At 42.1% G+C, this 72,089-nt stretch overlaps 2 protein-coding genes across 10 annotated transcripts in view; one reads left to right on the top strand and one right to left on the bottom strand.

Moving 5' to 3' along the window:
• Positions 1-609, top strand: part of LOC106604904 (cbp/p300-interacting transactivator 3) — a 3,646-nt gene extending 3,037 nt beyond the window's left edge. For both annotated transcript variants that reach the window (XM_014200019.2, XM_014200018.2), the window contains exon 2: positions 1-609. This exon is cut by the window's left edge. The gene's annotated coding sequence lies outside the window, so the exon portion shown is untranslated.
• Positions 610-15,638: 15,029 nt separating this feature from the next.
• Positions 15,639-68,436, bottom strand: LOC106604903 (polycomb protein SCMH1). Of its 8 annotated transcripts, XM_045718275.1 has the most exons (19): positions 68,339-68,417; positions 68,159-68,220; positions 67,748-67,854; positions 65,377-65,546; positions 62,538-62,604; positions 62,200-62,280; positions 60,568-60,638; positions 59,211-59,445; positions 58,508-58,596; positions 39,179-39,425; positions 23,737-23,972; positions 23,308-23,484; positions 23,087-23,213; positions 22,620-22,820; positions 22,142-22,309; positions 21,825-21,950; positions 19,390-19,522; positions 19,039-19,172; positions 15,639-17,883 (listed from the first exon to the last, which is right to left on the bottom strand). In XM_045718275.1, the coding sequence occupies exons 5-18, from the start codon at positions 62,560-62,562 to the stop codon at positions 19,166-19,168; spliced, it is 1,923 nt and encodes a 640-aa protein (XP_045574231.1). In that variant the 5' UTR covers positions 62,563-62,604; positions 65,377-65,546; positions 67,748-67,854; positions 68,159-68,220; positions 68,339-68,417; the 3' UTR covers positions 15,639-17,883; positions 19,039-19,165. The 8 variants fall into 8 exon arrangements, with proteins under 8 accessions (XP_045574231.1, XP_045574230.1, XP_045574229.1 ...); XM_045718274.1 differs by lacking the exon at positions 67,748-67,854; XM_045718273.1 differs by lacking the exons at positions 67,748-67,854; positions 68,159-68,220 and having other exon boundaries at positions 68,339-68,436.
• Positions 68,437-72,089: the final 3,653 nt, after the last annotated feature.

Raw genomic sequence — 72,089 nt, 5'->3', positions numbered from 1 at the left:
CTTATGATGACAGACATTTACTGCTGTAAGCAGCAAATTGCCTTCAATCCTGTCATGGAAAATGATGACTGGTGTATTAAAATCAAACTCAAAGGTGCACTGCTATCCACCAAAAAGCTGAATTTCTCATCTGAATTCATGACCTTTGATATGGAGAAGGACCCACATTGTGGTTTTAGTCATTGCATTCCTGATCATCCTGACACTATTAATAAAAATAGATTGAGGAATGAATTTCCTGGTTCCTATGGAAACTTTTCTATATGTTGCTGGGTAGAAAGTAGGTGAGACCTAGGTGTATGGTGGGGGAGATGGAGCGAGCCAGGGTTAATCTACGCTTACCTTGATGGGGGTTTAACTGAATTCATCCCCTGTAAATTACTACCCCACAGGGGCGAAGAAGTACGACACACCTTTAGTGACAGTTATTAGCTCTGAGAATGCACTTAATGGTTGGTTGGGGAAGCAAAATGAGTATAGGTTAGTGCCAATAATAAATGGCATATACAAGCATAGCTTCCTCAAAAAGAAAATCTGTATAAATATCCCATGCCTTATGCAATGTTATAGCCACCTGATATTAATTCTATTAAATTCAAGTGAGTTTAGTATTCTATGGGGTTGGGGTTAGTATTTTGCCTCAGTGCTTGGAATGCTTAATTGATGTCATGTTATGGGAATATCACCTCCACATCTAAGAGTTAAAGGTGCATTATGCAGAAATCACTCCGCAATTTCTTGGTTGCTAAAACTCATAGTTCGCCTAATTTCAATTAGTGACAAAAGAAGAAGATAGTATAGTGTAGAATCATTGTACTAAGCTGCTGTGAAATATATTTTACATAACCAAAAATATTGTTTCAGCTGTTTGAAGATGGTGTACAAAACCGAAAGTAAAAGACGCAAAAACAAAATGGGATTCATAGAAATAGCGCACATAGAACATATCTACCGCTTCTTAGACTTGCTTTCCAGTAGAATGATAGATCTGTAACTCACATTTTATATGTGCATTTGGTCAGGTTGCCCAAAAAGTTACATTTGTTTTTGCAACTTGATGAGTAGCAAGTCCTCGCTTTTGTCTAACTCATTCTAAAAGAGACATCTATTTTCAGTAGTTCAATTGTGTAGAACAAGTTAGCCCTTGCTGCCAAATTGAAACATGGAATCAACTGGAGGTTTGCTCTAAATGAAACTCACTTGATCTTAATGTAACTTACATTTGTGTTTGCCAAACACAAAAACTCTAGATTCAGCCGAGGGCATGTGGGGTTACTTGAGTTGTCATGAGAAAGGCTGGGGCATAAGCTACAATTGCGCTGCCCCTCTTGGCACCATCCTTAGTAAAGGTTGCAGGATCCATGCCCAGTCTACAGGTCTTCCTGGAAACCACCAGTGCAGGCTGTGCTGAGGCAGGTTGACTAACTGGCAGACCGCTGGCTCCACATTCTGTATATCTGAAAACACTGCATTGCAAGGTCCCTCTTCAGCATCAATAAAAAAAGTGGTTTCTTAATCATTGTGCATCCAGAGTTAAATGGGATTATGTCCCATACACCCGTTTGCTCACTCAATCCCTTGTTATGTCTCAGTCTCCTACAGAGGGGCCAGTCTAGACAGGCTAAGCAGGGTATGACTGGAAGAAGTTTTCAGTTAGCCTGTTTCTGTTTTTCACTTTCTCTCAGACAAGGCAGCTCACCCACAACAACTGCTAGCTACGCAACTTGTCTTCTTCCTGTGTCGGCTTGCTATTTTCTCGACATGTCAAAGCTCAAAACCCACATGGAAAGACTGATAGAAACAAAACGCTGCATATAAACACCAAGGAAATTCTCCAATGTGAAAAAAGTTACATTAAAAACTACTTCTTGAAATGAAGTGGATGGAGTTTTTGGTGCATGGGGTTTTCTCTGTGGGATTTACCCCTAAGAGGCCCTAGGATTCCTGACAAAGACCACCCCTAAACAGTGTTCAGCACCCTCATTTGGGCAGACAGATCGCATTGTTGCATAGGGAAACAAGTATAGTGCTAATATTCCTCTCGTTCTCTGTTACACATGGTCCATTCTACACAAGCCTATCCATTTGTATCTCTAACAGCTCCTAGCTTCAGCACCCCCACACTGGGGCTGAAAGATCACTATGGCTGAAATAATCAGATTGTTGCATCTAGAAATATACTGCTCAAAAAAATAAAGGGAACACTTAAACAACACAATGTAACTCCAAGTCAATCACACTTCTGTGAAATCAAACTGTCCACTTAGGAAGCAACACTGATTGACAATAAATTTCACATGCTGTTGTGCAAATGGAATAGACAACAGGTGGAAATTATAGGCAATTAGCAAGACACCCCCAATAAAGGAGTGGTTCTGCAGGTGGGGACCACAGACCACTTCTCAGTTCCTATGCTTCCTGGCTGATGTTTTGGTCACTTTTGAATGCTGGCGGTGCTTTCACTCTAGTGGTAGCATGAGACGGAGTCTACAACCCACACAAGTGGCTCAGGTAGTGCAGCTCATCCAGGATGGAACATCAATGCGAGCTGTGGCAGGAAGGTTTGCTGTGTCTGTCAGCGTAGTGTCCAGAGCATGGAGGCGCTACCAGGAGACAGGCCAGTACATCAGGAGACGTGGAGGAGGCCATAGGAGGGCAACAACCGAGCAGCAGGACCGCTACCTCCGCCTTTGTGCAAGGAGGAGCACTGCCAGAGCCCTGCAAAATGACCTCCAGCAGGCCACAAATGTGCATGTGTCTGCTCAAACGGTCAGAAACAGACTCCATGAGGGTGGTATGAGGGCCCGACGTCCACAGGTGGAGGTTGTGCTTACAGCGCAACACCGTGCAGGACGTTTGGCATTTGCCAGAGAACACCAAGATTGGCAAATTCGCCAGTGGCGCCCTGTGCTCTTCACAGATGTAAGCAGGTTCACACTGAGCACACTGTGACAGACGTGACAGAGTCTGGAGACGCCGTGGAGAACGTTCTGCTGCCTGCAACATCCTCCAGCATGACCGGTTTGGCGGTGGGTCAGTCATGGTGTGGGGTGGCATTTCTTTGGGGGGCCGCACAGCCCTCCATGTGCTCGCCAGAGGTAGCCTGACTGCCATTAGGTACCGAGATGAGATCCTCAGACACCTTGTGAGACCATATGCTGGTGCGGTTGGCCCTGGGTTCCTCCTAATGCAAGACAATGCTAGACCTCATGTGGCTGGAGTGTATCAGCAGTTCCTGCAAGAGGAAGGCATTGATGCTATGGACTGGCCCGCCCGTTCCCCAGACCTGAATCCAATTGAGCAAATCTGGGACATCATGTCTCGCTCCATCCATTTCCCATTTTAATGGGAAAAAACATTCATTGCTACAGAATGTAGTAATTTTATGTCAAAATGTATATCAAATGAGATTTTGTTTTACTACAATGTAAAAACAATTTAAACTGAGCCATGTTGGTTTAAAAAAGCTGACTCTTCCAAATGAAAAATGGATTATTAAGAATAACAGTTACATGTAGTGGAGTTACTTTTAGTCATTTCCATATTAATTCAACATTTACCAATATTTTTTTTGGCAACATCCATATATGTCATTTTCATTCATGTTATATTTTGCACCACAGACTGTCCAGGAGTTGGCGGATGCTTTAGTCCAGGTCTGGGAGGAGATCCCTCAGGAGACCATCCGCCACCTCATCAGGAGCATGCCCAGGCATTGTAGGGAGGTCATACAGGCACGTGGAGGCCACACACACTACTGAGCCTCATTTTGACTTGTTTTAAGGACATTACATCAAAGTTGGATCAGCCTGTAGTGTGGTTTTCCACTTTAATTTTGAGTGTGACTCCAAATCCAGACCTCCATGGGTTGATAAATTGGATTTCCATTGATTATTTGTGTGTGATTTTGTTGTCAGCACATTCAACTATGTAAACAAAAAAGTATTTACTAAGATTATTTCATTCATTCAGATCTAGGATGTGTTATTTTAGTGTTCCCTTTATTTTTTTGAGCAGTGTATATTGCATTGTGTCAATATTATTCTTATTCTCTGCTACACCTGGTCCATTCTACACAAGCCTATCTATTTGTATCTCGAACTGCTCCTAGCTTCAGCACCCCCACACGGGCTGAGAGATCACACTGGGGCTGAAAGATCAGATTGTTGCATCTAGAAATATGTTGCGTAATGTTAATATTCTTCTCATTCTCCGTTACATTCTATCTACACTTTACCTGAACAGGCTCAAGCGTTCTATTTCCAGGTACTACAGCTGGTGTCGAGGCTTCCCATGAGCTCTGTGTAATCTCAGGGCCCTGCACCAATGAGGGTACAGTGGCCATACCTAGTCACGCATGGGCTGTGGTCCCCAACCCCTCTCTGATGAAGAAAGCTGACCAGGCCTGCAGGCTTATCAAACATGCTAACTGGATAACACTAGTATTTTGCTCTGAATAATCTGTCTCATAAAGTGCTAGCAATTCTGTGCAAAAGGTTTTTTGTCAATTTTTTAATTATTGCGTTGGCTCTCGTCTATACACCCTTATTTGCAGTTGTATCTCATGCTGTAGGCTATTCCCTTTGTAAATATGACATTGAGTAAGCTTCTCTCTGTCCAACTAAAATATCCTATTTAGGGATTTCAACTATGTAGTAGTGATTGGACTATTTTACTACAATGTTCTACATTACATTCTTACATAACACTATCCAAACATAAATTAGTTTTGGAACTAGTGCCCATTGTTACTATATGACTATATTATCACTATATTATTCAGAAAAAAACATTGACCCAGAAGTTTGTAGTTTAGTTGATTATTTGATGACTAAGTAGAAGCCTCACGGGAATTAGGACGGAACAAACATGATCAGCTGCTGAGTTAATTATTGATAGCAGGGGCAGGTTCCTGAAAGCCTGGTTGAATGTGGGAGGTTGCATTATCATGCATGCCTGCATTCTGACTATTTGCAGAAAATGGTTGTTTTAGGGTTGTTGTAGGACCAGAATCTGAATTAACCTCTCTCCTAGAAGGTAAATAAACAAACTGCAGCTTCACTAAGATTAGATAATTCAGAGGACATCAAATTGTATTTGTCACATGCTTCTTTACGAACAGGTGTAGACTTATAGTGAAATGCTTATTTACGGACACTTCCCAACAATGCAGAGATTTTTTTTGTTATATAATAGAAAAATAGACAAATAATAACACAAGGAATAAATACACAATGAGTAGTGATAACTTGACTATATACACGGGGTACCAGTACCGAGTCGATGTGCAGGGGTACGAGGTAATTGAGGTAGATATGTACATATAGGTAGCGATAAAGTGAATTGGCAAAAGGATAGATAATAAACAGTAACAGTGTATTCGGATACAGTGTATTCGGAAAGTATTGAGACACCTTCCCTTTTTCCATATTTTGTTACATTACTGGCTTATTCTAAAATGTTTGTTTTTTTAATCCTCAATCTACACACAATACTCCATAATGACAAAGCGAAAACAGGTGTTTATAAATGTTTGCAAATTTATTAAAAATAAAAACTGAAATACCTTATTTACATAAGTATTCAGACCCTTTGCTATGAGACTCAAAATTGAGCTCAGGTGCATCCTGTGTCCATTGATCATCTTTGAGATGTTTCTACAACTTCATTGGAGTCCACCTGTGGTAAATTCAATTGATTGGACATGATTTGGAAAGGCACACACCTGTCTATATAAGGTCCCACAGTTGGCAGTACATGTCAGAACAAAAACCAAGCCATGAGGTCGAAGGCAATTCCCTGTGGAGCTCCAAGACAGAATTGTGTCGAGGCACAGATCTGGGGAAGGGTACCAAAACTATTCTGCAGCATTGAAGGCCCCCAAGAACACAGTGGCCTCCATCTTATATGGAAGAAGTTTGGAACCACCAGGACTCTTCCTAGAACTGTCCGTCTGGCCAAACTGTGTAATCGAGGGAGAAGGGCCTTGGTCAGGAAGGTGACCAAGAACCCAACGGTCACTCTGATAGATCTCCCAAGGTCCTCTGTGGAGATGGGAGAACCTTACAGAAGGACAACTATCTCTGCAGCACTCCACCAATCTGGGCTTTATGGTAGAGTGGCCAGATGGAAGCCAGTCCTCAGTAAAAGGCACATGACAGCATGCTTTGAGTTTGCCAAAGGCACCTAAAGGACTCTCAGACTATGAGAAGCAACATTCTCTGGTCTGATGAAACCAAGATTGAACTCTTTGGCCTGAATGCCAAGCATCACGTCTGGAGGAAACCTGGCACTATCCCTATGGTAAAGCATGGTGGTGGTAGCATCATGCTGTGGGGATGTTTTTCAGTGGTAAGGGAGACTAGTCAGGATCGAGTGAAAGATGAACAGAGCAAAGTACAGAGATCCTTGATGAAAACCTGCTCCAGAGTGCTCAAGACCTCAGACTGGGGCGAAAGTTCACCTTCCAACAGGATGATGTCCCTAAGCACACAGCCAAGACAACACAGTAGTGGCTTCGGGACAAATATCTGAATGCCAGAGCCCGGACTTGAACCCGATCGAGCATCTCTGGAGAGACCTGAAAATAGCTGTGCAGCAATGCTCCCCATCCAACCTGACAGATCTTGAGAGGATCTGCAGAGAAGAATTGGAGAAACTCCCCAAATACAAGTGTGCCAAGCTTGTAGCGTCATACCCAAGAAGAATCAAGGCTTTAATCGCTGCCAAATGTACTTCAACAAAGTACTGAGTAAAGGGTGTGAATACTTATGTAAATGTGATATTTCAGTGTTTTATTTTTGAAACATTTGCAAACATTAATAAAAAACGGTTTTTGCTTTGTAATTATGGTGTACGTATGGTGTGTAGATTGATGAGGACATTTTTTAAAATCCATTTAAGAGTAAGGCTGTAACGTAACAAAATGCGGAAAAAGTCAAGGGGTCTGAATACTGTCCGAATGCAGAGTATGTGATGAGTCAAAAGAGTTAGTGCAAAAAGGGTCAATGCAGATAGTCTGAGTAGCTATTGGTTAACTATTTAACTAACTACATAGCAGTCTTATGGCTTGGGGGTAGAAGGTGTTCAGGGTGGTTCTAGACTTGGTACATCGGTACAGGTTGCCAGGCGGTAACAGAGAGAACAGTCTATGACTTGGGTGGCTGAAGTCTGACAATTTCTACGGCCTTCCTCTGACACTGCCTGGTATTGAGGTCCTGCATGGCAGGGAGCTCGGCCCCAGTGATGTACTGGGCCGTACACATTACCCTTTGTAGCACCTTGCGGTCGGATGCCAAGTAGTTGCCATACCAAGCGGTGATGCAACCAGTCAAGACGCTCTCAATGGTGTAGCTGTTTAACATACCGAATCTTCCTGAGGGGAAAGAGGCACTGTCTTGCCCTCTTCACCACTGTGTTGGTGTTTGTGTGACCATATTATTTTTGGAGATCCCAATTGATTCTGAGTTCAGGCATATAAAGTTTATACGTGAAAACTATTTCTTAGTACTTTCTGATTTCTCAAACTCACTTCTTTGTTTAGCCCATTACTTGCAATGCCCATGCTTTGAAATCCACACCGTCACGGCTTCACACAATATTCACGTCCATGTTTCTATACTTTTACAGAAATGTTTTCACTGCCTGAGGAAGCCATGTGAATGTGTTTGTATGTGTGTGAGAGTTTATTTTCCCCTTGAGAGATAATACCCTTGCTGACATGTGACCGATCAGCCACGTTCCTGCAATCATCACAAACAAGGTCGCAGGAGCCCAAGGAGGGGGTTGCTCTCCATTCAGCATCCATTCCAAGACCTGTGGCAATTTTAAAAGCACCCTACAGCACATTCATTCTGCTGACAGTGAAAGCATTCTGGGAATTCTGTAATGAATCGGGTATGCCAGAGAGGGAGAGGTGGCCTGAACACTTTATCCCTTTGGTCAACCTCTCTGGCTGTGTTCACACCTGTCTCACTACACCACCTGGCTAGAACCACTGCCCTCAACCTGGACTCGGGGGTAAACGTAACATAGTAAACGAAAATCCGGAACACTCAAATTAATATAAGTTACGTTTGGTATGGTATGTATTACTTTTTGGATGTCCATAATCCATTTCGTATCATACACTACATGACCAAAATGATGTGGACATCTGCTCGTATAACATCTCATTCCAAAATCATGGGCATTAATATGGAGTTGGTCCCCCTTTTGCTGCTATAACAGCCTCCACTCTTCTGGGAAGGCTTTCCACTAGATGTTGGAACATTGCTGCAGGGACTTGCTTCCATTCAGCCACAAGAGCATTAGTGAGGTCGAGCACTGATGTTGAGCGATTAGGCCTGCCTCGCAGTCGGCGTTCGAATTCATCTTAAGATATTTGATGGTGTTGTGTTCAGGGCTCTGTGCAAGGCATTCAAGTTCTTCCACAACAATCTCAACAAACCATTTCTGCATGGACTTTGCTTTGTGCACGGGGGCATTGTCATGCTGAAACAGGAAAGGGCCATCCCCAAACTGTTGCCACAAAGTTGGAAGCACAGAATCGTTTAGAATGTCTCTATATGCTGTAGCCTTAAGATTTCCCTTCACTGGAACTAAGGGGCCTAGCACGAACCATGAAAAACAGCCCCAGACCATTATTCCTCCACCAAACCTTACAGTTGTCACTATGCATTCGGGCAGGTAGCATTCTCCTGTCATCCACCAAACCCAGATTCGTCCATTGTACTGCCTGGTGGTGAAGCGTGATTCTTCACTCCACACTTTCCCACTGTCCAATAGCGGCGATCTTTACACCACTCCAGCCAATGCCTGGCATTGCACATGGTGATCTTAGGCTTGAGTGTGGTTGCTCGGCCATGGAAACCCATTTCATGAAGCTCCAGACAAACAGTTATTGTGCTAATGTTGCTTCTTGAGGAAGTTTGGAACTCTGTAGTGAGTGTTGCAACCAAGGACAGATGATTTTTACGTGCTTCAGCACTTGGCAGTCCCGTTCTCTGTGAGCTTGTGTGGCCTATCACTTCGCAGCTGAACTGTTGTTCTTCCTAGACGTTTTCACTTCACAATAACAAAACATACAGTTGATCGGGGCAGCTCTAGCAGGGAAGAAATTCTAAGAACTGACTTGTTGGAAAGGTGGCATCCTATGACAGTGCCATGTTGAAAGTCACTGAGCTCTTCAGTAAGGCCAATATTTAACTATGGAGATTGCATGGCTGTGTGCTCGATTTTATACATCTGTCAGCAACGGGTGTGGCTAAAATAGCCGAATCCCAAATTTTAAGGGATCAAGTCAAATCAAATCAAAAATAAATTGGCACATGCACCAAATGCAACCGGTGTAGACCTCACCGTGAAATACTTACAAGCCCTTAACCAACAATGCAGTTCAAGAAATAGAGTTAAGAAAATATTTACTAAATAAACTAAAGTCAAAAAACTAAGTCAATGTGATAAATTGTTCAGCAGTCTTATGGCTTGGGGGTAGAAGCTGTTAATTAGGGATAGGAGTCCCGCTAGCGGGACAACTTCCGGTGAAACTGCAGGGTGCGCAATTCAAATAAATAATCATACAAATTATGATATTAAACATTTAGGAACATACAAGTGTCTTATATCAGTTAAAAGCTTAAATTCTTGTTAATCTAACTGCACTGTCCGATTACAATAGGCTTTACAGCAAAAGCATGCCATGCAATTGTTTGAGGGCGGCGCCCCACATCAAAATATTTTTCCACCAGCAATAGCGATTAAAAATTCAATTACTTTTTGAAAATCTTCCTCTGATTTGTCATCCAAAGTGTCCTAGCTACAACATGTAGTGTCGTTTTGTTAGATAAAATACTTATTTATATCCCAAAAGTCAGTTTAGTTGGCACCATCGATTTGAGTACCGTAATTTCCGGACTATAAGCCGCAACTTTTTTCCCAGGCTTTGAACCCCGCGGCTTAAACAATGACGTGGCTAATATATGGATTTTTCCCCGCTTTCATTTTGAATTTTTTTTTTTAAACACATTCTGTGACGTGCTCAGTTTTTTGGCGGCATGAAGCTTTCATTAGACCAATGAAATTGCCTAACGGGTTACGGTCAAACAACTTTTTTTGTTTACTGTTTCGATTAAATCGAGCCACTCGACATCAGTGTAAATCGTGCATTTAAGGTGGCGCTCCGTGTTCAGTGGGAGGCTTGGATGACAAGTGGGGAGAAATCCTTCACTAAAACGGGCCGCATGCGAAGAGCAACTTATGGTCAAGTCTGCCAGTGGGTCCTGACAGTGGATTTTTTGACAATGCTCCACGCTATCATCAACGGATTTCAAAAGGCTGGACTGCTGCGTGTTGAAGAGGGCTCAGCGGGGGATTTGCCTCCGGATGAAAGTCACGAGAGCGACAATGAAAACGATCCAATATCGGATGAAGCAATTCTGAGGCTATTCAACTCCGACACCGAAGGAGATGGTTTCAGTGCACAGGAGGAGGAAGATAGTGACCAATGACTTTCTTGGTAGGCTACTGTTTACTGCTAATTGTTTATTTTTTGTTACAAGCCGTGTTTCGTTAAGAGTGCTAAGAACCTTGGTGTGATCCTGGACAACACCCTGTCGTTCTCCACTAACATCAAGGCGGTGACCCGATCCTGTAGGTTCATGCTCTACAACATTCGCAGAGTACGACCCTGCCTCACACAGGAAGCGGCGCAGGTCCTAATCCAGGCACTTGTCATCTCCCGTCTGGATTACTGCAACTCGCTGTTGGCTGGGCTCCCTGCCTGTGCCATTAAACCCCTACAACTCATCCAGAACGCCGTAGCCCGTCTGGTGTTCAACCTTCCCAAGTTCTCTCACGTCACCCCGCTCCTCCGCTCTCTCCACTGGCTTCCAGTTGAAGCTCGCATCCGCTACAAGACCATGGTGATTGCCTACGGAGCTGTGAAGGGAACGGCACCTCCATACCTTCAGGCTCTGATCAGGCCCTACACCCAAACAAGGGCACTGCGTTCATCCACCTCTGGTCTGCTGGGCCCCCTACCTCTGAGGAAGCACAGTTCCCGCTCAGCCCAGTCAAAACTGTTCGCTGCTCTGGCACCCCAATGGTGGAACAAGCTCCCTCACGACGCCAAGACAGCGGAGTCAATCACCACCTTCCGGAGACACCTGAAACCCCACCTCTTTAAGGAATACCTAGGATAGGATAAAGTAATCCTTCTAACCCCCCCCCTTAAAAGATTTAGATGCACTATTGTAAAGTGGTTGTTCCACTGGATATCATAAGGTGAATGCACCAATTTGTAAGTCGCTCTGGATAAGAGTGTCTGCTAAATGACTTAAATGTAATGTAATGTAAATGTTAAAGCCTATTTATTTTTGTTACAAGCCGTGTTTTGTTAAAGCCTGTGTAAAGTTCATTTGTTTCAATGTACCAGTAGGCACCTGCGGCTTATAGACATGTGCGGCTTATTTATGTTCAAAATAATATATATTTTTTAAATTCAGTGGGTGCGGCTTATATTCAGGTGCGCTTAATAGTCCGGAAATTACGGTAATCCACTCATTCAACATGCAGAGAAAGGAATCAAAAAAGCTACCGCTAAACTTTGTTAAAACAAGTCAAAATACGTTTCTACTTAATCCTCAGATACCCTAAAATGTAATTAAATTATAATATTTCATACGGAAAGAAATATGTTCATTAGGAAAACGATATTAGCAGGTGCACGTCCTCTTCGTCGCGCGCGCACTAAAACTAATAATTTTTCCTTGTTTGGGAAGAAACAAGCCTGAAACCTTGAACAGACTACTGACATCCAGTGGAAGCCATAGGAATCGCATACTGGGAGCTATATTAAACGTTTTCCTTAAATGTTCTATTGGAAGAGCATGGGCTCTCAAAAAAAATAATTCTGGTTGGTTTTTCTTTGGATTTTCTCCTACCATATCTATTGTGTTATAGTGTCCTACATTATTTTAACATTTCTACAAACTTCAGAGTGTTTTCTTTCCAATGGTACCAATTATATGCATATCCTGGCTTCGGGGCCTGAGAAATAGGCAGTTTACTTTGAGCACGTCAGTCAGGCAGAAATTGAGAAAAATAGACCTTTGCCTGAAGAACTTTTTTAAGGAGCCTTTTGGTCTTAGACTTGGCACTCCGGTACTGCTTGAGAGAACAGTCTATGACTTGGGTGACTGGAGTCTTTGACAATTTTTTGGGCCTTCCTCTGACACCGCTTAGTATATACAGTACCAGTCAAAAGTTTGGACACACCTACTCATTCATGGGTTTTTCTTAATTTTTACTATTACTACATTGTAGAATAATAGTGAAGACATCACAACTATGAAATAACACATATGGAATCATGTACTGTTGTAACCAAAAAAGTGTTAAACAAATATTTTACATTTTAGATTCTTCAAAGTAGCCACCCTTTGCCTTGATGACAGCATTGCATACTCTTGGCATTCTCTCAACCAGCTTCACCTGGAATGCTTTTCCAACAGTCTTGGAGTTCCCACATATGCTGAGCACTTGTTGGATGCTTTTCCTTCACTCTGCAGTCCAACTCATCCCAAACCATCTCAATTGGGTTGAGGTTGGGTGATTGTGAAGGCCAGGTCATCTGATGCAGCACTCCATCACTCTCCTCCTTGGTCAAATAGCCCTTACACAGCCTGGAGGTGTGTTGGGTCATTGTCCTGTTGAAAAATAAATTATAGTCTCACTAAGCGCAAACCAGATGGGATGGCGTATCCCTGCAGAATGCTGTGGTAGCCATGCTGGTTAAATGTGCCTTGAATTCTAAATAAATCACCAACAGTGTCACCAGCCAAGCACCCCAACACCATCACACCTCTCAAATTTGGACTAATCAGATCTAAGGACAGATTACCACCGGTCTAATGTCCATTGCTCGTGTTTCTTGGCCCAATCAAGTCTCTTCTTATTATTGGTGTCCTTTAGTAGTGGTTTCTTTGCAGCAATTTGACCATGAAGGCCTGATTTATGCAGTCCCCTCTGAACAGTTGATGTTGAGATGTGTCTGTTACTTGAACTCTATGAAGCCTTTATTTGGGCTGCATTTTGAGGTGCAGTTAACGCTAACAAACATATCCTCTGCAGCAGAGGTAACTCTGGGTCTTCCTTTCCTGTGGCGGTCCTCACAAGAGCCAGTTTCATCATAGCGCTTGATGGTTTTTGCGACTGCACAAAGTTCTTGAAATCTTACGTATTGACTGACCTTCACGTCTTAAAGTAATGATGGACTGTCGTTTGTCTTTGCTTATTTGAGCTGTTCTTGCTATAATATGGACTTGGTCTTTTACCAAATAGGGCTATCTTCTGTATACCACCCCTAGCTTGTCACAACACAACTGATTGGCTTAAACGCATTAAGAAGGACATAAATTCCTCAAATTAACTTAACAAGGCACACCTGTTAATTGAAATGCATTCCAGGTGACTACCTCATGAAGCTGGTTGAGAGAATGCCAAGCGTGTGCAAAGCTGTCATCAAGGTGGCTACTTTGAAGAATCTCAAATATAAATATATATAAAATAAACACTTTTTTGTTACATGATTCCATATGGGTTTTCTCATAGTTTTGATGTCTTCACTATTATTCAACAATGTAGAAAATAGTAAAAATAAAGAAAAACCCTTGAATGATTAGGTGTTGTAAAACTTTTGACCGGTAGTGTATATATCTTTGCTCAAATTCTAAAAACCTGTTTTTGTTTTGTCATCATGGGGTAGCTTGATGAGGATTTTTTATTTATTTAATCCATTCTAAAATAAGGCTGTGATGTAACAAAATGTGGAAAAAGTCAAGGAGTCTGAATACTTTCCAAATGCACTGTATGACAATGGTCTATTTGCATATAGGCATACAGCTGCTCTGATTGTTTAGGTCTGTGTGGAGTACAGGCTGAGTAGTGTGTCAATGCAATAGAATCCTCCACCGATGTGTTCTGCATCCGGTTTCAAAGTCTGGAAAATACATATTTTCAACGTTTGGAAAATACATATTTTCAGCTTTCATCAGAACCGAAAATGAACCTTGTTTCAACGTCTGGAAAATACGTCTATAATACATATTTTCAACGTAATTTTGCTCAATGGGCAGGGAATTTCCTATTTGGGTCTTTCCTAAAAGTCTCTGGCATCCCCACGAGAATGCCACCATCAGTTAGCTAAAACTGTGGGTGAGTCAGATGGCATTCTGTTAACGCCACTGTCTCTGCTCGCCTCCCTTTCAGCAGTTCAAACCTGACTCACTCATGTTTGTTCAGTGTTTGTGAAACTCACATGATGTGCAAGGAGCTGGGAGGTCTATAAATAGCTATTTTTTCACGAATGACACCGTGGCTACTACTAGACATCAACAAACATAGCCTATACCCTTGATCTTGTCATAATTGTCTTGCACACAGGCACACAGATACACACACGGGAACAAGTCTGACACGCATGCACATACACAAACCTCCCTAATCGGCACTGATCAGTGGGTTTGGTCAGTTAACCCTCACATGCACTTTCCTGTTTTTGCAGTGAGGATGTGGTTACATCTGCACTTTTAATGCTTCTGCTGCAATCGATACTTCATGCATACAGGCCTAACTCTCATTCACACTTTAATTCATTGGAATAACTATCACTTCAAATGATTATCACTTTTCAAGCTATTTTGTCAGGGAAACGTGAAAATAATAGGCTAACTTTGATGTAAGAATTATGTTACAATTTGCTTTGGAGAATCTAGCTCACCAGTCAGAAAAGAGGTACTAAATTCAATAAGCACCCAGGTGTTACGCAACATATGGGCTAATTAACTTGTAGCATCACTTGTGACACCTCAAAGGAAAACAAAATATGCAAATAGTATGTCCTCTGCAAAAAACATGATTGTGAGTTAAATTGGGTCTCCAATTCAGACTAAATGACTCATGGCAGAACATGTGCCTGAGCCTCAAGGAGAGGAATCGAGGAGACAGGACTGAGTAAATCTGGATGGATGGAGCTCACCTGCCCTCTGTCGGTCAACTGTCGTCCATCAAAAACTTCCTGGAGCAATATTTACTCAATCTTGAGCCACTATACCAAAACTGAAAATGTACAAAAACAATTACTGCATAACTCTTCATGCTATTCACTCATCTTGAGACTCTGGCCTAGATTCAATCAGATCAAGTATTAATGTCGATAATCAAGGTGTAACTGTGTGGAGATGTCAAATCGGTGAGCAGCTGTTCTTGATCATTTTCATGAAGCCACACCCATCCCACTTGTGTTAGAAGTTCAGAACCAGAAAGTGTAGGCCATATAGAAATTACACTCCAAATGAAAATCATTAAATAAAATGAGGACTTCTATCAGCCTATAATCGAGGTGTAAATTACACCTCACATTCCAGTGTTCGAACTTGTAAAAAAAAGGCTTAATGGGGATTTATCTTAATGGCAATGTCCGCTTTAGGTATATTGCCAGGAGCCGCTTGTGGATTTGACCGCTCTAACACAGTTCCAACTCCAACACTGCCCAAAAACCGCTATTTGGATGTTGGCTAAATAAGTTAATGCTATGCCAATACTGTTTACAAATTAAGAAAGTATGACTGACAGATACCAACATTTATTATATATTTATTGAACATTAATGTGTATGATAAAGCTCTCAACTCTAATAATATAGTATAAAAATGTAAAAAGTACAAATAACGACAGTCATTGTAAACATCCATAACAAGATAAAAGTTTATCATGTCAGTATTTCTTCAGCACAGTATTATGTGTTTTGATAATGTAGTGTGTCATACTGCTTGAAAACCATGCCTCCAAACAACAACTCCCAAACAGCTGGGAGAAACCTAGTGTTTTTTTTCTGGAATTAATTACACTGAACAAAAATATAAATGCAACATGCAACAATTTCAAAGACTTTACTAAGTTACAGTTCATATAAAGGAAAGCCCTAATCTATGGATTACACATGACTGGCAATACAGATAGCTTTAAAAAAGAAGGTAGGGGCGTGGATCAGAAAACCAGTCAGTATCTGGTGTGACCACCATTTGCCTCATGCAACGCGAGACATCTCCTTTGCAAAGAGCTGATCAAGCTGTTGATTATGGTCTGTGGAATGTTGTCCCACTCTTCAATGGCTGTGCGAAGTTTCTGGATATTGGTGGGAACTGGAACACGGTGTCGTACACGTCAATCCAGAGCATCCCAAACAGGCTCAATGGGTGACATGTCTGGTGAGTATGCAGGCCATGGAAGAACTGGGACATTTTCATCTTCCAGGAACTGTGTACATATCTTTGCGACATGGGGCCTTACATTATCATGACAGCGGATGAATGGCACGACAATGGGCCTTTCGTCACGATAAAATGCAATTGTGTTCGTTGTCTGTAGCTTATGCCTGTCCATACCCTAACCCCAATGCTACCATGGGGCACTCTGTTCACAATGACATCAGCAAACCGCTCGCCCACACGACACCACACACGCTATCTGCCATCTGCCCGGTACAGTTGAAACCTGGGATTCATCTGTGAAGAGCACACTTGTCCAGCGTGCTAGTGACCATCAAAGGTGAGCATTTGCCTACTGAAGTCAGATACGGTGCATAACTGCTGTCAGGCGAAGACACTGGTGAGGACGATGAGCACAAAGATGAGCTTCCCTGAGACGGTTTCTGACAGAATGTGCAGAAATTCTTCAGTTGTGTAAACCCACAGTTTCATCAGCTGTCCGGGTGGCTGGTCTCAGACGATCCCACAGGTGAAGAAGTCAGATGTGGAGGTCCTGGGCTGGTGTGGTTACACGTGGTCTGCGGTTGTGAGGCCGGTTGGACGTACTGACAAATTCTCTAAAATGACGGAGGCGGCGTATGGTAGAGAAATTAACATTAAATTATCTGGCAACAGCTATAGGTGGACATTCCTGCAGTCAGCATGCCAATTGAACGCTCCCTCAAAACGAGACATCTGTGGCAAAACAGTGCATCTTAGAGTGGCCTTTATTGTCCCCAGCACAAGGTGCACCTGTGTAATGATCATGCTGTTTAATCAGCTTCTTGATATGCTACACCTGGATAGATTATCTTGGCAAATTAAAAATGCTCACTAAAAAGGATTTGAGAGAAATAAGCTTTTGTGCGTATGGAACATTTCTGGGATCTTTTATTTCAGCCCATGAAACATGGGACCAACATTTTACATGTTGCATTTATATTTTTGTTCAGTATACATATTTAATACAAAACAGCTTAATGCAAGTCCTTATTTTCAGGGAGGGTACAAAAAAGAAATGCACTTGATCAAACAAAAAGAAAGAATGTAATAAAAACTCTGGCCTAAAATGGCCATTACAGTAAAAAATGGCTACACACAGGGAGGGCATCATTGGTAGCGGTTGTTGTAAGAGAATATTGAATAGAAAAACAGGCGAGTAACATGATGGATGAGGAGGATATGTGGGCGAGTCAGTCAGTCTGCATATCCCATGCTGCCTTGGGCTGGATTGTGCCACACAACAGAAATAAAATCTAAATAACAGAAGTTCGCCACAGGGCTTCTTAGATGCGGCAGAGAAAGGGAGGGGGATATGACACTAGGTATCATAGCCGAGTGGCGGAAGCTACATGTGATAGTCAGTCCAGTAGTACGCAGTGCATTATATCCTGTGGGGGGGTGAGTAGTAGTAGCAGGGTTGCGGGGTGGGGGGACGCTGACGAGCTCAATAAGGGCGTCCATGTTTGAACCTGTCGATGTGGAATGTGAGTTTGAGGGCAGGCCCGAGCTTCAAGCCCATGTATTTCATCATCATGTCGCTGCGTAGTAACAGGAGGGCTTTGCCATCAATCTCCTGCAACACATAGGAGTGGGATAATATTTGAATTTGCTATGGAGGTTATAAACTCAACAAAAAACTTAAGAATAAAAAAACTCCTTCCACTAAAAACAATGGCATAACATACAGTTCACACCCCTTGACTTTTTCCACGTTACAGCCTTACTCTAGAAGGGATTAAATAATTTTTTCCCTCATCAATCTACACACAATACCCCATAATGACAAAGCGAAAACAGCTTTTATAAATGTTTGCAAATGTATTAAAAAACAAAAACAGAAATACCTTATTTACATAAGTATTCAGACCCTTTGCTATGAGACTCAAAATTTAGCTCAGGTGCATCCTGTTTCCATTGATCATCCTTGAGATGTTTCTACAACTTCATTGGAGTCCACCTGTGGTAAATTCAATTGATTGGACATGATTTGGAAAGGCACACACCTGTCTATATAAGGTCCCACAGTTGACAGTGCATGTCAGAGCAAAAACCAAGCTATGAGGTCAAAGGAATTGTCCGTAGAGCTCCAAGACAGGATTATGTCAAGGCACAGATCTGGGAACGATTACCAAAGAAATTTTGCAGCATGAAGGTCCCCAAGAACACAGTGGCCTCCATCCATCTTAAATGAAAGAAGTTTGGAACCACCAAGACTCAGGAGTGGCTTCGGGACAAGTCTCTGAATGTCCTTGAGTGGCCCAGCGAGAGCCCAGACTTGAACCCAATCGAACATCTCTGGAGAGACCTAAAAATAGCTCCCCATCCAACCTGACAGAGCTTGAGAGGATCTGCAGAGAAGAATGGGAGAAACTCCCTAAATACAGGTGTGTCAAGCTTGTAGCGTCATACCCAAGAAGACTTGAGTACTGAGTAAAGGGTCTGAATACTTATGTAAATATCAGTCATTTAAAAAAAAAATGAATTTTGCTAAATGTTCATAAAAACCTGTTCTTGCTTTGTCATTATGGAGTATTGTGTGTAGCTTAATGAGAGGGAAAAAATATTTAATACATTTTAGAATAAGGCAAAATGTGGAAAAAGTCAAGGGGGGTGAATACTTTCCGAATGCAGTGTAAGTGTCCTTCTATGCTGATTGTGCTGTCAGGCTGACATGTACATAGAGATGCAATAGGATACTACTGTTCTATTCAATTCTGTAGATGCATACGTGTTTTCTGAAGAGATCTGCGTGGGGGGCCAGTAGGGGGTCTATGTCTCTGATGAACTGCATGACGTCCTCCACCGTCCACAGGTTGGGGTCCAGGCCTCTGGGCCGGGGGCTCTCTCTGAAACGCTCAGCGCCTGTGTCGGATGGCGGGTCAGAGTAGAGATACAGAGGAACATTAGTCACCAATCACCAGTGGGGTTTGTTATTATGGAATGACGAGCAACTCCATCTAAAGTGTTACCGTAAAGCCATACACAATCCATCAATTAGCTTGGCTAAAAATGAAAAATCCACTGGACAATATCATTTTTGCCTTTAATGACATGCACTGCATTAAAGATGATCCCCTACCTGAAGAGTTGAGATGTAGCAACTTGGTGGGGATCCGCAGGCCTCAGAGGCTGCCCTGTCGAGCCCGGGGACAGGGGGCTCTTCTTTAAGTGCTCCAACCCCCCTACACCATTCTCCATGAGGAAGGGCTCACCTGGAACAACATGGAGGAGAGTCAATGACAAGGCCCAAGTGACACACCTATAGCCTGTAGTTTAACTGTTGTCAAAAAGTTTGCTTAGTGGGACATGACTGGCTACACCTAGGGCTGTTGCGGTGACCGTATTACCGCTACACCGGCAGGTAATAGGTCTGACCGCAGTAAAATTCCATGCGACTGTTGAGTCTTGGTAATCTCTTATGTCCTAATGGCCTGGTACACAGGGCTCTATTGTCCCTCTAACCACTCTGACATCAATGCAAATGATATCGAAAATCACATCAAACACTTACTATCAGAACAGGATTGTGCTTTTAAAACTCACCTCACTGTGATGATCAATTTGAAGAAAGAAATTCAACAGCAGGTTGAAACTGAGTGTAAAACATTGTTGTTGTGGATGTTGTTTCAAAGCCTAACATAACAAAATGGACAGCGCTTCTAAGGTGCATCCTTGACAGTGCATGTCAGAGCAAAAACATTCATTCAAAACACCAATACGCATTTTAGAGCGTATGCATTAGTTTGAGCCCAAGCCCGAAAAATACCTGAATTAAAATGATGATTGTGCCGTTACACAATACATAGCCTACCACATATTACACATGGCAAAAAAACATAATTGGTCTAGCCTATACAAATTTGAGTAATCGCCTTTGAGTGTGGACTGTATTATTATGCATACTGGATGGACTGGTTACCTTGTGCTATGCTCCAAAATGTCTATCCACGAGTCTGGGAGAGAATATATAGCCCTAGGTGATGCTGTGGGTTGTGCAGGGCTGTTTACAGATAAGCCTACAATTATAGTGAATTTGTATTTGATTTTGATTATCCAGTTAATAGGGAATTTTTATATTTTCATAACTAATTGGGTGACATTACCTTTCGCTATACAGACTACCATGCGATTCCACCTCCTCCCCTCTCTCATTTATTCATTTCTGAAACGTGCAGAGGGGCTGTCAACAGTTTAGTGAAATATGTTTTGTTGTGAAAACATGTTACCATCAATGTTCCCAAACAGATTTTGCTTGCCTCTGCTATAAAACTGAAGTAGCCTACCAGGCATCATTGAAAAACGTATTGGTGGGAAAGTGCACGGCCTCCATTCGCTATTCGAGTGCATGCAGATGACATGTACTTTTCCCCCTGCCCATTTGATAATGAGCCATTCTAAATCTAAAAAAATTGTACATATTAGTAAAGACAAGATTAAATTGAGAATTGTCTGATGGGTAAAAATATGATCACTTTATGAGAGAACAGCTGTGCAGCCAGAGGCAAGAAACAGTGCAAGCTTTTTTGTACGACTTTCTCAAATCATAACAGCCTATAGTCGCATCACGCAGCCCATATGTTTTGATTTGTAAGACATTCTAAGGTTTGTATCATTCACAACTACAGTTGCCAAATAACTCTAAACCTAGCATATAGGACCTGTTTCAAAGGTTCACTTTTACGCTCAACATAACCACTTCATATGCGCACTCGCTCGAATGGGAAAAATATCCTTTCTATTTAATTTAGCTAAGTTGAATTATATAAAATTATATAATACAAAATAATGGCACGGGACTTATAAGCATATCTTGACAGCTAAATGAACAAGCCTACAGCCTATGGCATGGAGCACAGCCAGATAACATACAGTATGCCAACTCACATGCTGTTCTTCTGAAATACATTTTCTTCATATTATATTTCTTAAGACCTAACTAAAATAAATAATGGATTTTTTGTGATGGTGTATATTCAATTTAGTATACACCATCACAAAAATCCATTATTTATTTTAGTCAGGTCTAAAGAAACATTATGATTTGAAGAAAATGTATTTCCGAAGGATAGAATGTGAGTTGGCATACTGTATGTTATCTGGCTATGCTCCATGCCATAGGCTGAAGGCTTGTTCACTTAGCTGACAAGATACTAGCTGCTGATGCATGAGCCTTTGGAACATCTACATTTTTTAAATGTAGATGTTCCAAAGGCATGCTCATCAGCAGCTTGTATGTGGCTTGTATGCAGCTTGTATTCGTGGAGGCCGAGCTGGAGATGCTAAACGTGTTTCTGTTAATTAACAGTCAATTACCGTGAGACCGGTAGACTTTTGCAATACAAAAACTGGCTGAACTCCACAGTCCTAGCTACACCCTAAAATAAGAGTTTTTGTTTGTACACAAATGTTTTCCTTTTGTTTGTCCCATTAGAGGTGCATGTTTCTATTTTTATCAACCAAGTCATTTTAAATGAAGTGTTAAGGATTTCCTAAGGAGTTCCTAAGGAGCTGTACCTTCTGAGGAGAGGCAGCCCCCTCCCCCCAGCTTGTGGGGGAGGGGGCTGTAGTAGGATTCTTGAAGGAACCGCTTGGAGCCTCTTCCTAGACCCGTCGTGAGGCCCTCCCTAAAACTTCTCCTTTCTGAAGGGAGTCGTATCAGAAAAGAGAAACAGTGAGGAGTGAAAAGTAAATACATACTGGACTCAAATCGACACTGTTACAATGTTGAAAAGGCCAAAAAGAAAGACAACCTTTTTTTGTCCTGAATCAACAGAAAAGCCAAGGTTATGCCCCAGCACAGTGTGTGTATGTGTGTGTGTGTGTGTGTTGACCTGGGTAGGCGTAGCTGTTGTAATGCAGGCCCCCTCTGGGGATGGGCTGGCTCCCAAACAGAGGGTCACAGTAGAGGTTGTGACAGAGTTTCTCCAGGAAGTGCAGGATGTATGTGACGTTGTTGACCGTGGGCAGGGTGAGGGTATGGTGCTGCTGGTCAAAGTGGGCTGCATGGGACACAGAGGGCAAGGGTTAGGCTCAGATAGCCAATACGGTTCCTCACATGTAGCAGCAATGCCAAGTGAAGAGGAGATATAGAGCTTTGGTTTGATCAATTTCAGGAAAAAATGGATCTACCAGTCTGTTTTAACAACTGGTCCTGATGTAGTGCACAGGGAGGCTTGAAATAAATGAAGGAAAAATCATATTTTTTAAGGAAATGCAAAGACTATTTGATTATCTCTATAACCAAACTTCTAATAAAGTGTATAGAGAAAATAGCACATACAGAAAGCAGGTACAAGTCCCAGACCTTACCTGATATGACCTCTCCTCCGTGACCTGGCTTGAGGCAGGAGAAGACAGAGCTCTGGTTGTGGGCACAGTCCACACAGGCCTGGACACACTGCTGTAGCACCGAGGAAGCCCGGCCTGGACCAAAGTGGTCGGGCAGCTGCTGCACCCGCCGCCCATCCAAGTGGGGTCCCACCTTCCCATACTTGTTCAGGTATACACACACTGTGGGACACGTAGGTAGATGCAGGCAGTCATGAACACAAACACAGAGGCATCAAACATTCAGCATGTATACCACTCCGGCTGAAAAAGGCAGATTCGACTTAATGCTCCAAACATATTTAACAAATACTACATTTTCATCGATAATTGACTCACAAGGATGTCCGAGGGCATACAAGTATTCATAATAAAAGTTGCATTGCGCTCCACAGAAATCCATATGAGTATTAATTGCAGTGATGAACTACTACTTTGTGTGTGTGTACCTGTGGCAGCATGCAAGGCGGTGCTGGGGATGGTGGCGTTGTCCAGGGGCACCGTGCTGGTGTCTGGCTCTGGCATACTGCTGTTGGGGGAAACGGGCACGGGGTTGGACACCACCCGCTGTTTTCTCTGTTCACACAGACACACACACACAATGTTTAGTGGGGTGGTATGCGCTCATCCATAAAAACCTTAAAATATAATTGTGTGTGTGTTTGGTTACCTTGCTGCCGGGCTTGGGCCCTCTCTTTTTGGGGATCTTGACAGACTCCACTTGTCCCTCCTGCAGGGCCATCCTCTGGGCCCAGTTGGCTGGCAGCCTCCCTCTGGGCCGGGACACAGGTCGCCCTGGGCCTGCCATGGCACCCTCCAGCCAGCCTTCTCTCTTCGCCCAGCCTAACTAAACACAGAGGAGGAGTGAGAGGACACTTAAGTCAACCACTCTAGTTGTCAATTGGAGGGCAAACATTACTTTTCTCAGTAGCAGTGGAATTAGAATAGAAGTGAACTCTTGACTTTAGTTCAACTTTTGACCAATAAGGTCGTTATTATAAAAGAGTATTTGGATGCTGCGACACAGGATGAAACATCCAACCCTACCCCTCCCACCCTCCCCAACCATGACTCCCCAACCCGGGTCCTTGGTCTGTACCTTACTCCCCGGTTTGGGGCCTCTCTTCTTGGGAACCTTGATAGGCTCCAGTCCCTTTCCGGGCGGGGGGGCCTGTGGTCCTACTCCGGCCCCCTTCTGGCCCCAGGGCCCTGTCAGCTTGGCTTTCCTGCAGCCTGGCTTGCGTCCCCGTTGGCCAGGCGGCTGTCCTGGCATGGGGTGCATGGCTGTTCCCTCGCTACCGTCTGAAAGGCAACCGAGGGTCTTGGGTTGCACTGCTGTCCCCAGAGAGAAAGAGATAGGGGGAGTGTAAAAGAAAAGTTAAAATAGGATCTTAAGGAATCAAACAAATGCAATTTATCCTCTAGTCTAGAGATCAATATATTCATTCAAGTTATGTAATTCATTATTTCCTTCATTCATTCAAATGCAGCCTGGCAGGAAACAATGAATGTCAGACTCAGGAAGTAGCATCAAATTGACCCCATGACTGTTTGGTAATACACAATAACGCATAACAAACCAGGAAAGAGCAGCGACTTAATCAATATCATGACATAAACAGCCACTGATCAAGTGATGCCTCTAACAACAACACAGCAGGAGTGGTAGACCCGGCCACACACAAGTGCACATAGAACCAGACAGCTTTTGTGTTAAGGAGGGCTATGGTGACCCAGTTTGCTTTCAGCTGTGGAACAAAGGGGCAAGTTGTGATACACACTTATGTGTTACACTATGTTACTGCCCTGCCTTCATAGGGAAGGATGAGAGACAGAGGGAGAAAGAGTGTTGCCAGGACTACATATACAAATTCCATCTAGACACCGTTGACCTAGAGCACACAACAAACTATACCTGCCTTAGCTTAAACATCAGCACCACAGGTAACTAAAAAATGAAAAGCTGAAATGTCTTGAGTCAATAAGTATTCAACCCCTTTGTTATGGTAAGCCTAAATAAGTTCAGGAGTAAAAATTTGCTTAAGTCACATAATAAGTTACATGTGTGCAATAATAGTGTTTAACATTATTTTAAAATGAATACATCTCTGTGCCCCACACATACAGAAAATTGTACGGTCCCTCAGTCGAGCAGTGAATTTCAACCACCAAGACCACTGACCAAGATTTCCCAATGCCTCGCAAAGGGCACCTATTGGTAGATTGGTTAATTTTTTTAAAATAAATTTTAAAAAGCAGACATTGAATATCCCTTTGAGGATGGCGAAGTTATTAATTATTAATTGGATGGTGTATCAATACCAAACTTTCCATAACAAAACCATCACCTATAGAGAGATTAACCTAGAGAAGAGTCCCCTCAGCAAGCAGGTCCTGGGGCTCTGTTACATTTACATTTACATTTTTTACATTTAAGTCATTTAGCAGACGCTCTTATCCAGAGCGACTTACAAACTGTTCACAAACAGACCACACAGAGCCCCAGGACAGCAACACAACTAGACCCAGATTCAGTGAGCATAGCCTTGCTATTGAGAGGCCACCGTAGGCAGACCTGGCTCTAGGAAGTGCAGCTCGGTTTCCACCTCATTTTGTGGGCTATGTGCTCACTGCACACAAAATGAGGTGGAAACCGAGCTGCACTTCCTAACCTCCTGACAAATGTACGATCATATTAGAGACACATATTTCCCTCAGATCACACCGATCTACAAAGAATTCGAAAACAAATCAAAATTGTATAAATTCAAAAACAAATCAATTTTTTAAAATAAATTCCCATGTCTATTAGCTGAAATACCAGTGTGCCATCACAGGAGCAAGATGTGTGACCTGTTGCCACAAGAAAAAGGGAAACCAGTAAAACACAAACACCATTATAAATATAACCCATATTTCTGTTTATTTATTTTTCCCTTTTGTACATTGTTACAACTCCATACATAGCCATAATATAACATTTGAAATGTCTCTACTCTTTTGAAACTTTTGTGAGTTTAATATTTACCCTTTTCGGATTGCTTATTTTACTTTTGTTTATTATAGATTCACTTGCTTTGGCAATGTAAACATACAGTATGTTTCTCATGCCAATAAAGCCCTTTGAATGGAATTGAGAGAATTCTTCACCGAGATAGATATCAATGGCAGAACTTGCAATTAATGATACCAAGAAACCAGCACCCTTGTCACTTCATGCATACACACGGTAAAGGGTGAGACAAACAAATACAGACCTTCCACAACAGGGGCTTCTTTGTGAAGTGGTTCTGATTTTACAACCCAAACAAGCCCAGACAGACAGACAAAGACAGTGAAAGTAGACAGTAGAGTTCCTCTGCACTAAGTTACCCGTGTGACTCGTCCTCTCTGCACACTTCCTTCCTTGAGTTTTGATACACTTGCAAGGCCTCGCCAATGGGGATCGGACAAGACCAAATTCCTCATAAACCGCAGACAATTAACTCTCTCTCGTTGTAATCTCTGTGCAATTCTCACCAGAAGAAAAAGCAAACTAGTAGTCTACAGAGGCCCATCAAGCAGAAAATGCTGACACTGCCTGGGAAATAAGAGTAGTTGCAATAAAGACACAAACTGCCGACAGCTGTCAGATATGGTGTTAACATTTATCTTTAAACCTCACACCCTGTAGTACACACCCTTCCGTTATTAGGAGCCATGCCAAGTCTAAATCACACACTGCCTAATGTGTATGAAGCAACCACAGCATGCAAAGTCAAACATGAATGCAGACACTCGCACTTAACACGACTTAGCCTATGGGGCAATATACCAGACCTGGGTTCAAATACATGTGTATTTGAGTATCTGGTATTTAAAAATACTTTTTCTCTGTTTTTGAGTATTTTCAAATACACAGATTAAAACAATTACTTTTATTTGAGAATTTGAATGGTGATTTGTAAAATTAATTTAAAAAAAATACTCTCAATTACAATTTGGTAGAGTATTTCAAATACTATTTTCAAATACCTAGGTTAAATGCATGGGAGTGTATTTGAGTCAGTGTATTTTCAAATACTTTGAGAGTATTTCCAAATATACTGCTAAAAAAAAAGGGAACACTTAAACAACACATGCTAGATCTGAATGAAAGAAATAATCTTATTAAATACTTTTTCTTTACATAGTTGAATGTGCTGACAACAAAATCACACAAAAATAATCAATGGAAATCCAATTTATCAACCCATGGAGGTCTGGATTTGGAGTCACACTCAAAATTAAAGTGGAAAACCACACTACAGGCTGATCCAACTTTGATGTAATGTCCTTAAAACAAGTCAAAATGAGGCTCAGTAGTGTGTGTGGCCTCCACGTGCCTGTATGACCTCCCTACAACGCCTGGGCATGCTCCTGATGAGGTGGCGGATGGTCTACTGAGGGATCTCCTCCCAGACCTGGACTAAAGCATCCGCCAACTCCTGGACAGTCTGTGGTGCAACGTGGCGTTGGTGGATGGAGCGAGACATGATGTCCCAGATGTGCTCAATTGGATTCAGGTCTGGGGAACGGGCGGGCCAGTCCATAGTATCAATGCCTTCCTCTTGCAGGAACTGCTGACACACTCCAGCCACGAGGTCTAGCATTGTCTTGCATTAGGAGGAACCCAGGGCCAACCGCACCAGCATATGGTCTCACAAGGGCTCTGAGGATCTCATCTCGGTACCTAATGGCAGTCAGGCTACCTCTGGCAAGCACATGGAGGGCTGTGCGGACCCCCAAAGAAATGCCACCCTACACCATGACTGACCCACCGCCAAACCGGTCATGCTGGAGGATGTTGCAGGCAGCAGAACTTTCTCCACGGCGTCTCCAGACTCTGTCACTTGCTCAGTGTGAACCTGCTTTCATCTGTGAAGAGCACAGGGCGCCAGTGGCGAATTTGCCAATCTTGGTGTTCTCTGGCAAATGCCAGAGGGCTGTAAGCACAACCCCCACCTGTGGACGTCGGGCCCTCATACCACCCTCATGGAGTCTGTTTCTGACCGTTTGAGCAGACACATGCACATTTGTGGCCTGCTGGAGGTCATTTTGCAGGGCTCTGGCAGTGCTTCTCCTGCTCCTCCTTGCACAAAGGTGGTGGTAGCGGTCCTGCTGCTGGGTTGTTGCCCTCCTACGGCCTCCTCCACGTGTCTTGCTAATTGCCTATAATTTCCACCTGTTGTCTATTCCATTTGCACAACAGCATGTGAAATTTATTGTCAATCAGTGTTGCTTCCTAAGTGGACAGTTTGATTTCACAGAAGTGTGATTGACTTGGAGTTACATTGTGTTGTTTAAGTGTTCCCTTTATTTTTTTGAGCAGTGTACATTAAAATATTCAACTACTTGTCTTTTCAAATATAATATATTATAATACTTAATTCACTTACATTTTAGTCATTTAGCAGATACTCTGAAGAGGTAGGGTTTCATATGTTTTCGGAAGAAAATACAATGCTGTTCTAGCTTCAGGGGGAAGCTGGTTCCACCATTGTGGTGAAAGGACAGAAGAGCTTGGACTGGGCTGGTGGGAGCTGCCAAGAGACCAGATGTACAGTGAATGTATGTGAAAGTAATTGAGACATTTGAAATAGTATTTGAACCCAGGTTTGTAAAATACACACACCCATAATGGCACGCACCAAAATAAAGTCTGCAGGTTATAATTATACAGTGACACAGTGCCTATCATATGTATTCACCCCCACTTGGATTTTCTTCACATTTTGTTGCGTTACAAAGAAGGATTAAAATGGATTATATTGTGATTTTTTTTTGTCACCAATCTACGCAAAATACTCCTTAATGTCAAAGTGAAAAGAAAATTCTATAAATGTTTACAAATTATTACAAAATAAATAACAAAAACGTCTTGGTTATATAAGTATTAATTTGTTATGGCAAGCCTAAATAAGTTCAGGTGTAAAAATGTCTTTAACAAATCACATAATAGTTTGCATGGACTGAGTCTGTGTGCAATAATAGGGGGTAACATGGTTTTTTAATGACTATACCATCTACACTACATGTCCAATAGTATGTGGACATCTACTCGTAGAACATCTCATTCGAAAATCATGGGCATTAGTATGGAGTTGGTCCCCCCTTTGCTGCTATAACAGCCTCCACTTTTCTGGCAAAGGCTTTCCACTAGATGTTGGAATATTGCTGCGGGGACTTGCTTCCATTCAGGCACAAGAGCATTAGTGAGCTCGGGCACTGATGTAGGGCGATTAGGCCTGGCGCGCAGTCAGTGTTCGAATTCATCCAAAAGGTGTCGATGGGGTTGAGGTCAGGGCTCTTTGCAGGCCAGTCAAGTTCTTCCACACCGATCTCGACAAACCATTTCTGTACGGACCTCGCTTTGTGCATGGGGGCATTGTCATGCTGAAACAGGAAACGTCCTTCCTCAAACTGTTGCCACAAAGTTGGAAGCACAGAATCATCTAGAATGTCATTGTATGCTGTAGCGTTAAGATTTCCCTTCACTGGGGCCTAGCCCTAACCATGAAAAACAGCCCCAGACCATTACTCCTCTTCCACCAAACTTTACAGTTGGCACTATAAATTGGGGTAGGTAGCGTTCTCCTGGCATCCGCCAAACCCAGATTCATTCTCCGACTGCCAGATGGTGAAGCGTGATTCATTACTCCAGAGAACCAGTTTCCACTGCTCCAGAGTCCAATGGCGAGCTTTACACCGCTTGGCATTGCGCATGGTGATCTTAGGCTTGTGTGCAGATGCTATGCCATGGAAACCCATTTCATGAAGTGAGGCACTTTTGGAACTCGGTAGTGAGTGTTGCCACCGAGGATAGTCGGTTTTTACGTGCTACCGCTTCAGCACTCGGCGGTCCCGTTCTGTGAGCTTGTGTGGCCTACCACTTTGTGGCTGAGCCGTTGTTGCTCCTAGACTTTTCCACTTCACAATAACAGCACTTACAGTTGACCTGGGCAGCTCTAGCAGGGTAGAAATTTGACGAACTGACTTGTTGGAAAGGTGGCATCCTATGCCGGTGCCACGTTGAAAGTCACTGACCTCTTCAGTAAGGCCATTCTACTGCCAATGTTTGTGTATGGAGATTGCATGGCTGTGTGCTCGATTTTATAAATCTGTCAGCAACGGGTGTGGAATCCGCTAATTTGAAGGGGTGTCCACATGCTTTTGTATATATAGTGAATGCATCTCACACACTCAATTATCTTTAAGATCCCTCAGTTGAGTAGTGAATTCTAAGCACAGATTCAACCAAAAAGACTAGGGACCTTTCCAATGCCTTGCAAAGAAGGGCACCAATTTTTTACAAAGCAAACACTGAATATCCCTTTGAGCATGGTGAAGTTATTAATTAGGCTTTGGATGGTGTAGCAATACACCCAGAACATGTGCAGACCAGCTGGCTGGTGTGTTTACGGACATATTCAATCTTTCCCTATCCCAGTCTGTTGTCCAGACTTGCTTCAAGATGTCCACTATTGTTCCTGTACCCAAGAAAGTGAAGGTAACTGAACGAAATGACTATCGCCCAGTAGCACTTACATCATCATGAAGTGCTTTGAGAGGCTAGTTATGGATAATATCACCTCCACCTTATCCGACACACCCCCATCAGACCCGCGATGCAAAAAGAAGGAAGTTACCCCACATAAATAACGCAAAAGTTACATTTTAACATTGAAGAGAAGAGACAGTCAATGGATCATTTTGTGGTGCTGAAACGTAAAGCTGTGACCACAGCGCAATCAATAGGTGAACAGCGCCTGGTGTTGAAATTATAACCTAGCTAACTTGTTATGCAAGTGGCGCACAGGAATAGATAATCTTCATTTTAATTTGACTTTATAAACGAGAGAGCTTATTTGCAGCCTATTTCTTCTGAGCCTTACATAAAATAACTTGGCTGAGGTAGGCTTTTTTTGTTTTTCCAATTGGGTCTGCTTACAATGGCAACTGGACAAAAATGTAGCATCCTACATAAAACAATAATGTAAAGAAAAAAAGGTGACGTCTGCAAATGTCTGTGTCTGAATGTCTATCAGGAGTCTCGGGATAGCCTGCTCCTGTAATGACAGAACAGAAAATACTGTCAGCATGAGACCTAAATAGCCTTGGATAAGTACTTAGTATTTGCTAAGTTACTTACTCAATGGGAAAAGTTGTATTTATCCTCGGACACGATCTTGTTGGATGTGATTTTGATGCGCAGGCTGTCCTCGATTGACGTGTGGAATCCAGTTTCTGTCGTGAGTCTAGATTGCTCATAGAGGAAAAGGAGGACTCGCAGGTGTAAGTTGATCCAAACATTGTTAGCACATAAAATGCTAGTTTCTTTATTGTGCTGTATTCCTCTGAGCTTGCCACCCAAAACGCACTCAGGGACATGGCACTCCTGATTCTTCAGGAGGCGCAGCCTTCCAGATGAAGTGTCAAAATCGAACTACCTAAGCTTCCTAGTAAAGGCCTCAAGTTTTTCCACCATGTCCGCGACTGTTTTCCCTCTTCCTTGTGACTGCAGATTTAACCCGTTTAAAGTGACAGAACAGGTCAGCCCAAAAAAGAACGGAGAGGAAATCCTAATTTTCCAGATGCGAAGGTGGTCAGCTGCTGCACATATTTATCTTTTTCCTGAGAAAACCGACAATCTGGTCATGCAGCTCACAGAACCACTCCAGCGCTTTTCCTTTACTCAGCCAGAGATTCTGTCACAAGCTTGCGGAAAAGACGGTGTTGGGCGCTTGCTTCCAGACAAACTAAACACCTTCTTTGCCCGCTTTGAGGATAACACAGTGCCACCGACGCGGCCCGCTACCAAGGAGTGCCCCCCCTCCTTCTCCATGGCCGACGTGAGTAAGACACTTAAATGTGTTAACCCTCGCAAGGGTGCCGGCCCAGACAGCATCCCTAGCCGCGTCCTCAGAGAATGCGCAGACCAGCTGGCTGGTGTGTTTACGGACATATTCAATCTCTCCCTATCCCAGTCTGCTGTCCCCACATGCTTCAAGATGGCCACCATTGTTCCTGTGCCCAAGAAGGCTTAAGGTAACTGAACTAAATGACTATCGCCCTATAGCACTCACTTCTGTCATCATGAAGTACTTTGAGAGACTAGTCAAGGATCATAATCACCTCGAACTTACCTGCCACCCTAACCCACTTCAATTTGCATACCGCCCCAATAGGTTCACAGACAATGCAATCGTCATCCCACTGCACACTGCCCTATCCCATTTGGACAAGAGGAATACCTATGTAAGAATGCTGTTCATTGACTACAGCTCAGCATTCAACACCATAGTACCTACCCTCCAAGCTCATCATTAAGCTTGAGGCCCTGGGTCTCAACTCCGCTCTGTGCAATTGGGTCCTGGACTTCCTGACAGGCCGCCCCCAGGTGGTGAAGGTAGGAAACATCTCCACTTCACTGATCCTCAACAATGAGGACCCACAAGGGTGCATGCTCAGCCCCCTCCTGTACTCCCAGTTCACCTATGACTGTGTGGCCATGCACACCTCCAACTCAATCATCAAGTTTGCTGACGACAACAGTAGTGGGCTTGATTACCAACAACAACGAGACAGGAGTGTGCGTGTCAGGAAAACAACCTCTCAATCAACCTCAACAAAACAAAAAAGATGATCGTGGACTTCATGAAACAGCAGAGGGAGCACCCCCCTATCCACACCGACAGGACAGCAGCAGTTCCTCGGAGTACACATCACGGACAAACTGGAATGGTCCACCCTCACAGACAGTCTGGTGAAGAAGGCACAGCAGCGCCTCTTCAACCTCAGGAGGCTGAAGAAATGTGGCTTGTCACCTAAAACTGTCACAAACTCTTGCAGATGCACAATTGAGAGCATCCTGTCGGGCTGTATCAACGCCTGGTACGGCAACTGCACCGCCCACAACCGCAAGACTCTCCAGAGGGTGGTGCGGTCTGCACAACGCATCACAGGGGGAAAACGACCTGCCCTCCAAGACACCTACAGCACCCGATGTCACAGGAAGGCCAAAAAGATCATCAAGGACAACAACCACCCGAGCCACTGCCTGTTCACCCCGCTACCATCCAGAAGGTGAGGTCAGTACAGGTGCATCAATGCTGGGACCGAGAGACTGAAAAACATGCCATCAGACTGTTAAACAGCCATCACTAACGCAGAGAGGCTGCTGCCTACATACAGACTCGAAATCATTGGCCACTTTAACCTCTCTGGGCTAGGTGGGATGTTTGCGTCCCACCCTAGTCAACAGCCAGTGGAATCCCGTGGCGCGATATTCAAATACCTTAGAAATGCTATTACTTCAATTTCTCAAACATATGACTATTTTACACCATTTTAAAGACAAGACTCTCGTTAACCTGTTAGGGCTAGGGGGCAGTATTGACACGGCTGGATAAAAAACATACCCGATTTAATCTGGTTACCACTCCTACCCAGTAACTAGAATATGCATATACTTATTACATATGGATAGAAAACACCCTAAAGTTTCTAAAACTGTTTGAATGGTGTCTGTGAGTATAACAGAACTCAAATGGCAGGTCAAAACCTGAGAGATTCCTTTACAGGAAGTGGCCTGTCTGACCATTTCTTGAACTTCTTTTCCATCTCTATCTTTTACTAAGGATCTCTGCTCTAACGTGACACTTCCTACGTCGTCCATAGGCGCTCAGAGCCCGGGAAAAACCTGAATGTCGTCATCCCAGCCCCAGGCTGAAACACATTATCACCTTTCTCAAGTGGCCGATCAAGGGACTCTGGGCTTAGGCACGTGACCCGACCGCCCCCGCCTTTGTGATGTTTTCCTCTGTTTGCCGAAAAGGAGATTCCCTGTCGGAATATTATCGCTTTTCTACGAGAAAAATGGCGTAAAAATTTATTTTAAACAGCGGTTGACATGCTTCGAAGTACGGTAATGGAATATTTAGAATTTTTTTGTCACGAATTGTGCCATGCGCACGACCCTTCTTTACCATTTCGGATAGTGTCTGGAACGCACGAACAAAACGCCGCTATTCAGATATAACGATGGATTATTTTGGACCAAACCAACATTTGTTATTGAAGTAGCAGTCCTGGGAGTGCATTCTGACGAAGACAACAAAAGGTAATCAAACTTTTATAATAGTAAATATGATTATGGTGAGTGCTAAACTTGCCGGGTGTCTAAATAGCTAGCCCGTGATGCCTGGGCTATGTACTTAGAATATTGCAAAATGTGCTTTCACCAAAAAGCTATTTTAAAAATCGGACATATTGAGTGCATAGAGGAGGTCTGTATCTATAATTCTTAAAATAATTGTTATGCTTTTTGTGAACGTTTATCGTGAGTAATTTAGTAAAATGTTAGCGAATTCCCCGGAAGTTTGCGGGGGGGTATGCTAGTTCTGAACGTCACATGCTAATGTAAAAAGCTGGTTTTTGATATAAATATGAACTTGATTGAACAAAACATGCATGTATTGTATAACATAATGTCCTAGGGTTGTCATCTGATGAAGATCATCAAAGGTGAGTGCTGCATTTAGCTGTCTTCTGGGTTTTTGTGACATTATATGCTAGCTTGAAAAATGGGTGTCTGATTATTTCTGGCTTGGTACTCTGCTGACATAATCTAATGTTTTGCTTTCGTTGTAAAGCCTTTTTGAAATCGGACAGTGTGGTTAGATTAACGAGAGTCTTGTCTTTAAATAGCTGTAAAATAGTCATATGTTTGAGAAATTGAAGTAATAGGATTTTTAAGGTTTTGAAAATCGCGCCACAGGCTGCAAGTGGCTGTTACGTAGGTGGGACGAATTCGTCCCGCCTAGCCCAGAGAGGTTAATCTAACCACACTGTCCGATTTCAAAAAGGCTTTACAACGAAAGCAAAACATTAGATTCAAACAGTTTTAGAAACTTTAGGGTGTTTTCTATCCAAAGCCAATAATTATATGCATTATCTAGTTACTGGGCAGGAGTAGTAACCAGATTAAATCGGGTACGTTTTTTATCCGGCCGTGCAAATACTGCCCCCTATCCCCAACAGGTTAATAAAAGGATCACTAGTCACTTTAATAATGTTTACATATCTTGCATTACCCATCTCATATGTATATAGTGTCGTTTACACCATCTATTGCATCTTGCCTATGCCGCTCGGTCATTGCTCATCCATATATTTATATGTATATTGTTATTCCATCCCTTTATTTAGATTTGAGTGTATTAGGTAGTTGTGGAATTGTTAGATGACTTGTTCGATATTACTGCACTGTCAGGACTAGAAGCACAAGCATTTCACTACACTCGCATTAACATCTGCTAACCACGTGTATGTGACCAATAAAGTTTGATGTCTCCCTGACAAAGTTGATTATGCGCATTACTTTATCCATTACATCTTTTAGCTCATCGTTTAGTCTGGCACGCAGCACACTCTGATGGATAAGATAGTGCAAGCCATTCATTTGGGGGGCGATATCCTTTAACCTGCTGACCAGGCCGTGTCTGCCCACCATAAAAGGAGCCCAGTCGGTAACCACAATATTCACTTTTTCGAATGACAGGCATGCTGCGTAAACAATTCTTCCAGTTTTGTGAATATGATGTCCCCGGTGGTGTGTCCTTCGAGGGGAATCCGTGCCAGCAGCTCTTGTTTAAATTCCTTTCCATCAAAATAACAGACATACACACACAAACAACTGTGCTACATCGGTGTTGTTAGTACACTCAACAAAAGCCAGGTCAAAAGGTTCAGCCTGATTAAGCCCCTCTAAAACGATCCTATGCACATCATCTGCCAGTGCATGGACGAGGCAGCGGGCTGTTGATGCAGACTATCCAAATCAAAAATTGCCAAGAAACTGAAGATCTCGTACAGCGCTGTGTACTACTCCCTTCACAGAACAGCGCAAACTGTCTCTAACCAGAATAGAAAGCGGAGTGAGAGGCCTTGGTACACAACTGAGCAAGAGGACAAGTACATTAGTGTGTCTAGTTTGAGAAACAGACCCCTTACAAGTCCTCAATTGGCAGCTTCATTAAATATTATACGCAAAACACCAGTCTCAATGTCATCAGTGAAGAGACGACTCTGGGATGCTGGCCTTCTAGGCAGAGTTCCTCTGTCCAGTGTGTGCTCTTTGGCCCATCTTAATCTTTTCTTCTTATTAGCCAGTCTGAGATATTACTTTTTCTTTGCAACTCTGCCTAGAAGGCCAGCATCCCGGAGTCACCTCTTCACTGTTGACATTGATCAATGATCAGTTAGCCTTTTAAAATGATAAACTTGGATTAGCTAACACAATGTGCCATTGGAACACAGGAGTGATGGTTGCTGATAATGGGCCTCTGTACGCCTATGTAGATATTACATAAAAAAATCTGCCGTTTCCAGCTACAATAGTCATTTACAACATTAACAATGTCTACACTGTATTTATGATCAATTTGATATCTTAAATGGACAAAAATGCTTTTCTTTCAGAAAACAAGGACATTTCTAAGTGACCGCAAACTTTTGAATGGTAGTGTATATATACAGTACCAGTCAAAAGTTTGGACACACCTACTCATTCAAGGATTTGTCTTTATTTGTACTATTTTCTACATTGTAGAATAATAGTGAATACATCAAAACTACAAAATAACACATATGGAATCATGTACTAACCAAAAAAAAGTATTAAACAGATATTTAGATTCTTCAAAGTAGCCACCCTTTGCCTTCATGACAGCTTTGCACACTTGGCATTCTCTCAACCAGCTTCATGAGGTAGTCACCTGGAATGCATTTCAATTAACAGGTGCGCCTTGTTAAAAGTGAATGTGGAATTTCTTTCCTTCTTAACTTAAGGGTCGGACCCTTTTTTTCCAATTTTCGCCTAAAATGACATACCCAAATCTAACTGCCTGTAGCTATGGACCTGAAGCAAGGATATGTATATTCTTGATACCGTTTGAAAGGAAACACTTTGAAGTTTGTGGAAATATTAAATTAGGAGAATATAACACATTAGATCTTGTAAAAGATAAGTTTTTTTGTACCATCATCTTTGAAATGCAAGAGAAAGGCCATTCCAGCCCAGGCTAAATTTTGATTTTGGCCACTAGATGGCAGCAGTATATGTGCAAAGTTATAGACCGATCCAATGAACCATTGCATTTCTGTTCAAAATGTTATATCAAGACTACCCAAATGTCACTAATTGGTTTATTAATACATTTTCAAGTTCATAACTGTGCACTCTCAAACAATAGCATGGTATTATTTTACTGTAATAGCTAATGTGAATTGGTGTGCAGTTAGATTAACAAGAATTTAAGCTTTCTCTCAATATCAGATATGTCTATGTCCTGGAAAATGTTCTTGTTACTTACAACCTCATGTTAATCCCGCTAGCCTACATTAGCTCAACCGTCCCGCGGGGGACACACCAATCCTGTAGAGGTTTTAATGTGTTTGAGCCAATCAGTTGTGTTGTGACAAGGCAGAAGTGGTATACAGAAGATAGCCCTATTTGGTAAAATACCAAGTCCATATTATAGCAAGAACAGCTCAAATAAGCAAAGAGAAATGACAGTCCATCATTACTTTAAGACATGAAGGTCAGTCAATCCGGAAAATTTAAAGAAAGCTTCTTCAAGTGCATTCTCAAAAACCATCAAGCACTATGATGAAACTGGCTCTAATGAGGGCCACCACAGGAATGGTTTTTGGTTCCAACCACTGTGTCTTTGTGGCACGCAGGGTAGGTGAACAGATGATCTCCGCATGTGTAGTTCCCACCGTGAAGCGTGGTGGTGTGATGGTGCTTTGCTGATTAACTTTTGACTGGTACTGTATATTGCTTATATAATTTGAGATGGAAAAACAATTTCAGTGTAAACTTATTAAACGACTAAAACTAGATATAAACTACAGTGCATTCGGAATGTATTCAGACCCCTTGACTTTTTCCACATTTTGTTATGTTACAGCCTTAATCTAAAATAGATTAAATAAAAATTATCATAAATCTACACAATACCCCATAATGACAAAGCAAAAACAGGTTTTATAAATTTTAGCAAATGTATTAAAAAACAAAAACAGACAGCTTATTTACATAAGTATTCAGACCCTTCGCTATGAGACTCAAAATTGAGCTCAGGTGCATCCTGTTTCCATTGATCATCCTTGAGATGTTTCAACAACTTGATTGGAGCCCACCTGTGGTAAATTCAATTGATTAGACATGATTTGGAAAAGGCACACATCTGTCTATATAAAGGTCCCACAACTGACAATGCATGTCAGAGCAAAAACCAAGCCATGAGGTCGAAGGAATTGTCCGTAGAGCTCCAAGACAGGATTGTGTCAAGGCAGAGATCTGGAGAAGGGTATCATAAAATGGCTGAAGCATTGAAGGTCCCCAAGAACACAGTGGCCTCCATCATTCTTAAATGGAAGAAGTTTGGAACCACCAAGACTCTTCCTAGAGCTGGCCGTCCGGCAAAACTGAGCAATCGGGGGAGAAGGGCCTTGGTCGGGGAGGTGACTAAGAACCCGAGGGTCACTCTGTCCTAAAGGACTCTCAGACCATGAGAAACAAGATTCTCAGGACCTCAGACTGGGGCGAAGGTTCACCTTCTAACAGGTCAACAACCCTAAGCACACATCAAAGACAACACAGTAGTGGCTTTGAGACAAGTCTATGAATGCTCGTTGTGGCCCAGCCAGAGCCCGGAACCCGATCGAACAACTCTTGAGAGACCTGAAAATAGCTCTGCAGTGACACACCCCATCCAACCTGACAGAGCTTGAGAGGATCTGCAGAGAAGAATGGCAAAAACTCCCCAAATACAGGTGGGCCAAGCTTCTAGCGTCATACCGAAGAAGACTTGAGGCTGTAATTGCTGCCAAAGGTGCTTCAACAAAGTACAGAGTAAAGGGTCTGAATGCTTATGCACATTTTTTTATACATTTGCAAAATGTTTAATCCATTTTAAAAAGGCTGTTAACGTAACAAAATTTGGAAAAAGTTAAGGGGTCTGAATACTTTCCAAATGCACTGTATGTAGAAAAGATAATGGACCTATATATTTTTTAATAAGATTATCTTTGAGAACTAACAATCACCTATATACAAGCTAGACAATCAGGGAAAATCTAAAAATGTAAAAATTATGCATTCAGGAGCATTTTTGTCTTGGGGCCGCCATTGACTTTGTTATAATTTCAGAGTCCCTCAGATAGCATAAGCCATAGCAAAATGTGTAGAATTGCAGGAAATTAGATTTAAAAAAGCACTTTTGTCACTGTGGCTAACAGGAGGGTATCTAAAATTTTATATCGCCATTTCTTCATTTCAACTTACCCTTCAGCGGTGGAAAACCCACCCTCAATCTGCTGCACTGCTGTCCTCTCCTACACTCTCTACTCTTTTCCAACTCTTACACCACAGGTACAAATAGCTGACAAGTCTACAGGGTGACAAACAAACAAACAAACACACATACTGTACATACACACAGACACGCACAGACCTTTGGTGCCGGGCGGCTGCAGGTTGTCCCCGGTGAGAGAGCACCAGCCCACGGGGAAGATGTCCCGGGAGTCGTAGCGGCAGTAGTAGTCGAAAGCACCCCGCCAGCCATCGAAGGTGACGAGCACCTCCACGCCACGCAACGCCCCCACCGTGGCCGGGCAGATGAAGTGGGGGTTCTTGCGGTCCACTGCCTCCAGCTTCATGCCCACCTGGAAGGAGTTCTGCTCTGGGACCGGGGGCTCCTGCTGGGGTACGAGGGGAAGGGAGGTGACAGGGACGGGAGAGGTCAGTGACAAGGGAGTGGGTAAATGTGGGATTATCCAGATGAAATGTGAAATTGTTCGGAAGCTTTATTTAGTTGGCAAATGTATATGTTCACGTATGATGTTGTGATCCCAATGGTGAGTGTGGAAGAGGTAAACAAATAACAGTTGTGTATCAACAATGACAAGCCACCGGGATCTGACAATTTGGATGGATTACTGACGATAATAGGGGACAATATTGCCACTCCTATTTGCAATATCTTCAATTTAAGCCTACTAGAAAGTGTGTGCCCTCAGGCCTGGAGGGAAGCAAAAGTCATTCCGCTACCTAAGAAAAGTAAAGCCCCATTAACTGGCTCAAATAGCTGACCAATCAGCCTGTTAGTAAAGTTTAGGAAAAAATTGGGTTTGACCAGATACAATGCTATTGTCGTGTCTTTGGCATCATTAAACTGAAGACATATTTATCAAATAACTCTGTAATTATTATTACGCGATTAAACTGATTAATCGTGTAACTGTAATTAACTAGGAAGTCGGGGCACCAAGGAAAATATTCAGATTACAAAGTTATAATTTTCCTAATATAACTTTCAGATATCATAATATCTGATCTATTAGTCTTCGGATTAATGATGTATTCTTTACCTCGTCAGTCTCATTCCAAACGTCGTAAATTGTTGGTTATCTGCACGAACCCAGTCTTCACTATGAGTCCTCCATACATCAGTTGTCTTAAAATAATTTATTTACTAACTAAATAATTCACAGAAATGCATAACAAACAGTAGGTATCGTTACAAAGAAATGATAAAGGAATGTGCCCTAGTGGGCTAAACCAGCATGGCGGCTTGTTAGACAAAGGGTTGATACGAGTTGATAATTATAACAATTGAAATGCTAACCCTTTGCATATGAACGCTCACTCATTCGGGAACAATTGCAATCAATATATATATTTACGCTCAGTGTGTCGTCGGGATCTTTGTTGAAAAGTTTGTTTCTGTTGGAGAGTTTTGTCCTCGCGTTCTCTCTCTCTCTGGGATTGAATGGATATTTCAAAGTGACATTCATTAATGTTGTTATAGGACAGATGTTTCGTCGGTCTTCGCGTTCAATGATACCCAATTCCTAGCTGCAGACTAGTAATTAATATCAAAGGCTTGTTATTATTCTGTCGGTATCAATAGTCTAAGAGTTTAACCACGTGGTATGGTTAAAGTTCAGAACGAGGAATGCATGGTCAAACCTTGGCCCTCTCATTATCGAGGTAAGCTGGTCTCCAACCTTTAGCCACTCGTAATGGAGGTAAGCCCGGTCTCGTGATAGAAACCCTGGGTGGGGGTTATATTCGGAATAACAGAAAAGGGCTGTCTCATGACGCCAGGTCCCGTCTGTTCATGGGGGCGTGCCGATGACTTGATGAAACTTTAAACAGAAATACAATTCTCTCACATTAACATCTGACAAGCATCACAACATATTCCAAATAGCTTTATCCTTATTCATTCATTGTATACAACCATTATATGTAAGTCTCACAACTGAGGCTATTATATAAACAGCGCCATGGTAATGTGGCCGTATTGTCTCTCATGAGTTTCACAAAATTGTACCAAACGGACCAGTTCGTAGCTGGATTCTTCACCGATCTTTTATACCTTCATCCAGAACATAAATGTCGTTTGGTTCTCCAGTCCTGTGAGGTGGAATAATTCCTGGGTTCTTTCTATGAAACCCACTCTGTCTCAAAACTGTGGCCATGAGGCAGGCCATTCTTTTAGGAATTTACGACCGCTCTCACAGAGCCTGGGTAGGGGGAGGGTGCATAGAAAACCCAAAGAGGGCAATGTCATGACACTATTTTACAGTAAACAAATTGACAACAGACTTTCAGCACGCTTATAGGGAAGGACATTCAACAAGCAACACAAACATAGGCACAGAAACATGCATACAATACACACATGATAACATACTGTTGGAATCGGCTAAACTTTGAACACTGAGATATTAAATGAATGATAGTAAATTAAAGAGATTATGTTAGAAGTTAATGGTTCTCTGAAGAAAGACAGAAGGCTTTGGAATGTGTTTGATGGAGGAGAGCGATGGGTTGATATAGGGAAGACAGATGGACATCTGTGTATTAGATGAAAGAGGGGTTGAGGTCAGGAGGTGAGGACAGATTCTCGTAAGAGTAATAAATGTTTGGAATCCTACCCTTAGCTTCCTGTAGAGCCATAAAATGTAAGGATTGGAGAGAAAGAGGAGTGTCTTAAGTGGGATGTATATAAACTGTGATGTCTGAAATGTTTTGCTGTCTGATTTCAGCTGTACAGAACCTCTGAGAAGAATAAAGCTTCTCTAGTGTCCGTGGGTTATTTACTCTGAAAAATAAGAACCTAACAAATACGCACAAGTACACATGGATTTTGTGTTGTAGATATGTGGTAGTGGAGTATGGGCCTTAGGGCACACAGTGTGTTATGAATTCTGTTATGAATGTATTGTAATGTTATTAAAATCGTATAACTGCCTTAATTTTGCTGGACCACAGGAAGAGTTGCTGCTGTCTTTTTTGTATTTTTTATATTATTAACCCCTCCACCACCACCCCCCTCCCCTCTTTGGAGGAAAAATATATACACTGCTCAAAAAAATAAAGGGAACACTTAAACAACACAATGTAACTCCAAGTCAATCACACTTCTGTGAAATCAAACTGTCCACTTAGGAAGCAACACTGATTGACAATAAATTTCACATGCTGTTGTGCAAATGGAATAGACAACAGGTGGAAATTATAGGCAATTAGCAAGACACCCCCAATAAAGGAGTGGTTCAGCAGGTGGGGACCACAGACCACTTCTCAGTTCCTATGCTTCCTGGCTGATGTTTTGGTCACTTTTGAATGCTGGCGGTGCTTTCACTCTAGTGGTAGCATGAGACGGAGTCTACAATCCACACAAGTGGCTCAGGTAGTGCAGCTCATCCAGGATGGCACATTAATGCGAGCTGTGGCAAGAAGGTTTGCTGTGTCTGTCAGCGTAGTGTCCAGAGCATGGAGGCGCTACCAGGAGACAGGCCAGTACATCAGGAGACGTGGAGGAGGCCGTTGGAGGGCAACAACCCAGCAGCAGGACCGCTACCTCCGCCTTTGTGCAAGGAGGAGCAGGAGAAGCACTGCCAGAGCCCTGCAAAATGACCTCTAGCAGGCCACAAATGTGCATGTGTCTGCTCAAACGGTCAGAAACAGACTCCATGAGGGTGGTATGAGGGCCCGACGTCCACAGGTGGGGGTTGTGCTTACAGCACAACACCGTGCAGGACGTTTGGTATTTGCCAGAGAACACCAAGATTGGCAAATTCGCCACTGGCGCCCAGTGCTCTTCACAGATGAAAGCAGGTTCACACTGAGCATGTGACAGACGTGACAGAGTCTGGAGACACCGTGGAGAACGTTCTGCTGCCTGCAACATCCTCCAGCATGACCGGTTTGGCGGTGGGTCAGTCATGGTGTGGGGTAGCATTTCTTTGGGGGACCATATGCTGGTGCGGTTGGCCCTGTGTTCCTCCTAATACAAGACAATGCTAGACCTCTTGTGGCTGGAGTGTGTCAGCAGTTCCTGCAAGAGGAAGGCATTGATGCTCCGCCCGTTCCCCTGACCTGAATCCAATTGAGCACATCTGGGACATCATGTCTCGCTCCATCCACCAACGCCATGTTGCACCACAGACTGTCCAGGAGTTGGCGGATGCTTTAGTCCAGGTCTGGGAGGAGATCCATCAGGAGACCATCCGCCACCTCATCAGGAGCATGCCCAGGCGTTGTAGGGAGGTCATACAGGCACGTGGAGGCCACACACACTACTGAGCCTCATTTTGACTTGTTTTAAGGACATTACAACAAAGTTGGATCAGCCTGTAATGTGGTTTTCCACTTTAATTTTGAGTGTGACTCCAAATCCAGACCTCCATGTGTTGATAAATTGGATTTTCATTGATTATTTTTGTGTGATTTTGTTGTCAGCACATTCAACTATGTAAAGAAAAAAGTAGTTAATAAGATTATTTCTTTCATTCAGATCTAGGATGTGTTGTTTAAGTGTTCCCTTTATTTTTTTGGGCAGTATATTTTTATAGCTTTTCTGCTACATATACATACATTGTACATATTCATATACATTTTACATACACATTTTGCATACATGGTACTTTAACATAAAGCAGTCACATAACAACATTGCCAAACATAGTGGCTGAGGGTTGGGATTAAAGAGCCTCTCAGCCCATCCCACCTATCACCATAGACCACCCTCGTTTGTGTGCCATATATTTTTCAATTGTGCTGTTTCACATAATTGTTTTCCTTTTTAATCGTATAGTATCCACAGATTGTGAGCTAAAGATGAAAACCTTTCCTACGAGTATTATTATATGCATGGTTTGTCTGACAGATGTTATTTCTATGTAAAATATTCTGTAACAAGTGATGTTTTTGTGCTCAATGGTGGATCTATTCATAATTATTTAAGAGATGATTGGCTTTCCAAATCACCCAACACTGCTATTTGTAAGGTTAATTTAAAGTGCATATTGTGATTTTGTTTTTAACCATTCCTGAACCTGTGACCAGAAACTAGATATATAGATCATTTATTCTGGTATTGCCTCTATTGATTCTGTCTCTTCGAAGCAAAATCTACAGAGCTGAGATTGTTGTATGCCCCATATATATAGTATTCTCTTGGTGGAAAGAATTTGATATAATAATTTAAATTGAAAAACGAAGTGTTCAATCAGGTGTTGTTTTTTTGTACCAGTTCATAAACATGTGACATGGAATCGGTTCATCAAAAATCTCTTCCCATTAATTTTGCAACCTGTATGGCGCAGCTGTCAACATTTTTGTCCTCAAATGAAACTGTTATATTTTTCTATTTATTCCAGTTCCTTTCAGCCAATTTGTATCTTTAATAAATGGTAGTCAGAAAGGGTTTCCTACCTTCTCCCTTTTCCACTTGCCTCCTCCATTTTTGTGGTAATGCTGCAATCAGTTGATTGTACATTTTGATTGAGCAGATTCCCATATATTTTCGATAGCTGCATATGTGACATAACTCCTCCGTTTCTATTCATAATATCATTAATAAATAAAACTATTTAAAAAAAAGAATCCATAAAGAATATTTAATTTATTAATCAGTATATTTGAATTTAACCTTAACATTTGTTATATCTTTTCTGGAGGATAAAACTGAAATTGTATGGCTTGTTTAAGAAAGGGTGATGCTTTAAACAAAATATAATTTTCAATTACACGGAAATGAGAAGTTGTAATCTGTATAAAGACAAAAAGGCCATTTTTGAACAAAGGATGAGCCTGCCTTAAAAATCTACTGGAGAACCATTTTGGATACAAGTATCATTTATGTATGAGTGAAGCTTTTAGTGAGAGGTTTAAAGCTTTAATATTTAATCATTTTAGCCCCCAAACTCATATGCATTATATACAGTTGAAGTCAGAAGTTTACATACACTTAGGTTGGAGTCATTAAAACTTGTTTTTCAACCACTCCACAAATGTCTTGTTAACTTCTTATGGATGGTGGCAGTATTGAGTCGCTTGGATGACTGACGTGCCCAGAGTAAATTGCCTCCTACTCACTCCCAGAAACTAAGATATGCATATTATTAGTAGATTTGAATAGAAAACACTATGAAGTTTCTAAAACTGTTTGAATGATGTCTGTGAGTATAACAGAACTCATATGGCAGGCAAAAATCTGAGAAACAAATCCAACCAGGAAGTGATTTGTAGTTCTTCTTAGATGTCTATTCAAACTACATTGTCTGTGGGGTCATTTTGCACTTCCTAAGGCTTCCATTGGCTGTCAACAGCCTTTAGAAACGTCTTTCATGCATCTCCTCTTACTGGGCAAAGAACAGCAGCTCAGTTTATCAGTGGACTGCCTGGGAGCAGGGAGTTGTTTACTGCGTGTTCACGTTTGGAGCGCCGCTCATTCTTTTTCTCCTGGAATGAATACGCTATTGTCCTGTTGAAATATTATTTACATTTACATTTAAGTCATTTAGCAGACGCTCTTATCCAGAGCGACTTACAAAATGGTGCATTCACCTTATGATATCCTGTGGAACAACCACTTTACAATAGTGCATCTAAATATTTTAAGGGGGGGGGGTTAGAAGGATTACTTTATCCTATCCTAGGTATTCCTTAAAGAGGTGGGGTTTCAGGTGTCTCCGGAAGGTGGTGATTGACTCCGCTGTCCTGGCGTCGTGAGGGAGCTTGTTCCACCATTGGGGTGCCAGAGCAGCGAACAGTTTTGACTGGGCTGAGCGGGAACTGTGCTTCCTCAGAGGTAGGGGGCCAGCAGGCCAGTGGTGGATGAACGCAGTGCCCTTGTTTGGGTGTAGGGCCTGATCAGAGCCTGAAGGTATGGAGGTGCCGTTCCCTTCACAGCTCCGTAGGCAATCACCATGGTCTTGTAGCGGATGCGAGCTTCAACTGGAAGCCAGTGGAGAGAGCGGAGGAGCGGGGTGACGTGAGAGAACTTGGGAAGGTTGAACACCAGACGGGCTGCAGCGTTCTGGATGAGTTGTAGGGGTTTAATGGCACAGGCAGGGAGCCCAGCCAACAGCGAGTTGCAGTAATCCAGACGGGAGATGACAAGTGCCTGGATTAGGACCTGCGCCGCTTCCTGTGTGAGGCAGGGTCGTACTCTGCGAATGTTGTGGAGCATGAACCTACAGGATCGGGTCACCGCCTTGATGTTAGTGGAGAACGACAGGGTGTTGTCCAGGATCACGCCAAGGTTCTTAGCACTCTGGGAGGAGGACACAAGGGAGTTGTCAACCATGATGGCGAGATCATGGAACGGGCAGTCCTTCCCCGGGAGGAAGAGCAGCTCCGTCTTGCCGAGGTTCAGCTTGAGCTGGTGATCCGTCATCCACACTGATATGTCTGACAGACATGCAGAGATGCGATTCGCCGCCTGGTTATCAGAAGGGGGAAAGGAGAAGATTAATTGTGTGTCGTCTGCATAGCAATGATAGGAGAGACCATGTGAGGATATGACAGAGCCAAGTGACTTGGTGTATAGCGAGAATAGGAGAGGGCCTAGAACAGAGCCCTGGGGGACACCAGTGGTGAGAGCGCATGGTGTGGAGACAGATTCTCGCCACGCCACCTGGTAGGAGCGACCTGTCAGGTAGGACGCAATCCAAGCGTGGGCCGCGCCGGGAGATGCCCAACTCGGAGAGGGTGGAGAGGAGGATCTGATGGTTCACAGTATCAAAGGCAGCAGATAGGTCTAGAAGTATGAGAGCAGAGGAGAGAGAGTTAGCTTTAGCAGTGCGGAGAGCCTCCGTGACACAGAGAAGAGCAGTCTCAGTTGAATGCCCAGTCTTGAAACCTGACTGATTAGGATCAAGAAGGTCATTCTGAGAGAGATAGCAGGAGAGCTGGCCAAGGACGGCACGTTCAAGAGTTTTGGAGAGAAAAGAAAGAAGGGATACTGGTCTGTAGTTGTTGACATCGGAGGGATCAAGTGTAGGTTTTTTCAGAAGGGGTGCAACTCTCGCTCTCTTGAAGACGGAAGGGACGTAGCCAGCGGTCAAGGATGAGTTGATGAGCGAGGTGAGGAAGGGGAGAAGGTCTCCGGAAATGGTCTGGAGAAGAGAGGAGGGGATAGGGTCAAGTGGGCAGGTTGTTGGGCAGCCGGCCGTCACAAGACGCGAGATTTCATCTGGAGAGAGAGGGGAGAAAGAGGTCAAAGCACAGGGTAGGGCAGTGTGAGCAGGACCAGCGGTGTCGTTTGACTTAGCAAACGAGGATCGGATATCGTCAACCTTCTTTTCAAAATGGTTGACGAAGTCATCCGCAGAGAGGGAGGAGGGGGGAGGGGGAGGAGGATTCAGGAGGGAGGAGAAGGTAGCAAAGAGCTTCCTAGGGTTAGAGGCAGATGCTTGGAATTTAGTGTGGTAGAAAGTGGCTTTAGCAGCAGAGACAGAAGAGGAGAATGTAGAGAGGAGTGAGTGAAAGGATGCCAGGTCCGCAGGGAGGCGAGTTTTCCTCCATTTCCGCTCGGCTGCCCGGAGCCCTGTTCTGTGAACTCGTAGTGAGTCGTCGAGCCACGGAGCAGGAGGGGAGGACCGAGCCGGCCTGGAGGATAGGGGACAGAGAAAATCAAAGGATGCAGAAAGGGAGGAGAGGAGGGTTGAGGAGGCAGAATCAGGAGATAGGTTGGAGAAGGTTTGAGCAGAGGGAAGAGATGATAGGATGGAAGAGGAGAGAGTAGCGGGAGAGAGAGAGCGAAGGTTGGGACGGCGCAATACCATCCGAGTAGGGGCAGAGTGAGAAGTGTTGGATGAGAGCAAGAGGGAAAAGGATACAAGGTAGTGGTCGGAGATTTGGAGGGGAGTTGCAATGAGATTAGTGGAAGAACAGCATCTAGTAAAGATGAGGTCAAGCGTATTACCTGCCTTGTGAGTAGGGGGGGAAGGTGAGAGGGTGAGGTCAAAAGAGGAGAGGAGTGGAAAGAAGGAGGCAGAGAGGAATGAGTCAAAGGTAGACGTGGGGAGGTTAAAGTCACCCAGAACTGTGAGAGGTGAGCCATCCTCAGGAATTATCAACGTTTCAATTTAAAAAGACCCTAAGGAGTGATTGTAAATATCGTTTGACATGTTTCTACGAACGGTAAAGGAACTATTTGACTTTTTGTCTCTTATTTTACGCACATGCATTATGCCTTTTGGATAGTGATCTGTACGCGCGAACAAAACGGAGGTATTTGGACATAAAGATGGAGTATTTCGAACAAAACGAACATTTCTTGTGGAAGTAGGAGTCCTCGGAGTGCATTCTGACGAAGATCAGCAAAGGTAAGAGAATATTTGTAATACTAATTCAGAGTTTTGTTGATGCCAGAACTTGGCGGGTAGCTGGAAAGCTTGCTTTGATGGCTGAGCTATGTACTCAGAATATTGAACAATGTGCTTTCTCCGTAAAGTTATTTTGAAATCTGACAAAGCGGTTGCGTCAAGGAGTAGTGTATCTATAATTCTTTCAATAACTGTTTTAAATTTGATCAACGTTTATGATGAGTATTTTTGTAAATTGATGTGCATATTCACCGAAAGTTTTGGTTGGAATACATTTTCTGAACATCACACGCCAATGTAAAATGTTGTTTTTGGATATAAATATGAACTTTATCGAGCAAAACATACATGTATTGTATAACATGATGTCCTAGGAGTGTCATCTGATGAAGATCATCAAAGGTTAGTGAATATTTTAGCTGAACTTTTGGTTTTTGTGACGCATGTCCTTGCTTGGAAAATGGCTGTGTGGATTTTCTTGTGAAGTTTGTCCTAACAATCTACTGTTTTGCTTTCGCCGTAAAGCCTTTTTGAAATCGGACACTGTGGTTAGATTAAGGAGAATCTTATCTTTAAAATGGTGTATAATACTTGTATGTTTGAGAAATTTTAAGTATGAGATTTGTGGTTGTTTTTAATTTGCCGCCGTGCACTTTCACTGGCTGTCGTCATATCAATCCCTCTAATGGGATTCAAGCCATAACAGGCATAAACTATAGTTACGGCAAGTCTGTTAACATGACATCTACTTTGTGCATGACACAAGTAATTTTTCCAACAATTTTCCAGTGGGTCAGAAGTTTACATACACTAAGTTGACTGTGCCTTTAAACAGCTTGGAAAATACCAGAAAATGATGTCATGGCTTTAGAAGCTTCTGATAGGCTAATTGACATCATTTACGAAAGTGTGTTTATAGAGCTGTTATCTTCCGAAAAACTATTAAAGACCTAGTCTTATTTTACATCAATAGCAGTCAATATTAATCCACACCTTATTTCAGTCTCATCTGAAAGTTGTAAATTCTTGGTTATCTTCACGAACCCTGGCTAACAAGTTGAATCAGCAATACAAACTTGTATTTAATTATTTATTTACTAAATACCTAACTAATCACACAGAATTACATATACACAGAATGCAAATTATGTCATACAGAAAACGTCCCTGGTGGATGGACTGACATGACGGCTGGTTACACAAAGGAAAGGGGGTTGGGTTTGAGTGAAAGAGCGGGAAGACTGAGGAGCAAAGGGAGACGCTATGCTATCGTAAATACAGTATCTTATGCATTCTAAATTACCGCCCATTTGGAAAAGGGAAATGCAATAAATATTTACTCTGAGCTGCGCTTCGGTAGGTTGGTCGTAGATGCTGGCCGTGTTGTCCAACAGAGATCTTGCTGTCCTCGGAAGAATGTCTCTGGTGGTAAATGGTATACGTTGTAGTATCGTCGTTGTGTGTTAGACTGGATACGTCGTCCGTCCTTTCCTAGCCCACGTTTACAGCGGCTGCTGCTAACTCAACGGCTAGGAGGTATCACTTCTGTAGTGAATAAGAGTTCAAAGTTCATACAATTCGCAACCAAAGCTCACGCTGAGGTTGGCTTAATTCTGTAGTTATTATCTGAATCCTTCTGACATCAGACCGTCGCCCTAATGTACCCGGAACAGAAAGTTATTTGCCCTTTTAACGCAGAGGCTGCAGGCCTCGCGTACGCGGAACAGGGGGTTACATTATCGTTAAGGGCTTATATAGTAGAGGGAGAGAAGGGTGTGTTTCATAGTTTATAACCCATGTCTCTTCACAGGGGCGGGCCACTGATTGAGCAGAGCTCTAACCTTATGAAAACCCAATTCTCTCATTTGGAAGCTAAAATTAAATTTCATCTTTTCACAAATAGTTTTATATTTAAACATTTAAATTGCACAACAATTCCATGTGAATCTGATAACTAGAATGTGTAGACTTTCCCAGATACAGTTTGTCGTCCTGTCAACAGTCATAATGTCTCAGATGACAACCGAACTGACATCATATTCATTAAGTACCAACGCATTTTCCCCCCACCGTTTGATGTTCCCAGACTCTCTATGTTTAACAAAGGCTATTCAAGAGTCCTTCAGTAGAGTCAAGAGAGAGAGGGGAGAAAGGTATTTATGGGGGGGTCATAACCCTTACCCACAGGCCAACGTCATGACAATGTTGTGGGGATGCTTTGCTGCAGGAGAGACTGGTGCACTTCACAAAATAACTAATGATACTTACTTAGTAAGTAAGTATCATGAGAAGGAAAATTATGTGGATATATTGAAGCAACATCTCAAAACATCAGTCAGGAAGTTAAAGCTTGGTCGCAAATGGGTCTACCAAATGGACAATGACCCCAAGTATACTTCCAAAGTTGTGGAAAAATGGCTTAAGGACAACAAAGTCAAGGTATTGGAGAGGACATCACAAAGGCCTGACCTCAATCCTAGAAAATGTGTGGGCAGAACTGAAAAAGCATGTGAGAGCAAGGAGGGCTACAAACCTGACTCAGTTACACCAGCTCTGTCAGGAGGAATGGGCCAAAATTCACCCAACTTATTGTGGGAAGCTTGTGGAAGGCTACCCGAAACATCTGACACAAGTTAAACAATTTAAAGGCAATGCTACCAAATACTAATTGAGTGTATGTAAACTTCTGACCCACTGGGAATGTGATGAAATAATTAAAAGCTGAAGTAAATAATTCTCTACTATTATTCTGACATTTCATATTCTTAAAATAAAGTGGTGATCCTAACTGACCTAAGACAGGGAATTTTTACTTAGATTAAAATGTCAGGAATTGTGAAAAACTGAGTATAAATGTATTTGGCTAAGGTGTATGTAAACTTCTGACTTCAACTGGCACGTTTAATTTTGTCTGGCTTAGCATTCCAAATAAAATAAATGTTTTTCTTCATATGATTTAAAAAACGAGTCGTCTGGAGTAGGCAGTGCCATTAGTAAGTAAGTAAGTAAACTACGATAGAACCAAGTATTTACCTCTCCATATTTTATTTTATTTAACCTTTATTTAACTAGGCAACTAGGTTGCGGAATCTTATCTATTTTTGCTAACATTCTATTGAAATTGATTGTGGTAAGTTAATTTATATTTTTTGAGATGTGAATACCAAGTAGATCTATTTTATTGGTAAACTACAAGGTAGTGTAAACAATTTTTTTAACGATCCAAAACGTAATATATCCAACACTTGTCATTAGTTTTTATTACAGTGAGGATAGAAAAGTGATCAAGATCTTCAATGAGACTGTGTAGGGATCCAGATTGCGGACTTAAGAAAAAACTAGAGTCATCGGCAAACATTGACACTTGTTTTTATCCCCTGGATTTCTATCCCCTTGATGATGTTGTTGGATCTAATTTTAGTAGCTAGCATTTCAATGGCCATAATATATATGGAGACAACGGACAGCCTTGTTTGACTCCTCTTAAAAGCTCAATACTTTCTGAGAAGTAACCATTATCTACTATTTTACATCTGGGGTTGCTGTACATAACTTTAACCCATTATATAAGAGATTCACCAAAATGAAAGTAATCCAGGCATTTATTTATAAATTCTAGTCGTACTTTATCAAACACCTTTTCAAAAACTGCTCTGAAGACCAGGCCTGGTATCTTTGATGTTTCATAATGTTCAATTGTTTCAAGTAATTGTTGTATATTATCTCTAATATATTGTCCATGTAAAAATACCTGTCTGATCGAGTTTTTTATTCTATGTGCTATGCATTTCACCAGGATTTTCGCATCACAACATTGAAGTGTAAGAGGCCTCCAGTTTTTTAAATGGACTGGATCTTTATACTTACCACCTTGGTCCTGTTTTAGTAGTAATGAAATCAGACCTTCTTGGCGAGTACCTGAAAGTCTACCATTTGTATAGGAGTAATTAAAACATGCTAATAATGGATCTTTGAGGACATCAAAAAAGGTCTGATATACCTCTACTGGTATACCATCAAGCCCTGGTGTTTTTCCTGACTGAAAAGATTTTGTCTCAAAAAGTTCCTCTTCTGTAAGTTGGCCTTCACACAGGTCTTTCTGTAAATTTGCTAATTTTACATTATTATTATTATTATTAAAGAAATCCTTACAGTTAACATCATTCAGTGGAAATGGAGGAGACTGAAAATAAAACATTTGCTTAACATATTTCGCTTCCTCTTTCAAAATATAATTTGGTGAATCATGGATGACTCCATTTGTAACGAGTTTATTTAAATTCTTATTGGTAGCATTTCTATGTTGAAGATTCAATCTTTTTTCTCTCACAATTTTCCATCCAATTCGCTATATTTTTGTAATATATTGCACTTGATCGTTCTTGAATAACTACCTCCATTTCTTTTGGTTTTTCCTTTTGTGCCTCTATAGTACAGTGTCCATAACCATATGCCTGTGCTGTTACTTTCTCTATTTCCTTTATTAGTCTCTTTTGACCTAAACTGCTTTTGTTTTAATGATGAGTATTGTATTGAATGGCCTCTAAAGGTACATGTAAAAGTGTCCCATACAGTAAGGGAACTGCCGTACCTATTTTGTGCAAAAAAAGTCAATTATGAATTATTTTGTCTTAGTTAAGAACAAATGATCAAATAGGCTTTGATAAAATGTCCAATATCCCTGTCCACGTGGAAATTCTGTAGTTATAAGGAGGCCAATTAGATGGAGGTTCGATTGCATTCGTTCTCCTATTAACACTTTAAAAAAAACTTTTACTAGGAAGTAATCAAGACGGCTAGCTTGATTAAGCCTCCTTCATGTATATCTCACTAGGTCGGGGTTTTCCAGCCTACATATAACCACTAGTTCAGATCTCCTTAAGTGCTTGAGGAGGATAGTTTGTAGAGTGATTTCCTGTACGATCCATTGAGGTACTTAAAACCGTATTATAACCTCCCACCATAATAATAGATGAATTTGTTGCTTGTGAGCTGAATAGATTATTGTATACATTTTCAAAGAAGTTTGGATCATCATTATTTGCCCCATATAGATGAATTAGACAGATCTGTTTTTGGTCCAATAGCATATTTTCCACCCAACCTCATCTATATTTGTAGAATGAGTTTCTTTCTCTTTTAGCCATGTAAAAACATATATTTTTTATGGTCTGCTAAGCCATTACAATTATAACTGGCTATACTCATTTCCCCACTTACCATAATGATACCCAAGTTTCAATTATACTTACCACAACCAATGTTTGTAAACTTACCATTAAAAAGCACCATGATGATTAAGTGTCAATATAGCTGTACCATAATATTTGCATTGTTAAGCATACCGTAGCTGCAACTTTGTAAACTTTCAATTGTCCTAATATTCCATCCACTAAAACCTCCCCCCATATCTAGGTCTGTTGTCACTAAGACCATCGGACCATCTCCCTGACTCATGACGCACCTTTGCACCCTAATGCACACCCTTGGCGTTGGCCAGAGGGAAATGAGGGTAGTCCCATGATAACATAAATATCTATGAGGGTGCTTTTTAAGAGAACTAACCAAATAACACAGGGAAAACAGTCAGAAAAAAAAAGTTGCAATAATAGATAATAGAAATAATAACAGCACAATCTTATAAATGCATGCTCACATTTAGAAAGTCCTAGCAAGGCTATAAGCATGTCAGCCCAGCCTGCTCAGTTTAATGGATACAATTGTATGTGAACCCTTTATAATTACCTGGATTTCTGCATACATTGGTATCTGATCTTCATCTAGGTCACAACAATAGACAAACACAGTCTGCTTAAACTAATAACACACAAACAATTATAATTGTTCATGTCTTTATTGAACACACTGTGTAAACACTCACAGTGCAGGTTGGAAAAAGTATGTGAACCCTTGGATGTAATAACAGGTTGACCCTCCTTTGGCAGCAATAACCTCAACCAAATGTTTTCTGTAGTTGTGGATCAGACCTGCACGGTCAGGAGGAATTTTGGACCATTCCTCTTTACAAAACTGTTTCAGTTTAGCAATCTTCTTGGGTTGTCTGGTGTGAACCGCTCTCGAGGTTATGCCACAGCATCTCAATCTGGTTGAGGTCAGACTGACCTGCAGAAGGCATATTTTCTTCTGTTCAAGCCATTCTGTTGTTGATTTACTTCTGTCTTTGGGTTGTTGTCCTGTTGCGCTTCAATTGGTGGACAGATAGCCTTACATTATCCTGTAAAATGTCTTGATAAACTTGGGAATTCATTTTTCCATCGATGATAGCAAGCTGTCCAGGCCCTGAGGCAGCAAAGCAGCCCCAAACCATCATGCTCCTCCCTCCACCATTGTTTACAGTTGGGATGAGGTTTTGATGTTGGTGTGCTGTGCCTTTTTTCCTCCACACACAGTGTTGTGTGTTCCTTCCAAACAACAACTTTAGTTTCATCTGTCCACAGAATATTTTGCCAGTACCACTGTGGAACATCCAGGTGCTCTTTTGCGAACTTCAGATGTTTATTTTTTTGGGGCAGCAATGGCTTCTTCCATGGTGTCCTCCAATGAACACCATTCTTGTTTAGTGTTTTACGTATTGTAGACTCGTCAACAGAGATGATAGCATCTTCCAGAGATTTCTGTAAGTCTTTAGCTGACACTTGTATTCTTCTTAACCTCATTGAGCATTCTGCGCTGTGGTCTTGCAGTCATCTTTGCAGGACGGCCACTCCTAGAGAGAGTAGCAACAGTGCTGAAATTTCTCAAATTATAGACCATTTGTCTTACCGTGGACTGACTTTTAGAGATACTTTTGTAACCCTTTCCAGCTTTATGCAAGGCAACAATTCTTAATCTTAGGTCTTCTGACATCTCTTTTGTTCGAGGCACGGTTCACATCAGGCAATGCTTCTTATGAATAACAAACTCAAATTTTGTGAGTGTTTTTATGGGTCAGGGCAGCTCTAACCAAAATCTCCAATCTCGTCTCATTGATTCGACTCCAGGTTCGTTGACTCCTGACTCCAATTAACTTTTGGAGAAGTCATTAGCCTAGGGGTTCACGTACTTTTTAAAACCTACACTGTGAATGTTTAACTTCTTTGGGATAGGGGGCAGCATTTTCACGGCCGGATAAAAAACATACCCGATTTAATCTGGTTACTACTCCTGCTCCTGCCCAGAAACTAGAATATGCATATAATTAGTAGATTTGGATAGAAAACACTATAACGTTTCTAAAACTGTTTGAATAGTGTCTGTGAGTATAACAGAACTCATATGGCAGGCCAAAACCTGAGAAGATTCCATACAGGAAGTGCCCTGTCTGACAATTTGTTGTCCTTCTGTTGCATCTCTATCTACATGTAACGTGACACTTTCTAAGGCTTCCATTGGCTCTCTAAAGCCACCAGAAAGTGGAATGGGGTGTCTGCTGTCTCTGGGCAAAGTATAGGAGCAGAGTTTGTAAGTGGTCAGCCTGGGGACAGTGAGACTGGAGACTGGAGATGCGCGTTCACGAGACTTCTCAATTTTTTTCTTTCACTCTTTGAATGAATACAACGTGGCACGGTTGGAATATTATCGCTATTTTACAAGAAAAATAGCATAAAAATTGATTTTAAACAGCGTTTGACATGCTTCTAAGTACGGTAATGGAATATTTAGAATTTTTTTGTCACAAATACCTCCGTTTTGTTCGTACGTTCAGGTCACTTGGATAGTGACCTGAACGCACGAACAAAACGGAGGTATTTGGATATAACTATGGATTATTTGGAACCAAAACTACATTTGTTGTTGATGTAGAAGTCCTGGGAGTGCATTCTGACGAAGAACAGCAAAGGTAATCCAATTTTTCTAATAGTAATTCTGAGTTTAGGTGACCCCGAAGTTGGCGGATGTCAAAATAGCTAGCCGTGATGGCCGAGCCATGTACTCAGAATATTGCAAAATGTGCTTTCGCCGAAAAGCTATTTTAAAAATCGGACATAGCGATTGCATAAAGGAGTTCTGTATGTATAATTCTTAAAATAATTGTTATGTATTTTGTCAACGTTTATTATGAGTAATTTAGTAAATTCACCGGAAGTTTTGGGTGGGTATGCTAGTTCTGAACATCACATGCTAATGTAAAAAGCTGGTTTTTGAAATAAATATGAACTTGATTGAACAAAACATGCATATATTGTATAACACAATGTCCTAGGAGTGTCATCTGATGAAGATCATCAAAGGTTAGTGCTGCATTTAGCTGTGGTTTGGGTTTATGTGACATATATGCTTGTGTGATTATTTGTGTCTATGTACTCTCCTAATGTAACAGTGTAGGTTCCATCCCTCTCTTCGCCCCAACCTGGGCTCGAACCAGGGACCCTTGCACACATCAACAACTGACACCCACGAAGCATCGTTACCCATCGCGCCACAAAAGCCGCGGCCCTTGCAACGCAAGGGGAACAACCACTTTAGGTCTCAGAGCGAGTGACGTCACTGATTGAAACGCTATTAGCGCGCACCACCGCTAACTAACTAGCCATTTCACATCGGTTACACTAACATAATCTAATGTTTTGCTTTCGCTGTAAAGCCTTTTGGAAATCGGACAACGTGGTTCGATTCAGGAGAAGTGTATCTATAAAATGGTGTAAAATAGTCCTATGTTTGAGAACTTTGAATTATGACATTTTGTGGTTTTAAATTTGGCGCTCTGATTTTTCACTGGCTGTTGAATAGTGTGGGACGATTTCGTCCCACCTCCCCTAGAGGTTAAATTATGTATTCAACATAAACAACAAAAATACAATAATTTGTATTAGTATAAGCACAATGTGTTTGTCTATATTGTTGTGACTTAGATGAAGATCTGTTAAAATTTTAATTCCATAGGGTTCACATACTTTTTCTTGCCACTGTATTATATATATATATAAAATCGCAAGACCAGTTCTTAATGTCCGACAAGGTTAATTGACCCACAGTCCCACACGGTGACATGTATTCTTGGCTATCATGCCATGGCTGTGTCAGAGTCGATTGTAAGTTAAACTTGTGTATTCCTTTATGGGTAGTGTGATGCCCAAGATACATTTTACTTGCTGGCATTAGCGGCCGTTCGAATCTGTTTCTTTTTCCTTCTTTGTATTTTTGTCGGAATTAAACAGGATATAATGATGACTACATGAAATATGTCCTGCAGTCATCATTATATCCTGTTTAATTCCGACAAAAATACAAAGAAGGAAAAAGAAACAGATTCGAACGGCCGCTAATGCCAGCAAGTAAAATGTATCTTGGGCATCACACTACCCATAAAGGAATACACAAGTTTAACTTACAATCGACTCTGACACAGCCATGGCACGATAGCCAAGAATACATGTCACCGTGTGGGACTGTGGGTCAATTAACCTTGTCGGAGTGGGCGCCCTGATTCTAGTTTGTTAGCTAGGCAGGCTACTGCCTGGGAAGGTCTCCCACTCAGAAGTATGAGATGGGGAGAGAGGCGGGGGTAGGTTGACCTCAGGTCTCCCCACTGGAAGCCCGAGGTAGGGGGAGCGGGGGAATCTATCAAACAGCACACCTCTAACTTTGTACAGTAATAATGTAATTAGTCAAATCAGTCACACTACGAAATGCTACCAATTAAACCACAAGGTGAACTGGTTAAGTCTTGACTCTTGGTTGACAGTGTTGGGGGATGGGTAATGTATTGATGCTCGAGTGCGAAATCAACACACATTTGTTTCCATTTGTCTTTGTTCCTTCTTTTTGATATTTATGAGTCTTATTTTTGTATATATTTTTAGATTTATATCGTTTTAAAAGGTATGATTATTTATTTGTGTTGTTCCAAATGTCTGAATAAAAATTTGTTAGTGCCGAATGGTGATTTGTTTTGGTGGGGGGTTCGCCCTGGGAGCCATACAAGAAATATATAATATACCTCTCACTTAGAGAAGTGCTTCCATAAGCCAGTTATTGTGTTAATTCTACCGTTAACTTTAATCAGGTTATCTGCAGCCATAAATACAAATGGCCATCAATGGAAAGTTTAGCTACATAGGTGTATATGCTGGGAAAGGGAGTGTGTATATGTGTACAGGTATGCCTTATAAACAGGTCAATATGGAGAGCGTGTGCTGCTTTGTGACAGGTACCTTGTGAAAGATGCGTGCTGGGGCCATTTCGGCTCCATTGAGTGTTTTTAGAAGGAACATGGGCCAGGAGGATGCGTTCAGACGGAAGCCTGTGGGAGAAATACAGACTCTGTCAAAAAACTATCATCCATACACAGTAGACGAGACCCTTCACACTATTATGCAAAGGTGTACTTACTTTAAGTTTTTTTTTTTTTACCTTTTTAACTAGGCATGTCAGTTAAGAACAAATTCTTATTTACAATGACGGCCTACAACGGCCAAACCCGGACGACGCTGGGCCAATTGTGCGCCGCCCTATGGGACTCTCAATCACGGCCGTTTGTGATACAGCCTGGAAAATAAATACAGCCTAGAAACCAAATGGATGCAAATGGACCAAAACAGGGAGGGACTTACATTAATTTGTCCAATAAGAAACTCTCGTTTATTTACAAAAATATTTTCCATTGCAAAACATTTTGCTACAGTGTGCACTAATAAATAGACCCCAGTATATATCAGTCTGGTGTAAACCTAACTGAGGAAGATAAGTAGCACTGTGCGATAGCACACAATTTAAAGATCCAAGATTTAAAAAAATAGGGTGCATCATATCCATAATGGGTATGTAGTATCGAGTGTCTGACTGTGTGTGTGTGTGTGTGTGTGTGTGTGTGTATATGTGAGACTGTGTGAAAATGTGTTTTTCTCTCCTCCTCACCCAATGGCGGCTGCAGCATGCCCGTGTTCTTCTCGCAGTTGCCGATAGGCTGGATTTCAGACGAGTCCACCAGGCGCCAGAAGTCGTTCTTATTGTCGGAGCCATCAAGGCGCAGACGCAGACGCGATCCCGTTAGGCCCACCACTGTAGCAATGCAGGTTGACGTTGTATTCCGAGGGTCCTGCGCCTCCAGCTTCATGCCCGCCTTGAACTCATTCACTGGAGGAGTTGCACCCTGGAGAGGTAGGGGAATGTCAGAGGCATGCAATGATGCTGGACAGATTCAACATGCTGAGATAGGAAGACAGCATCAAGCAAGACTAAGTATCGAAGGTGAGTTGAACTCACGCTGTGGTGATGAGGTAGCCCTGCACGCAACTTGAAATCAGTGTCACCCCTCGACCCAAGAGGGAATTTCTTCTTAGCCTAATGGTTCCCTAAAAAAAATCCCGCCACTTAGCAAATTTCAGGTCTTGTGAGTGGAAATGTGAATGTTGTGAGCATTCTGTGCAACTTGCACACGTTTACTGTGAACACTGGCTGTACCCGCTTTAATTACAGTTTTAGTCAGTGGCCAAGCAGGCTATTAGGGCATAATATAGACCTATCAAAAAGGCCTACAAACAAAACCAATGGAGCAACATGGAAATAGCTATTGATTTATTTCTTTATATATATATATATATATATATATATATCCTACAGTCATGAAACATTGTGCAGGACTTGACATTAACCTTTTAGCAACTTGTCCTTCAGACCAGGAGGACAGATTTTGTACCCGTCCAAAAGCTCAAGTCACCAAATAATAAATGGTTTGTAGCCTAAACACCAAATAGGTGACTGAACATTGTGTTGCATGATGGAAGAAACCACTTTACAAAATAACATTAATTAATTATTATTACCATACAGAGAACCAGACAAAAACGCAGGCCACCCATTAGCTTCTTTGCATATTCAAGCCTGTCTCAAAATACAACACTGACCCACTTTTCAAAGAAGACTAGAAATATACCGTTTTTTTGCTCTTGTAGGAAACAATCACTCCCCCATTGCTGATAAATTAGTTATTTGTGGGTCAAGCAGCTTAGAGGGAACATTGGTTAAGACGTTGGTCTTCCTGAGCTACATATAGATGCTGCTCATTGTCACTGGTGAGACTTTGGCTGCCAGGGTTAACTTATATCTCATATTGCTTGTTGGTCATAATTCTTACAAACTCTGTAAATGCCCTGGTTTGGAATGGCTTAAAATAATTTCAGGGGCAGAAGTTTCACATAGGGTAGTAGCATGCCCTGACATGAGATTTTGGTGAGGAGGATATACTGTAGTCTGATTAGGGGGGGGGGCTTACCTGTCTGAAGCAGTGGGCAGGTGCAGCACTAGCACCTGTTTCCTTCAGGTATTTGTCCCAACTGAAGTGCCCTGTGGGACAGAAAAAGCACAATGGCTGCTTTATGTTGTCTACCGTTCTGTTTTTGTGTGAATGGGTGGGGTTTTGGGGTTCAGTGTTATGGTATGGGCTAGTGTTAAGGTGTCCCCATCCTTCCCAGCCGAAACCGTTTCGGAAGAGTTCGTGCATATATTATGACAACATTTTGGGATGTGTTTGTTCGTTTTGAACTTCAGTAAGGTTTTTTTGTTCTCGGTTTGTTCGGGGGCACATTTTTTTCTTGAGGCAAGCCGAAGTCGGTAGCCAAAGTCTACGCCCCTTCGTTGGTGAACAGTAGGGATTCTTCAGTAGTCTTTGCTGTCATTCAACGAGAGACGACTCATTTTCATGCACACTTTTTCATTGAGAAATACTGAACCAAATATCTTAGTTAGATGTAAAATTGCGTGACTAAGATCGCCTCTGCAAAAACTTTGAAATTAATTACAGATTTCTTGAGTTAACTTTTTTTGAGGAAGTGTATACTGGCTACGGTGTCTCAAAATGGACAAACAGTACAAACAGCCGCTTTCTTCTCATTTTTCAAGCAAAGGTATTTTAAGGTAAAATGCTTAGCACACTTGCTCGGTTCACCTAGCTGACTTCGGCTAGCCGCCAGCCCGAACTGAAGCATGCTGATGCCTTTAGAACAGTGTTATAACCAGGAGTTGGAACTGATTCAGGGAACAGAACCAAAAACAATGACATTCAAGGAACAGAAACGGGTTAGAAAGTGATCCGTACTGTTCCGGAACAGAACCAATATTTCAAAACAATCTAAGCAAAGCCCTCACTCAGTCACTCAAAAACATATTCCAGTATCTGCTTGCAAGCTGAAAATCTTTGCCCGTGTGTGTGTGAGTAGCCTACCTGCCCCTCCGAAGCATAGGCTACTGTACTGACATTAGAGAGAGATTTTTAATTAGCAAGAGAAGAACAGATTAACTTTTTCCAATGCTAGATAAGGATACTATAGGCCTAGTTATCACGTTTCGCGTTAGATTTATTAACTACAAAAAGGTAAGACATGTTTTTAATTCTGGTGCCGCTTTGCGCACACAAGCTTGTTAACCATCTAGCTCAAGCTTTTTAGCTATATAGGTCAAAGGACATTCAAAGTTCCTCTATAGAAGCCGCTCCTCCTAGGTATAATTCTGGGGACCCAGATAATGCATGTCATAAGATGCCCAGCGCTTCAAGCCTCCTCCTCAACCCTCTCTTGCTCTCTCCCCACCCCGCAAAATTTCAGTCGCATTAATTTAATGAGCTAAATGTAAAAAAAATAAAAAGATTTAACAGGTTAAAAAAGGAACAGAAAATAACAATACAAAGCAGTATTTTTGGGGGATTCGAACCAGTTCAGAACTTTATTTTGCTGGTCGGAACAGTGGAATGGAAACGAAAAAAATGGTGGTGCTGTTCAGAACGAAACAATTGGAAAATAATTTTGGTTCCAACCCCTGGTTATAACTGAATATGAATGTGTTTGATTCAGAATGTTGTTTTCATTCAGCAGTGATTCATCTGAGAAAGTTGGTGTGTGTGGTAATGTACCTCCTTGGTACTGCGATGGGACCCGGGAGGGACGACCACTTCGGGCATGCTTGATCCGCCTGCCATCTTTCCACTCAATAGCTAGAGGAGAGAGCAGGGCACAACATTTCAGAGACACAGTTAACCTCAAAGGCTAGCCGACACCATTCAATGAAACTATCTATTCATAACTAGAATAAACAGTCAATGAGATGTGTGAGGCCAAAGTATCACATCAGCATCTGAGACGTCTATACACACAGGCTTAATAGAGGACCCTTCTTGAGCAGCATCCTTAGAAGATGTAGATTATGCTTTTCAAATGGACAATTGCATTCCATTTCTTAACATGACATTACCTTTTTGTGGCACTGGCTTCTTCATGCTCCAGTAATACTGACTAAGTTCAAGACACAATAGTCCACTCTAAAGGGAAACGAGAGGGAAAAAAACATTGAAGTAAACACAAACCATTTGATACCTCTCTCTTCATGTTAGGTCAGAATTTAGGTCCGATTTGGACCTTTCTTGTACATTATTGTGTTCAAGAAGCCAGTCTGGTGTAGCCTATACTAGTGCTAGCCTGGTTAGCCTTTTAAGGGTGATTCCAGTATTATGGACATTACATTTGCACGCAAAAATCTAAATTTAATTTCTAACAGAATGGACAAACAAAATAGAAATGAAAGTTTTGATGTGTATGTCTATAGTACTTCCCTTAGGGGAAGTGTATAACCCCGAAATAACTGACTTCTAAATATTGGCATGTTGGAGAAATGAAGCAAAAATGACGGTTATGGATGTTAGAGTCTATGGTGTCCAATAAAAGGTTAATCTTTTGACCAATGGGTATGTTACTTGTGTAGATACTCCCCTAAGAAAGCCAATGGTCCAAACCACGTCTCTATCATAATCCATTAAAAGGTTATTGGAGTTTTTACTCCTGTAGGATGACCAAGATTAGGGTAACTAAATCAACAAAAGTCCAGAGAAGAAATGTGCTAAAAAAATCTCGAAAATAGCATCGCGTCAGCTAGGGTGGATGCTGTGTGAGAACTAAGGCAAACTGACAGGCTCACTGTTGAACTTATCTTTCTTCTCAAACCCGGAGGACATAAAACAATATGTAAGATAGATATAGATTTTGAGAAATGACATGTATACTGAACAAAAATATAAATGCAACATGTAACGTGTTGAAATAAAAGATGAGCTGAAATAAAAGATCCCAGAAATTACCCATACGCACAAAAAGCTTTTCTCTCAAATTCTGTCCACAAGTTTTACTTCCCTGTTAGTGAGCAATTCTACTTTGCTAAAGTAATCCATCCACCTGACAGGGGTGGCATATCAAGAAGCTGATTAAACAGTATGATCATTACACAGGTGCACCTTGTGCTGGGGGCAATAGAAGGCCATTCCAAAATGTGCAGTTTTGTCACACAACACAATGCCACAGATGTCTCAAGTTGAGGGAGTGTGCAATTGGAATGCTGACTGCAGGAATGTCCACCAGAGCTGTTGCCAGATAATGTAATGTTAATTTCTCTACCATAAGCTGCCTCCAAACTTGTTTTAGAGAATTTGGCAGTACGTCCAACTGGCCTCACAAATCACAGACCACGTGTAACCACGCTAGCCCACGACTTCTTCACCTGTGGAATCGTCTGAAACTAGCCACCTGGACAGCTGGTGAAACTGTGGGTTTGCACAACCAAAGAATTTCTGCACAAACTGTCAGAAACCGTCTCAGGGAAGCTCGTCTGCATGCTTGTTGTCCTCACCAGGGTCTTGACCTGACTGCAGTTCGGCGTCGTAACCGACTTCAGAAGGCAAATGCTCACCTCCGATGGCCACTGGCACAACAGAGAAGTGTGCTCTTTATGGATGAATCCCAGATTCAACTGTACCGGGCAGATGGCAGACAAGCGTGTATGGCGTTGTGTGGGCGAGCGGTTTGCAGATGTCAATGTTGTGAACAGAGTGCCACAAGGTGGTGGTGTTGTAATGGTATGGGAAGGCATAAGCTACAAAAATATAAAACGCAACATGCAACCATTTCAAAGATTTTACTGAGTTACAGTTCCTAAGCAAATCAGTCAATTTAAATAAATTCATTGGGCCCCAATTATGAATTTCACATAACGGGGAATACAGATATGCATCCGTTGGTCACAGATACTTTAAAAAAAAAGAAGTAGTGGCGTGGGTCAGAACCTGTCAGTATCTTGTGTGCAGCGCGACACATCGCCTTCACATAGAGTTGATAAAGCTGTTGATTGTGGCCTGTGCAATGTTGTCACACTCCTCTTCAATGGCTGTGCAAAGTTTCTGGATATTGGCAGGGAACTGGAACACACTGTCATACACGTTGCAGAGCATCCCAAACATGCTCAATGGATGACATGTCCTGTGAGTATGCAGGCCATGGAAGAACTGGGACATTTTCAGCTTCCAGGGATTGTGTACAAATCCTTGCGACCTGGGGCCAGGCATTATGCTGAAACATGAGAGGATGGTGACGGATGAATGGCACAACGATGGCCCTCAATCTCATCAGTGTCTCTGTGTATTAAAATTGCCATTGATAAAATGCAATTGTGTTTGTTGTCCGTAGCTTATGTCTGCCCATACCATAACCCCACCACTACCATGGGGCACTCTGTTCACAACGTTGACATCAGCAAACCGCTCACCCACACGACACAATACATGTGGCCTGTGGTTGAGGCCAGTTGGACGTACTGCAAGCTTCTTGATATGCCACACCTGTCAGGTGGATGGATGGATTATCTTGGCAAAGGAGAAATTCTGACTAACAGGGATATAAACAATATATAACATTTTAGAGAAATAAGCTTTTTGTGCATATGGAACATTTCTGGGATCTTTTATTTCAGCTCATGCATGTAATAAACGTAATTTTTTTTGCAGTGGCGGCCACGATTTAGCAGCAGTTTTGACTCGCTGCTGAATGCATATAAGGGAAACACTGACAGTATAAAACTCTGGATACCTTCCAACCTTAGGCCATGCCCCCCCCCGAGCCCTTTTGAAAAGCCATGAAATACAATTGACTGAAATATCTTTGTCACTTGGCCTCCTGTAATGGTCAAAATTCATACAATTTCTTACTTATACGTTTCAAAAAGCATGAACTCCAACATATAGACCGTGTTTCATTTGGAAATGACTAACTTCATTTGTGGATGCTCAGGTTGACTTCCCCACAGATTCGCGCTTAACGCTCTCCCCTTCTGTCGGCCAGGCAGGGGGTTGGCGTTGGAGGCAGATGACAGGGTACAACAAAGAGGTGGCCCCAGCTGTCAGCAGACCTCAGTCACCCACCCAAACACACTCAGGGATCACTGTTGACACAGCAGCTCTGGGAGAATTAGAAAACTCACCCCTGTTGGGGTATTGACAAAACAAGAGGACCCAGACTGGAAAAACAGAATGGGTAACATTATAGCCAATATAGGGTATTCATTTCAAGTGGTCACCATCTGTTTTGGATCTTAAAAATAATCTAAAGTCAGTGTTTTTTATGACACAGTACACCTTGAATGATTTTTATTTTATTTAACCTTTATTTAACTAGGCAAGTCAGTTAACCTGTTAGGGCTAGGGGGCAGTATTTACACGGCCGGATAAAAAACGTACCCGATTTAATCTGGTTATTACTACTGCCCAGAAACTAGAATATGCATAGAATATGCATAAAACTGTTTGAATGGTGTCTGTGAGTATAACAGAACTCATATGGCAGGCAAAAACCTGAGAAGATTCTGTACAGGAAGTGCCCTCTCTGACCATTCCTTGGGCTTCTTGACTCTTTTTATTGAAAACTTAGGATCTTTGCTGTAACGTGACACTTCCTACGGCTCCCATAGGCTCTCAGAACCCGGGGAAAAAGCTGAATGATGTCGAGGCAGCCCCTGGCTGAAAAACATTAGCGCCTTTGGTAAGTGGTCTATCAGAGGACAATGAGACTGAGGCGTGTGCACGAGGAGACCCCATGTTTTTATTTTCTCTCTCTTTGTACTAAAACACAGATTCCCGGTCGGAATATTATCGCTTTTTTACGAGAAAAATTGCATAAAAATTGATTTTAAACAGCGGTTGACATGCTTCGAAGTACGGCAATGGAATATTTAGACATCTTTTGTCACGAAATGCGCCATGCTCGTGACCCTTATTTACACTTCGGATAGTGTCTTGGGTGTCTAAATAGCTAGCCCTGTGATGCCGGGCTATCTACTTAGAATATTGCAAAATGTGCTTTCACCGAAAAGGTATTTTAAAAATCGGACATAGCGAGTGCATAGAGGAGTTCTGTATCTATAATTCTTAAAATAATTGTTATGCTTTTTGTGAACGTTTATCGTGAGTAATTTAGTAAATTCACCGGAAGTTTCACCGTATGCTAGTTCTGAATGTCACATGCTAATGTAAAAAGCTGTTTTTTGATATAAATATGAACTTGATTGAACAAAACATGCATGTATTGTATAACATAATGTCCTAGGAGTGTCATCTGATGAAGATCATCAAAGGTTAGTGCTGCATTTAGCTGTGATTTGGGTTTATGTGACATTATATGCTAGCTTGAAAAATGGGTGTCTGATTATTTCTGGCTGGGTACTCTGACATAATCTAATGTTTTGCTTTCGTTGTAAAGCCTTTTTGAAATCGGACAGTGTGGTTAGATTAACAAGAGTATTGTCTTTAAAATGGTGTAAAATAGTCATATGTTTGAGAAATTGAAGTAATAGCATTTCTAAGGTATTTGAATAACGCGCCACAGGATTCCACTGGCTGTTACGTATTTCGTCCCACCTTCCCTAGAGAGGTTAAGAACAAAATCTTATTTACAACGGTGACCAGGCAGGGGATGTCTGGCTGGCTATCCTTGACTTGAGAGGCTTTGGCCCCTAACCCTGAGCCTAGGTTAACTACCAGTTGGCTACGACACACAGGTCATTAGGTCAGACAAACAAACAAGTGGCTGAAATTATATTGGTCCTCAAAGTAGATTAGATTTCTTTAGCATCAAAACACAGCAGTCATAGCTACTCACAAATCCTCTGTTTATAAAATGCATGCAGCCAGGACATTGAAATTAATAGCAGATAAAGGCAAATTGACTAATTAATGCATATTTACCAAGTAGCCACACTAAACACACCAACCATTTCAAGATATATCAACAACAAAGTAACCTTGCAGCCTTTCTGTTTTTTCTCCTTAACTGGTTTAGAATAACAGATTGCTGACTATTCATACACACCAGCAGCACTGCATCAGTAAGTGTATCAAGCTAGCAAAGTAGCTAGCTACATCATTTCAGCAGGCAATCAAATAGACTTCTAAATTAAGCATAAACTCGGTTACTGTAAGTGTGCATGCTAGCTACCATTAGCTAAGTTTACATTGGACTGACAAGTGGTCATAAATAACGATTTAAAAGATGCAATACTAGGCTATAACGGTTTCAAATATGTAATACTAGGCTATAGAAATGGAGAATGAGACAAAAAAACAATAATCATAATATGCAATAAAAAACCTTAAAAGATCATAACAGTCTTCAAACGTGTATTCAGTTGGTTCTCTCAATAGAAGTGCGCCTTTTTCATTGCGTCAAGGGGATGTCGACCAGCTCCTTCCTTTTTCCTTCCCAGAAATAAAATAGCGTCAGACCAGCTCGCTTCTACTACCACTATTATTGATAATGACCCACGTCAATGCTGTATTATCTATAAGGAAAATTGGCTACCATCATTTGTCCGTTTAATATGACTAAAATACCGCTTTTTAAATTAGCCTAGTTAGGATAAGATAAATGGTTCCATTCAAAACACAAAGCCAACACATGGGACTCCCCACAGTGGCAAAAGCCAAGCAAATCATCACGGTAGCAAGAAATTCAGCCAGCAAATATATGTATTTAAGAGTGAGGATAAGAAGAGGTACCTACCTCCAAGCTAATAACATGGGCATGCTCGAACAACAGATAGCTAGCTCCGTCAACACAGCATGCTAACGGGAAGACTTTATGTTAGCTATCTATCGTTGGCCTGCATCAATAAATACCAGCTAAAAAATGTGTTTGTTAAAAAGAGGATAGCGTGTAAACAATATATTAGAGTCTGTTTACCTTGCTTTGAAATATTTGTGGATTGAGCTAGTGGCTGTCCGCCATGTTTTTTCTTCTTTCAATTTGTATCGGCGGTTGGCATCCAACGTTATGGTGCATTACCGCCACCTACTGTACTGGAGTGTGGGCCAGAGACAGGGAGAAACTAAATCCTACCTGCCAGCCCCGTTGCTCTTAAAATAGATAACACACTTTCCCGTTGGATGCTTCCCTATCACATTTAAGGACTTATTCAACTGGCTGTGTCCCACCCTTAATCTTGTAAAAATAGCCTCCTCTCTTCTGTCCCCTCCCGACTTTCCTCTGTACTTGAAATAAATGCCTGCCCTTAGTATCTTTATTCCACTGCTCCTGCCATCTCTGCACCATCACTGTCCATATCATACTTTTTTCCTCTGCCTTGCTCATTGAAACTACAACATTAACATTCCCACTTCTAAGTGCTTGTTTAGCCAGTACATCAACTACCTCGTTCCCCTCCACCCCCACATGGGCTGGGACCCAAGTACATTGTATCTGTCTAATCCTGCCATGGGTTTGTAGCACCTCATAAAACAGATATTGTCTACTACGTGACCTAAAGGACTGGAGACTTATTAACACTGCACATGAATCAGAGCAAATAACTACTCTGTCTGGCTTGACTTCTTCCACCCACTGCAAGGCCAACGGTATGGCCATCAGCTCCAGAGGATCTGTAATACGTTTTCTGACTTCCACCCAACATTCCTGCACTACAAATGCTGAACCAGTACGTCCTGTCCTTGGATCTTTTGAACCGTCTGTGTAAATGGCCACAAAATCCTAATACACAGTATCCAGACGTCTCTTAAACAAATCAGATGGATCAACACCCTCCCTATCTTTCTGTAGTCTCTCCAACACTTCTAGATCAACTACTGGAGGCAGGAGTAGCCACAGTGGATTTACAAAAATAGCTACCGTTGGACTGAATTCCCTTCCATACAGTACCATCTCCTTGGCATGGATATTACCCACCCACCCAAAGCTCGTGTTCTGTCTTCGCTCATGTTCCCAGCATGCCTGTAAAATCCTTTTTGCAGGATGAGACACCCCATGTCCCTGTAGGTTGACCTAATAATTCATTGCCAGCTGCTGTCTCCTAATCTCCAATGGTATATCCCCCATCTCCACCTGTACTGCAGCCACTGGGGACGTCCGAAACGGCCCACTTCATGTCCTTTCCCCTGTATGACATCTAGCCTTTTCAATGATGTCCAGGCTACCGAACCATATGCTCTACTGCCATAGTCTATTACAGATCTGATCAATGCAACATACATGGTCCTCAATGAGGAACGCCCAGCTCCCCACTCCTTCCCCGTCAGAGAGCGCATCACATTTAGCACCTTCTTACACTTTCCCGCCACTCTCTCAATGTGTTCTGCCCCTGTCAGTCTAGTGTCAAAGTATACCGCTAGGAACCTGAAGGTCCCCACCCTCTCCAAGTTTCTCCCATATAACCTCAAGCATACCTCATCTCCCACCTTCCTCCTGGTAAAGAACACTGTCTTCAGTTTTCTATACAGAGAACCTGAATCCCCACATTAATGCCCACCACTCTACCTCATCAATTGCTTCCTGTACCTTCCTGACTATGTATAGCACATTTCTTCCCCTCTTCCATAAGGCCCCATCGTCTGCAAATAATGACTTACCAATATCTGGCTGTACCTCAGAGTAAACATCATTGATCATGATTGCGAACAACCGAGGACTAATCATGCTCCCCTGTAGTGTATCGTTATCCACCAAGTAGCTGCCTGATAGTGACTTTCCCACCCTCACCTGGATAGACCTTCCAAACAGGAAATCCTTTATCCAGTTGTACGTTCTTCCTCCAACCCCCTAATATCAAGCTTGATTAACAATCCCTCCTTCCACATCATATCATACGCCTTCTCCACATAAAAAAGACAGCTACAACAGTCTCCTTGTTCACCTGAGCCTTCCTGACCTCTGCTTCCGAGTGGCGCAGCGGTCTAAGGCACTGCATTTCAGTGCAAGAGGTGTTGCTACAGTCCCTGGTTCGAATCCAGGCTGAATCATATCCGGCCGTGATTGGGAGTCCCATAGGGTGGTGCACAATTGGCCCAGCATTGTCCAGGTTTGGCCGGGGTAGGCCGTCATTGTAAATAAGAATTTGTTCTTAAATGACTTGCCTAGTTAAATAAAGTTTCAATAAATTAAAAAATAATTATAATTCTAAGCAGAGCACTGGGTCCATAGTTTCCCTTCCCTTCCTGAACCCACTCTGATGTGGCGATACTAGCCCCCTGCTCTCCAGGAAGCAAGAGCCTCTCTGTAATTATACATTCCATAATATTGTTGGCATCGTTGGGTCCTTCCCTGGCTTCCGGGTTAGTACCACTACTGCCTCCTTCCAACTGCCTGGTAGTTTCCCCTCCTCCCACACTGTGTTGTACAACATCAAAGCCTTATCCAGTGCCTCATCACTAAGATGGGACAACATAACATAGCACACCTCATCTTTCCCAGGTGAAGGTAACCCAGCCTTACCTATTGCCCTTTTCATCTCTGCCGTGGTAAATGGTGCATTCAGCGCATCATTTACATGCGCCCTCCTATCCAGCACTCCAGGATGCTGCTCTCTCATTCTCTTTCACTCCGTCTGCCGCTCCTCTGACAAATTTGCCGAGCTATGCAGGGAAGGTTGTTGCGTGCATATTCCACCCAGTGACAAAGTCCACGGAGATGTGATGAGGGATGAGCAGCTGGAGGTTGGAGGAGGCCAGCCGGAGCTTGTTGAGGGGTCCTGTTCCTTGCACAGACAGCATCAGTCACGAAACTTCCGGTTCTCTGGATGTTTTCCATAAACAAGGTCAAAATCATGTTTGATACACTCTGTAAGTAACCTTTTTGCAGTATGTTTAAACTAGATGATAGGAACACTGTGGATACTTTTTAGCAAGTTGCAATCATGAAATACAGAACAAACCGTTTTCCATAAACAAGGACAAAATCATGTTTGATACGCTCTGTAAGTAAACCTTTTGCAGTATGTTTAAAATAGATGATAGGAAGACTGTGGATACTTTTCAGCAAGTTCCAACCATGAAATACAGAAATAAACAGTTTTTCATGAACAAGGTCTAATACATGATTTATGCACTCTGTAAGTAAACTTTTTGCAGTATGTTTAAACTAGATGATAGGAACACTGTGGACAATTTTCAGCAAGTTGCAACCATGAAATACAGAAATAAACAGTTTTTCATGAACAAGTTCTAAATCATGTTTGATGGTCTCGGTAAGTACACTTTTTGCAGTACTGTTAAAACTAGATGATAGGAACACTGTGGACAATTTTCAGCAAGTTGCAACCATGAAATACAGAAATAAACAGTTTTTCATGAACAAGTTCTAAATCATGTTTGATGGTCTCGGTAAGTACACTTTTTGCAGTACTGTTAAAACTAGATGATAGGAACACTGTGGACAATTTTCAGCAAGTTGCAACCATGAAATACAGAAATAAACAGTTTTTCATACACAAGTTCTAAATCATGATTTATGCACTCTGTAAGTAATCATTTGCAGTACTGTTTAAACTAGATGATAGGAACACTGTGGACACTTTTCAGCAAGTTCCAACCATGAAATACAGAAATAAACCGTTTTCCATCAACAAGATCAAAATCATGTTTTATGCACTCTGTAAGTAATCCTTTGCAGTACTGTTTAACCTGTTATGGCTAGGGGGCAGTAT

This window comes from Salmo salar, chromosome ssa05 (assembly GCF_905237065.1).
Source record: "Salmo salar chromosome ssa05, Ssal_v3.1, whole genome shotgun sequence".
Taxonomy (NCBI): domain Eukaryota; kingdom Metazoa; phylum Chordata; class Actinopteri; order Salmoniformes; family Salmonidae; genus Salmo; species Salmo salar.
Note: the sequence above shows the minus strand (reverse complement) of the source record. Positions and strands in the feature narration are given on the sequence as shown.

What these genes read in the sequence shown, in the direction of transcription:
- LOC106604903 (XM_045718273.1), bottom strand. Translation starts at nt 62,562, where the DNA reads ATGAAGAAGCCAGTGCCACAAAAAG. An exon ending in CGGAGGAGAGGTCATATCAG is followed by an intron (nt 22,310 to 22,619) that starts GTAAGGTCTGGG and finishes TGTCCCATGCAG; the next exon opens with CCCACTTTGACCAGCAGCAC. An exon ending in CAACAGCTACGCCTACCCAG is followed by an intron (nt 21,951 to 22,141) that starts GTCAACACACAC and finishes GACTCCCTTCAG; the next exon opens with AAAGGAGAAGTTTTAGGGAG.